Source organism: Schistocerca piceifrons, chromosome 5, assembly GCF_021461385.2.
Source record: "Schistocerca piceifrons isolate TAMUIC-IGC-003096 chromosome 5, iqSchPice1.1, whole genome shotgun sequence".
Taxonomy (NCBI): Eukaryota; Metazoa; Arthropoda; class Insecta; order Orthoptera; family Acrididae; genus Schistocerca; species Schistocerca piceifrons.
This window is the reverse complement of record NC_060142.1, coordinates 202,494,743-202,566,831: the sequence shown is the minus strand read 5'-3', so window position 1 is coordinate 202,566,831 and position 72,089 is coordinate 202,494,743. Positions and strand designations below refer to the sequence as shown.

Here is a 72,089-nt window from a genome sequence, read left to right as displayed (position 1 = left end):
TAAGTTACAAGCTTTGAGACTGATGAGCTCAGCGGTTTGGTCTCATAGACCTTAACACAACTTTTCAACTTTTTTTGAAAGAAATGTTACTGTTAAATCTGAGATTCCACCTGTACTGGGGAACGATCCCCGAGTTCCAATATCTGTAGTATTGTTTTGTTTGGTTTTGTGGTTTGCAGTGAACCCTACACGTGACTTAAATCATTCCTTTGTTTCTTTGCAATAAATGGTTTTTGTTCTGTGTAGTCCCTGTTTTTCCACCTTGGGTCTGACAACTCCGTTATAATCTATTTGGTGTTATTTTATTCGTCTTCCATCTGTAGTAGCCTATTTATGGATCCTAAAGCCCTTGTGCCGTGAATTAGCAATTTCGCGGCACACTTGTATTCCTTCCCCCCCCCCCCCCCCCAGCCCCCTCCCCGCCTAGCAGTTCCAGTAGTGCTTCTACTTCTTTCCTGGAGCTACAGAGGACGCGGATAGTGGCTACCTGCCGAGCACCGCACTTCACTGAGGCAAAAGGCGGTGTGTCGTCACAACAAACTGCAGCGCGGCGTACGGAACCGAACTTCAGTTCGAGCCAGCGCTAGCCACAGTATGCATCGGCTGATAAGTCTTCAGTGGGTCGCCAGGGCCACACATTTCGCCACTGCCGAACTTTTGCGGGTATCAGGGTGGCTGACCAGTACAAGCCAGTGTCAGTGCGGTTCCCTATAGACAGAGGATGGGTGATCACTGCCACCACCGGGGTCAGAAAGCCGCAGTGGAGCAGAATTCGAACTGGCCAGTGAAAGCAGAAACAGCCAGGAAGTAGAAGCTCCAGTGTGACCGCCTGCAGACTGAGCTTGAAGCGTGGTAGAGCACAATTTGCGGAGCAGGTCTGTATCTGGTTGAACTGCATTTTAGGGATAGGATTGTCTGTTACTCATGTGGCTTTTGTTTGTATAGGATCTACATTTGGTTAGTGTGTTACTAGAAACTCTGCCTGTCTGTTTCGGTTGCGTGTCTGGTATTTGCTTGCATCAAGCTGTAGAGTACACGGTATGGTGTATCATTAGACAACGCAATACCTCAGTCCGAGTGAAATACACAAGATCCACCCATCAACTGATGTCAGTGTTCGTAACGTTTCTTCATATAATCCTACACCAATTTAACAGTGAATTAAAAAATGAAATAAAATGCTGAATGATTAATCTTTTGCATGCTTCTTTTGCTACATTTTATTACATTTTTAAATGTTTTCATTCTGGTGTTGTTGGGTTTTGTAAAAGTACAAGATTTTGTAGCCTCCAGTAGTGCCATATCTCCTCAGGTACAAAGACAGCAGCTTGAATATGTACACTGAGAAGCCAAAGAAACTGGTACGCTTGCCTAATATCGTGTAGGGCCCCCGTGAGCACGAACAATTGCCACAACACGGCTAATGTCTTAAGTAGAGCTGGAGGGAACTGACACCATGAATCCTGCAGGCCTGTCCATAAGTCCGTAATAGTACAAGGGGAGCGGAGGCATCCTAGATATGCTCAATAACGTTCATGTCTGGGGAGTTTGGTGGCCAGTGGAAGTGTTTAAACTCAGAAGAGTGGTCCTGGAGCCCCTCTGTAGCAATTCTGGACGTGTGGGGTGTCGCATAGTCCTGCTGGAATTGTCCAAGTCCGTCGGAATGCACAATGGACATAAATGGATGTGGGTGATTAGACAGGATGCTTACGTACGTGTCTCCTGCCAGAGTCGTATCTAGACGTGTCAGGGGTCCCATATCACTCCAACTGCACTGGCACCGTTACAGAGCCTCCACCAGCTTGAACAATCCCCTGCTGACACTCAGGGTCCATCGATTTATGAGGTTGTCTCCATTCCCGTATGCGTCCATCCGCTTTATACAAATCGAAACGAGACTCGTCCAACCAGGCAACATGTCTCCAGTCATCAACAATTCAATGACGGTGTTGACGGCCCACTTCAGGCGTAAAGTTTTGTCTCGTGCTGTTATCAAAGGTACACGAGTGGGCCTTCGGCTCCAAAAGCCCATATCGATGATGTTTCGTTGAATGGTTCGCACGCTGACATTATTGATGGCCCAGCATTGATATCTGCTGAAATTTGCGGAAGAATGAGATTTTCATTCTGCAGCGGAGTGTGCGCTGATATGAAACTTCCTGGCAGATTAAAACTGTGCGCCCGACCGAGACTCGAACTCGGGACCTTTGCCTTTCGCGGGCAAGTGCTCTACCATCTGAGCTACCGAAGCACGACTCACGTCCGGTCCTCACAGCTTTACTTCTGCCAGTATCTCGTCTCCTACTTTCCAAACTTAACAGAAGCTCTCCTGTGAACCTTGCAGGCAAAGATCCCGAGTTCGAGTCTCGGTCGGGCACACAGTTTTAATCTGCCAGGAAGTTTCAATTTGCAGAAGGGTTGCACTTCTGACAAGTTAAATAATTCTCTTCAGTCGTCGTTGGTCCCGTTCTTGCACGGTCGTTTTCCGGCCGTAGCGATGTCGGAGATTTGATGTTTTACCATATTCCTGATGTTCACGGTACACTCGTGAAATGGTCGTTCGAGACAATCTCCACTTCATCGCTACCTCGGAAATGCTGTGTCCCATCGCTCGTGCACCATCTGTAGCACCACGTTCAGAATCACTTAAATCTTGATAATCTGCCACTGTAACGGCAGTAACCGATCTAGTAACTCCGCCAGAGACTTGTTGTCTTATATAGGCGTTACCGAACGCAGCGCCGAATTCTGCCTGTTTGCATATCTCTGTATTTCAATACGCATGCCTATACCAATTTCTTTGGCGCGTCAGCGTACTATGCAAGAACAAGTTTATCAATCTGGGGCAAGACTGACGTTAATATTTTTGAAATTTTGTTTTTATTATGTAGCTTTCCGTTGAGTAATTACCTAAGCGTGCAGTTGATCTTCGAAATACGTAGTTTTGTTTATTGTGCCTTCGAAAGTGTTCTTGTTCTTGATTCGTTCAGACGAACATTCGCAATTTTTGACAGTACCTAACTAACGGAATCGTTCAAAGTGGATGAATTTTTGTAAGGAATTCTTCCCTTCCAACTCTTCAGAGCTGACCCACAGAGCTAAACGTTTTCAGTGGCGCAAGTATGGGCACATTTAACACTTTTCGTAGCATAACCTTATAAACATATGTACTGCGACATTTGATTTCCACATATATGGAATACCTTTATCTTTTTTAAGAGTAATCTGGTTTTTGTGTGCAATGTATTCACAATGTGGAATATGTCACAAAGCTACCCCCCTGTCTCAGGACAAGACTGTGAAAGGAAGCATAAGACAGGGAAAGTCACGAAGATGGGATGACCTAGCGTTTCCTAATGAAGAGGTAGGAAAGAAGGAAGATTGAGTTTAACGTCCCGTCGACATCGTGGATAAGAGATAATGAACACAAGTACGGATTTGTCAAGGATGGAGAAGGAAATCGGCCGTGCTCTTTCAAAGGAACTGTAGCGGCGTTTGCCTGGAGCGATTTGGGGAAATTACGGAAAGCCTAAATCTGGATGGCCAAATGTAGGTTCGAATCGTTGCAATCCGGAATGAGAGTCAAGTGTGCTGAACACTACGCCATCTCGCTTGCTCTTTCTCTATGACTCACAGTCATAACTTTGTTAATGATCTGCACAATTTTATGAGTTTTGTTTCATCAAAACACAGAACAAGGTTTGTCACCAAGTTTGTCAAGTTTATTAAAATCAAAATAATTATAGGCCTATCTTTATAGGAACAAAATAAAAATGAAAAAAAGACTAAAGCAAAGGAATTATTTATCATCTATTCAGTTGAACTGCATGAGAAAAAACAGGTCACAACAGGTACATTCAATGCAGTATCCTGTAAACAATGTAATTAGTTCAATGTGTTTGGCACTTCCAGTTCCAGTGGTATGAGACAAACAAAGTCATCACACATTTAAAATAATGTTAAGAGCAACTGTATGTTATACTAAGAAAAAAAATTGTAATGCGAAATAAAATTCACAGGTATCCCTTGATTCATACAACTGCAATTGCCACGTATGTTTCTACAGGTATGTGTACTATCACAAAGTTACCCTTTAACTTACGGAAATGACAGTTTTCGCTTTCCAGTGGATGAAGAAAATTTTTATATCATTTAACTCTTATACAAAATGTCTGCACATAGAACTTACTCATGTAAACTTACCTTCAGTTCGTCAGCGGCAGCGGAAATAGTTTCCAAAAATCTGCAAACAATTTTTTCCACCTGCAAACAAATGGCTCTCTCATCAGCTCGTGTGTAAAGCGTGCACTCGTAGCTTCAATCACTAATGACAGCATAACGCAAGGGCATACTGCTGCAGAGCTATGTGTTGAATGTTGAGTCAAGTTACAGTATTTAAGAGTGAAAAACTACTGCGCGCTGAGAGTAATATCTCAGTCACAAAGTTGCACAGTTTCAGTATCACAAATGAAAATATCGAGATATTAGAAAAACTATAATTATTTAGCCACTTAGTAAAATTTTTATAGGGATCCATGCACTATCTGTGCCTATTTATATACTTCGCTATACTGCCCTAGTAAATTTAAGCGGAAATGATGAAAGATTGTATGAACAGGTAAATAAAATTTTAGAGGATCGTCTGGATGAACAGGTAAATAAAAAATTAGAGAATCGCCAGAGAAGTAAAAACATTGAACCTTATCTTACAGTTGGACACATTCCCACGCTTATACGAAGTAGGACTCAAGTGAGATGAAACTACATATTGGATGGAGCTGTGTCGCAATATGACAAAAATGTTCATGCTGTTTTATGTCTTTCGTAACTGCAGCTGGCGTAATATCAGCCAGAAACCATGTGCTTGCTGAGTTAGCCTGTAGAAATGAGTTGTCACATAAAAAAGAGGAAAAGCTTTCATATTTTATGCAAAAGCTCAGTGATTGTACTGGACAATGGATGGCTGAAGAGATATTGATGACGCCATAATAATTTTAGAGTCAAGATTTGTTTCGTTTTATGGAAAGACTAACTAATAGAAAGCTTTGTGGAAAATGAGTGCACGTTTGATGAATAATTACCAGGAACAGATGGAAAAATGTGTTTCTACGCCGTTTATGAGGTGTAAACAAGTTATACATGCGCTGTTTCACAACTGCGGATGAGATCGAGCCACTACTTGCAACCAGAAAAAGAACAGTAACGAAAGAACTAGATTCAAATCGGTAGCCTTGTGGCACAAGATGGAAGTCGGCATCATGTGCCAGAAATGTTACTGCAGTTGTTCTCTGACAAACAAAAGGCACTCTTGTATTGAAACACCGCATGATGACCTCAACGCTAGTCTGGATTGCCTGAATGAATATGGGTGATAGAAGGAGCGTATTACGACTAGGCAGGATTCAACACTTTTTATTGTGTGAATGGAACAGCTATATGTTCCTGCAACCCTCACAGGCACAACTTCCAATGAGAGTTTTGCTCCCTCATTTGCCTCTTCTGACTTAAATTCGATGACATTGCATATAATGACATGTATTTGATTATGAAGACCCTTCTCTGCACCCGTCATGTGTGAGGATTGCTGTGATATGTCGTGTAGTGAAGAGGTAGCAATGAGAATGCTCGCCGCGCGGGATTAACCGAGCGGTCTGAGTCGTTACAGTCATGGACTGTGCGGCTGGTCCCGGCGGAGGTTCGAGTCCTCCCTCGGGCATGGGCGTGTGTGTTTGTCCTTAGGATAATTTAGGTTAACTAGTGTGTAAGCTTGGGGACTGATGACCTCAGCAGTTAAGTCCCATAAGATTTCACACGCATTTGAGAATGCTCAAGGTGGGCAGACAAGTGAGGTGGTCACCCCTTCAGAATAACTAAGTGGGCTCGCCCAACGCTCAGGAGTTTCTGCTCAAGCTTCACCTTACGCTTTTATACAATCTCGTACGCAGTCTTGGAGTGTTGTCAGAGCAGTGCATCTCGTGTGAAAGTGTCTAAGTTGGAGGATTGATGTCATCTGCAGCTGGCTGCGTGGAGGTGCCCACGTACTGAACTGGTTTCTGTTGTTCAAAACCCACAAACGCCTTGGTCTGTGTTAGGATCACGTATAGGTAGGGCTTCAGAAGAGTCCCATATCAGTTTCTCCTACTGTAACCTTCTCGTACTTGGTAAATGTTATCCCTTTTATCACCATGTGGTAGTCTACAGTGTTGAGTGACGTAGTGGAGAACTGTTAAGTGTGATGGTTTGATGCGTAGTTGAATATAAGATGGGGCTCTAAGGTCATATCGTTCACAGAGTGAAGACTGTCCGCATCAACCCCTGTGAGATGCTGCTGGAACCTGGTTGCTACTACAGGATTGCACTACAGACTATTTCTTGTTGTGCTAATAACAGCTTCGCAAGGACTTACAGGCGTTTCATATCATTCTTCAATCATCAAGTTTGCTACCTCACGCATTTCAGATTTTCTGAATTGTAACTTTTTCTGTGCTTGTTTCATAGTGTGTCAATAAAAGCAGCGCATTGTGGTACCCAAGCATCAAAGAAGTGTTCACAAAATAGAGAAAATTGTTGCATTTGATAAAGTGTTTACGCACTGATGGTGTCGCATTGCAGATTGTTGATGAAGGTACGAGCATATGGTATAGGTTCATTGATACGTGAGCGGCTGGAAGACGTCGTAAGTAGTAGAACCCAGTATATTGTCTCCGACGGCGAGTGTTCCTCAGAGACAACCGTATCGTCAGAAGTGTCCCAAGGAAGTGTGATAGGACTGCTATTATTTTCTATATACGTAAAACGTACTGTCGACAGGGTGGCCAGCGATCTAACGTTGTTTGCTGATGATGCTATGGCATAAAGGAAGGTGTCGACTTGAGTGTTTGAGGATACAAGATGACTTAGACAAAATGTCCAGATGGTGTCATGAATGGCAGCTAGCTCTAAATCTAGAAAATGAGTATGAGTAAGAAAAGTAAACCTCTGATTTGCGGATACAGCATTAGTAGTGTCCTGCTTGACACAGTCACATCCTTTAAATATCTCGGCGTAACGTTCAAAGCGATCCGAAATGGATTGAGCATAAGAGGATTGTGATAGGGAAGGCAAATGGTCGACTTCGGTTTATTGGGAGAATTTTGAGGAAGTGTAGTTCATCTGTAAAGGAGAACGCGACCTATTCCAAAACGAATCTACTTCGGCCTACGTTTAAAAAAAAAATGGTTCAAGTGGCTCTGAGAACTATGGGACTTAACTTCTGAGGTCATCAGTCCCCTAGAACTTATAACTACTTAAACCTAACTAATCTAAGGTCATCACACACATTCGTGTCCGAGACTGGATTCCAACCTGCGACCGTAGTGGTCGCGCGGTTCCAGACTGTAGCTCCTAGAACCGCTCGACCACTCCGGCTGGCCGCCTACGTTTCGATTAAGGACCAAGAAGAAAAGATAAGAGAAATTATGCCTCATATGGACGCACATGTGCAGTCGTTTTATCGTCGCTCTATTTGCAAATGGAAAATAAATTATTAGCAGTGGTTCAGGGTACCCTCCGCCACGCACCGTACGGTGGCTTGCGGAGTATCGATGTAAATGTAGATGTAGACGAGGATTACCTTGGTACGGTCTCAGGCTACTTTAAGATGACTCTATTGGCGAATCTGAGGATGAGTTTGAGAGGTTCCCCACATTTATCTTGTCGTATATTGGGCATGATCTACACTTTATCCAACCAACCCAAAAAAGTATAGCCTCCAAAACATATTTTGTTCAGCGTAAGTTACGCCGATGATCACTAAAAGCCAGATATCATTAAAGTAACGCAATAATTAATTAACGTGAAGAAACGCGGAATTTTACAAGCAAACAAGGTGTTACACTGGCATAAAACTTGAATAAACCTTTTGTAAAATTTATTGTGTTCCTCCACTTCGTGGAATTGACGTCGTATTTTTGTTGGTGTCCAGTAAGATTTTCTCAACCATTTTGACTTTTTCCTATTTCAAATTTTTAATTTTTAGTTTCACTCAAACATTTTAAGAATGTGAATAAAGTATTATTGTGAATACTGTCTAGCATTAGTTCATAAACTATGCAAAATCCCGGATTCAGTCGTATGGTGATGTAATTTCAGATCATCGAATCAAAAACATGGAATCCTTATTCGCGTTAACAATATAAAAATATTTACTTTTGATATACTATCAAAATACGATTCGTATTTAGGAGCCCTCAGCGATACTGCATAAAGACATTACAGGAATGTAGCCACTGACATGGTTGCTGGGAGCTGCAGCCCGCCAAGAATTCTATATCTGTGCCATGGTCTTCATAGCTCTTGCAACCCACATCCCCAATTATTTTCTGGGTGCATTCCAATCTTTGTCTTTCTCTAGAGTTTTTACCGTCTATAGCTTCCTCTAGTACCCTAGGAGTTATTCCATGACGTCTTAACAGATGTTCCTCCGACGGAAGTTCGAGTCTTCCCTCAGGAATGAGTGTGTGTGTGTGTTGTCCTTAGCATAAGTTAGTTTACGTTACATTAATTAGTGTGTAAGCTAGGGATCGATGACCTCAGAGTTTGGTCCCTTACTAACTTACCAAACTTTCCAAATTTCTTAACAGATGTCCTACAATCCTGTCCCTATATCTCTTCAGAGTTTTCCATACATTCCTCTCCTCGCCGATTCTCCAGAGACTCTCACCATTCCTTACCTTATCAGTCCATCTAATTTTCAGCATTCTTCTCAAACAATTCCATTCTCTTCTCTTCGGGTTGTCCCACAGTCCATGTTTCACTACCATACAATGCTGTGCTTCAAACGTACGTTTTCAGAAATTGCTTCCTCTAATTAAGGTCTCTCTTTGATAGTAGTAGCCTTCTCTTGACCAGGAATGGTCTTCGTTGCTTTGACCGTCATGGATTATTTTGCTCCCTAGGTAGCAGAATTCCTGAGCTTCAGCTAGTTCGTGATCACAAATTCTGATGTTAAGTTTCTTGCTCTTTTCATTCCTGTTACTCCTCTTTACTTTTGGCTTTCTTCGATTTATTCTCAGTACATTTTCCGTACTCATTAGGCTGTTCATTCCGTTCAGGAGATCCTGTAATTCTTTTCCACTTTCACTGAAGATATCAACGTCATTTTAGATTCTTGTCATTTAAGTCCTTTCACCTCGAACTTTAATTCCAACCGTGATCTTTTCTTTTATTTCCGTAATTGCTTCTTTGATGTACCGATTGAACAGTAGAGGTGAAAGACTACATACCTGTCCTACACAATCCTTATACTATACTAGGCATGGCCTTCACCTCAACAGGAAAAGGAAGGGAAAACTGTCTGGGGTAATAGCAAATAACTTAAGGGGGAGCATCGTCACAAGTCGTAAAGTACCAGTGGTTACAAGTGACAGATCAGCAGTTTTTAGGGTAGGGAAGGCAGAAACAAAGATGTTCAGAGACAGGCTGAAAATGACATTTACATTGATAAAACAGGCAGTCAGAAAGAAAATTTTAACTGATTGAAACTAGTCATACTCAAAAATTGACGGGACAATTAGTTTCATCCAGTAGTAATTCAATCAGTGCACAAAATCAGATATCCTTACTGCATCAGAATATCTGAGTACTAAGGGGTAAGCGTAATGAGTTGCTTATTTGTTTTAAAGTATTAGAGCTGAGAAAACTAGTTGGTATAATCTGCCTCTCTGAACATCATGTGACCACTGATATAGATATGTGAAATGTTACAGGAATAAAGTTAGCTTCTTCCTTCTGTAGAAAAAATATGGAGATAGGAGGCATTGACACATTGTTAGAAACTTCTCTGATTTCAAAACACTGATATTAATAAATTTTGCTCAGAGCAGCACTTAGAAGCTTGTGCAACAGAAGTAGTATTTCATAATAAGCCGTTTGTAAAAGTAGGTATATACAGATCACCTTCAGAAATTTTTATCTCTTCATAAAAAATCTAGAAGCTCTGTTGTCCCATCTCATGGCATAAACGAGGAAAATGTCGTTGCTCGTGCTTTTAATGTGGGTTTATTGAAAATCTATGTCAGTGAACAATTATTGCAGTCAGTAACACTATCATTCAGTTTAGTTCCTACTGTGAACTTTGCAACTAGGATATGTAAATGCTCTGAGACTGCTATTGAAAATATCTCTATAGACAAATCTAGGGAAAAAGTCATGTCACAAGATCAAAAGTAAATGGGATATCTGATCATGACATGCAGCATCTTGTGTAAAATATTGAAACTTGTCAGGATAAAAAATGTATAAAATCTGAGTACAGGAGTGTAACAAATAAGTCAAAAATTGAGAAATTCAGGAAATTGCACAAAGACATGAACTGGATAGTTGTTTACAATACTTCTGACTCAAGTGGAAAATACTAAGCATTTATTAATAAAGTTTACACTTTTGAAAATCAACAATGCATTACACAAGGAATAAAGATATCATGTAGGACAAAAAGGAGACTGTATCTACTATCTAGGAACAGCTCTGATGTTGGAATTGTAATGCATTTCAAAGAATATTGCAAAATATTGAAGCAAGTAATCCAGATATCGAAGCTGGTTTATTATGAGAAAACGATAATTACATCAGGCAACAAAATAGAAACTGTATGGGATATAGTGAAGCCTGAGACAGGTGGGGCCAAGAAGGAAGAGGAACAGATAGCTCTAAAACTAAATGTGACTTTGGTAACAAGTCCATGTAGTGTAGCAAAGTCCATGTAGTGTAGCAAACTCTTAAACAAGTACTTCATTTCTGTTACTGATAGCTTGGGGTTATCAGGTTTGGTGAACAGTGCAATGGAGTACATGAGAACAGTCTTCAGTAGAATGGAAATGACACTCACATTTCCCAAAGAAGTTGCATCCATCACAAAATCCTTAAAATCTAAGTATTCCAGTGGGTATGACAACATATCAATGAAGTTAATCAAAGAGTGCTCATGTGAGTTGAGTTCTGTCTTAAGCTATTTATGTAATCAGTCTCTTATCAGCAAAACATTTCCGGACTGGCTAAAATATGCTGAAGTTAAGCCTCTTTACAAGAAGGAGAATAAAGAAATACCATCAAACTATTGACCAATTTCACTTTTGCCAGCTTTCTCAAAAATATTAGAGAAGGTTGTGATCAAGCATCTCCCTAAGCATCTGACTGCAAATATTATATTGCCCAAGTCACAGTTTGGATTTCTTAAGGGTTCTGAATAGAGAAAACTATTTATGCTTATGGTGAGGATGTACTTAATTCATTAGATAATAAATTAGAGGCTACTGGAATTTTCTGGGACCTGTCAAATGCCGTTGACTGTGTGAACGACAGCATTCTCTTAAGTAAATTAGAATATTATGGTGTCATCGGCAGTACTGTGAAATGGTTTCAGTCTTATCTATCTAACAGGAAACAAAGAGTGTTGTCGCAAAATAACTGTGCAGTAAGCAGCCAGTCTTGATCTGATTGGAAATTAATTACATGTGGTGTTGCTCAATGTTCCATTTTGGGTGCATTGCTTTTTCTTGCGTACATTAATGACCTCTTGTCTGTTACACTGCCAGATGCTACGTTTGTTTTGTTTGCAGATGATACAAACATTGAAATAAGTAGCAAGTCAAGTAAATATTTAGAAATAGCTGCTAATCAAATTTTCACCGATGTTAATAAATTGCTTAAAGCTAATTCACTGTCATTAATCTTTGAAAAGACCCACTACATGCACTTCAGAACCTGTAAGAGATTTCCTCCCAGCATGTGTTGTATAACATATGAAGACATGCAGATCAGAGGGATTGACAGTGCTTAATTTCTGCAGTTACAACTCGACAATAAATGCAGTTGGGAAGGGCATACTACAGAACTGCTTAAGCACCTAAACAAGTCTGTATTCACAGTGAGAATGATATCAGATCTAGGAGATATAAATATAAAAAACTTGTGTACTTTCCTTGCTTTCATTCTGTTATGTCTTATGGGATCATATTCCAGGGTAACTCATCAAACTGAGCAAAAGTATTTAGGGCGCAAAAGTGTGTGATAAGAATCATTTGTGGTGTAAATTCAAGAGCATCATATACAAACCTGTTCAAGGAACTTTGTATTGTAACCACTGCTTCTCAGTGTATTTATTCCTTAATGAAATTTGTTGGAAGTAATATACCTCTACTTCCAACCAGTAGCTCCATACATAGTATCAATATTAGGAATAAGAACAATCTACATAAAGATCTAAAATCACTTACCTTGTTCCAAAAAGGGATCCAATATTAAGCAACATACATTTTCAATAAACTGCCAGCGACTATTAAAAACTTGGTTTCAGAAAAGCATGGTTTAAACAGAGTTTGAAAGACTTTTGATAGGCAACTCCTTCTACTCTATATATGAATATTTTAACAAGACTGTTAAGCCAGCTAAAGTAAAAAAAATTCGGTTCTGACAGCACTTGGTCACAACAGTTAAGATTAGGTATTCCGTGTATGATAAATTTATTAATAGTGCATAACAATGTTTCATTCTGACTGTGTGTTAATTCTGTAAATATTAGCTGTTCTATTTTACCGCATTGTATTCATCTTTTTCGACAATCTCCTGACAAATGATCAGGGTAGTAAGTATTACTTACACTGGAAGTTTTATGTTTTTATGTTATACTTACTGACATGTTCCACATCCACGAGAATCATCTCATTTGTTGGGCCTATGGAACTAAAACTGAATATAATTTAATATAATCTAATCTTAATCCGGGCACTTTGTTCTCAGGCTACCACTCTTATTGTTCCCTCTTGTCTCTTGTACATTTTGTATATTATCCCTATTTGTCTAAAAATTTCGAACATCCTCCAACATTTTAAATTGTCATACACTTTTCCAGGTGGACGGATCCTATTAATGTGTCTCAAGTTTTCGTCAGTCTTGCTTCCATTATCAACAGCTATGTCACAATTGCTTCTCTAGTGCCTTTACATTTCCTAAAGCCAGACTGATCGTCAACTAACACATCTTCAATTTTCTTTTCCATTCTTCTGTATATTATGATCGTGTGATAATCTCCCCCTCGTAGAGGCTTTGAATGTATTCTTTCCACCTATCCACTCTCCATTCAATATTGGAATTCCCATTACACTGTTAATGCTACAACCCTTTACAGCCCTTTTATTTGACCGAAGGTTGTTTTGACTTTTCTGAATGCTGAGTCAGTTCTGCACTTCCTGTTTATATCATTCCTAAGTGACATGTGTTTTTATATTCCTCAATTTCCCTAAAAAATTTTGTACTTCCTTCTTTCGTCGATCTCTGTTGTGCATGGTTTCTTTGCTGTTATCTTCTTTATATCTTCTCTGTTTCTCTTGATAACTTCCGTGATTACCATTTCTAGAGGTGTCCATTCCTCTTCAACTGAACTGCATACTGAGTTACTCCTTACAGTATCTATACTATCAGAGAACCCCAAGTCATTCTCCTCATTCATTTGTACTTCCGTACCCCACTTGTCTGACAATTGATTTTTGCTGACTATTCTCTTAAACCTCAGCCCACTCATCATCACTACTGAATTGTGATCTGAGTCTACATCAGCTCCTGGGTACGTCTTACAACCAGACTATGAAGTAATCTAACTGAATTCTTCCTGTATCTTCTGGCCTTTTCCAAGTATACCTCATCCTCGCTATTATTATCTGAAATTTATTTCAGAGCTCAATTAGTTTTTCTTCTCACTCATTCGTACTACCAAGCCCGTATTCTCCTCTAACACTTTCTTCTACTCCTTCCCCTACAACAGCATTCAAATCACCCGTGACTATTCGACTTCATCTCCCTTTACATACAGGATGACCCGTGCAGTATCTTCATATACTTGCTCTATCTCTTCATTTTCTGCCTGTGATGCCGGCATGTATACCTGAACTATCGTTTTCAGTGTTGGTTTGCTGTCTATTCTGATTAGAACAACCCTATGATTGAACTGTTCACAGTAACTCACTGTCTGCCATATCTTCCTACTCGTAACAAATCCTACCCCCGTATACCATTTTCTGCTGTTGTTGATATTACCCTATATTCATTTGACCAGAAGCCCTTCTTTCCATTTCACTTTACTGGCCTCCCATTATATCTAGATTGAGCCTTAGCGTTTCCCTTTTCAAATTTTCCAGCTTCCGTACAACTTTCACACTTCTAACATTCTACGCCCCGTATCGTAGATTGTTATCCTTCTATTCGTTATTCAGGCTTTTTCTCATGGTCACCTCCCCCTTGGCAATTCCCTCATGGATATCTGCCTGGAGGACAAGCTTGCAATCTTTTGCCAATGGAGAGATCATCATAACACATTTTCAGTAGTAGGGCATATGCCTGTGGATGCACATTATGCGTCTTTAATGCAAAGGTTTCATTGCCTTCTGCATTCTTCCGCCTTTATGTGCAGTGTCACATCACAAGAGCTAAAGAGGACCTGAACCTCTGTCTGCTTCTCCGTCCCCTTTGACAAGGCCGTTGGCAGGATCTTCCACCGCCATTGCAGATTTTTATTCAGAATTTAAGCGGCGGCGGGATTCGAACAAGAGACCGAGGAAGTTTTGACTACTAGTCAAAGACGTTACACCTTGACCATGGGTACAGTAATGTACGGTCCTGATGTTCATGTGGCGCTACCGAGAGGAAAAACAATTGTCTTCAGCATATGGCTCTGGCCCATCGTATTGCATCTGCAGCAGCAATCTGTCGGCACCATAGTGGCACAACGAACTGTTACAAATCGGCTAGACTTGTAGCGAGCATTCCACTGAAGCCAAATCACCGCCATTTGCGACTTCAGTGGTGTCAAGCGAGAGCTCATTGGAAGGCAGGTTGGAGGTCTATAGTGTTTTCTGATGAAAGCTGTGTCTGTCTCTGTACCAGTTACAGCCGAGTGTTCGGTAGAAGGAGGCCAGTTCAGCTCTGCTGAGTCTGCAACCAACCTGTCTGTGTGCTACACACATTGGACCTACACCTGGAGCTATTGCCCGGGATGAGATTTCGTGCGACAACTCCAGCGTCAATCACAAACAGCATTAACGGTCCGTGTATTGAACGACCAGGTGCAACAGGCGTGGAATTCCATCCCACAAACTGACGTTCGACAACTGTACAACAAATTGCGTTCACGATTGCATGATTGCATTCGACTTTCTGTCGATTACACCGGTAACCAATGTACCACAATTTAACATTTGCAATGGTTTATGTCGCGCTTACATAAACCTGTGATTTTGCAATGTCAGTCGCTTAAATATTTTATCTAGACAAATGTATTCCCGAAATTCCATTAATCTAGATTAATTATTTTTGGTCCTGCGATTATTTTTCAGTCATAGGCACTGAAGTCAGCTAACAAATGACCGCAATTACCTTAACATTATACACACACACTAACTGTTATAAGGAATCAATTTAACAGTTGTCAACAGAGCGCGAAAGCAGAGTTCTGCATAAATGCAAAATAGATTAGCGCCAACATGAATGATTTGCCCTGGTAGTTTGATAAGAATTTTAATAAGTTAATGTTTATAACACGGCTGTTTGAGTAGCGCAGTATGGCAGCGGCGGTCTAAAGAAAGTTATGAGTTTGACTAGCTCTCGTCGTTCCGCTTTGAGATGCATAAAATATAAATCGTAGTTTATTATTCTGCAGTTTTGAACGTATAATAAAATAATACCTGTCTTCAAGTTATCTGAAAATGTATATTTCATATGTTTGAGACATGTAAATATTGTAAAATATGAGCTCATTGGAATGGTGGCCTCGTTCCAAGATTCTTACTTGACTGTGGCGGTAGGTCATGTGAGAGAAATTTTAAATAGTCGAGCAGAGTATGTTTCGGGGCGTTTTTGATGTTCTTGTCTGGATGGGTGATGCAGCTGGTAAGGTTTGCATGGCCAGTTAGTTACGTGAGCTAACTGATAGTTGGAGATTTTTTTTCTTTTTGCAGTTTATCAGATTAAGACTTAGAAAATATTTGAACAGTGAGTGCTAGTATAGCTATCAGTGGCTGACCTTTGCTATGGTGAATCGTTAATTCATATAGTCATTAATGAACTTCCTGAACGTTAGGAACTATATTCAGTTTATGTGATTTGGGTGCGTTGCATAATACCTTTGGCTGACATTACTCATTACCTCCAAAGGCTCTGACTGCTTTGTCATTTGAACGAACATGACACACCTTGAATCATTGAAAAGTTGTAGAAAGTAATCTGTTTCACTGATCCTTCACTTATATTATTTTGTAACATGCACCAACACAATGAACGATATCGACGCCATCCCTCAGTCAGAGTGACTATTTTCCTCCTTGGCCAGAAGTTTTGGTTAAGTTTGAAACAGTCAGGAAAAAATTTTCTATTTAAAACGCTCTTAAAAAGAAGACTTGGATGTACAGAAGAAACACAAGGTATCCTTTTTGCGCCAGCATATTTCTTATAAACTCTACTGTGTAATTTCTGATTGAGATATTTTTGGTTTCAAGAAATGTGAGTTCATCTCTGCTTTCAATTGAACAGCAGGAGGAAGCGTGGACTTCCGTTGCGTCTTAACAGGGTAGGGTTAGAGGATGAATGGGTGACTAGGGAACTGACAGAGCTGACCATTATATGGTGAAACACTGGCAATCACTCTATTGCCGGACGGTTGGTGTGGCACACTTGTTCGAGGCTGTACAAGAGGTACGTGTCGATGAGGAAGAACTGGCAGGATCCCACTGAACGATACAAAATCTTTTCCAGCAACCAGCTATATCACGTTAGTGGTAATGTCTTGCACCAATGTTTTGGTTAAATCTCATTGCTAGCAAAAACTTACACTGAGGTGACAAAAGTCATGGGATAGCGATATGCACATATTCCGATGGTGGAAGTATTGCGTACACAATGTATAAAATGGCTTTGTATTGGTGGAATTGTCATTTATATTCAGGTAATTCACGTGAGAAAGTTTCCGACGTGATCTCAGCCGCACGACGCGAACTAGTAGACTCTGAACGCGGAATGGTAGTTGGAGCTAGACGCACAGGGCATTTCACTTCGTAATTCGTTAGAGAATTCAATATTCCGAGATACATTGTGTGAAGAGGGTGCTGAGAATACCAGATCTCAGGTATTAACTCTCACCACGGACAACGCATTGACCGACGGTTTTTACTTAACGATCTAGAGCAATGGTGTTTGGATAGAGTTGTCAGTGCTAACAGACAAGCAACACTGAGTGGAATACCCGCAAAAATCAACGTGGGATGTACGATAACGTATCAGTTAGGACAGTGTGGTTAAATTTGACGTTAATGGGCCATGGCAGCAGACGACCGATGCGGGTGATCTTGGCCTGTAGTGCCTCTCAAGGGCTCGTGACCATATCGGCTGGACCACGAAACCACAGACCCAGGTCATGCAAGCCGTTGGTGGCTGCGTAATGCTGTGGGCTGTGTTTGCATGAAATGGACTTAGCAACTGACTGGAAATGGTTATTTTCGGCTAGGTGGAGACCATCTGCTGCCAGTCATGTACTTCGTGTTTCCAAACAACGTCGGAATTTTTATGGGTGACATTTCGCAATGCCAACGGGCCACAATTATTCGTGATTGATTTGAAGAACATTCTGGCAATTCTATCAAATGATTTGGCCAGCCAGTCTCCCGACATGATCCGAACAAACATTTAAGGGACATAATCGAGAGGTTAGTTCGTGCAGGAAGTCCTGGACTGGCAACGCTTTCTCAGTTACGGACAGCTATAAAGGCAGCATGCCTCAATATGCAGGGGACTTCCAACGATTTCTTGAATCCATGCCACGTCGGGTTGCCGCACTACGCCGGACAAAAGGAGGTCCGACACGATGTTAGGAGGTATCCCATGACGTTTGTCACCGCAGTGTATTTGCATACAAACAGATAAAAAGGAATACATCGACTTACAAATGAAACATTAGGTATCGTTTTTGGGCAAATATATTTCTTATATACTGGAGCTGTACAAGTTTTAGTGAATTACTATTGGTTTTAAGAACTGTAAAAATAATCTTGTCTGCTGTTTCTTTGAAGAGGTAGCTGCTACTACTCGAGTTCTTCGACGTCGTTCTCGTCGGACTCTGGAGGTGGTGGAGGAGGCCTGCCTCCCCCGCGGGGTCCTCCGCGGTGGTGTGGGGGCGGTGGCCCCCAGTGGCCCCCCATGGGGCCTGGGGGACCGTGGGGGCGGCTCGTCAGCATCTGCCGCCGCCGCATCCAGTCGCCGGGCTCTGACCCGTCCACCTCCACGAAGCTGGCGTAGCTCGCCATGTTACCCTGCGGCCAAGAGCAGAAACCTCCCAACGTCTGCAGAGTGACTGGGGTGGCTGCCGCCTTCCAGCATTCAAACACATATCTTCATCTACAGTAGCGACAATAAGTATTTTGACAAACACATTTTCGCTTGCGTCGTCCGCTTCCCTGCCCAGCCGGTCCGTCTTGGCTCATTGTACAGCTGCACACATCCATATAAACATATCCGACAGGAGTCAGTGCAGTGGCAGTAAGTACAACAGTGACAGTGTTGTTGTGGTCGGTCAAAAGGAATTTTTGACACTGGTTTCTTGTCGGAAAACGAATGCCTAGGCCAGTATTACGTCGAATACCTTTGGTTTACATTAGTTTTTGTTTTGTGTCTTCGCAGTTCGCAATGTGCCGAATGTCAAAGAGAATTCAGTAGACCTCAAAACTGCGGTAATCGATCCCCTACAGCGATGCAAGTCTCAGGCAGATTGTGAGTGTTTGGAATGAGGAGAAGCGGTTAACAGGTACCACAAATCATAAACGAATACCGGGTAGGTCCAGCACAGTCACACTCCGGACGAAGAATCTCATAAGGATGATGTCAAAGAGCGACTCAAAGAAGACTGCTGTTGATATAAACAGAGAACTGCGTGAATTCCGCAACGTGGAAATATCGAACAGTACGGTAAAACAAATCCTCCCATAATCTAATCTTCATGGCTGCCGCCCAAGCAAAAAGTCATTAATATTAGCAAATAACAGGAAAGCTTGACTTGAGTTTTCCAGAGCTCATAATGGCGACGGTACTCACGCCTCTAGAGAACACCGCACCAGAAGCGATAAGCCGCGGTCGGAACACTCGTAGCGCAGCCACTGTATGTGTTGGTAGTATGAACTATGCTGAGGTCCGCTAGGGGCCGTAGCCGCCAACCTACGGGCATAACACATGTGGATAGCGACTCGTCGATGCCTCGTTAAATACAGGAGCACTGAGCTACGGAGCACAATTCTCCTAGTGTGCCGTGTCGCGTACGGTCTCCATTTACCGCCGAGTCTGCAAGCTGCAATTTTCGTCCGTAGTCTCCAAGACTTAAGCTCTGTAGTTATCGTAGGCCAGCTCTGGACTCTGCGTTAGCATCATTTAAAAGCACAGTGATAGGAATTTAATATTTTAGAGGACCTGTAACAATTTGAAAGGTCTATATGTGCTGTACATTTCACAGGAAGAAGATTTGAGCTGAGTATTTCTTCATGTTTAACAAAAATCATTTTCTTACTGTTTGTTGGGAGTATTTCTGATTCAAGATAACGCACACCGTCCTCCAGCATTTCCAACACTGTACACATCTACAGTGGTCGCACGTGCGATGAACGTCTGATTCGTATTCTTCCGACGGGACCCGATATGTTCGAAGACCATCCGACGCAAGAAACGCTGTCCAGTACCAAGTAACCACTGTTAAGCATGGTGACGGGAACGCCGTGGTGTAGGGATACTTCTCCCATTCAGGTGTCGTCCTTCTGGTGCCTACTGAAGGCATTATGGATCGTTTCAATTGTTGTGAAATCTTGAATACACTGATGTTGTCCCATGCCAAAGATAAAATAGGACATGCCGGAAATTTCAGCACAACAATTATCCTAAGCACCTTTTGCTAATGTCAAAGACTTTTTGAAAAGGATAAGAGTAAACCATAGCCCAGATCTGTCGGGTTCGACATGTGTGGGAGGAAGTCGGTCGAACGCTAAGGCAACGAAAATTCTCCAGCCGAGACTAATTATTGTAATCTGAGCTTAAAGTATAGCAGAAAATCCCCCTGCATTGTTTGGCTGCTTTCATTGTCTCCATACCATTACGCTGAGCGGCTGTAATTATAGCGGAAGTTTATGCAGCCTGGTAGCAATGGCTGTGTACACTGATTTGAGTTCCACAAGTCTATTAAGCTGTAACATGAATTTTGTCAAACTACAGAAGTTTTGTGAGTCTGCCTGTGATATTTCCAGTTACGAAACACAATGTTCCATGTTTTGTTACATCAATGCAGTTAGCGTTGTAAATCAAGTGACATAACAGTTATAAAGATTTTTCTTTGAATAAGTTGTTTTCTCATGAAAAGTGTAATTGTAAAAATACTTACTGTCGCTACTTTATATCTACATTAGTACAGAGTATATGTAAAGTAAACATTTCGATCAGGTCCCCATTTAATTGGCTTCAGTTTTAATCATGGCTCTCTACCTTTACAAGAAAGAAAATACTACTGTGGCACATTACTGTACACTTGGATCCGCTGTAGGGGGCGCTCCTGGTGTCATTCTAACATTTGGATGCAATACCGTAAGTTATCTCTCCACTGAGGTATCACTTCTTTCATACACTGTGAGATCATCTCGTAAGCCTAGACAAGACCTTACAATTCAGTATAATTTTCTTTTCTTTCAGTCTACGATCACAGAACTTGGTCCTTAGAATACCGGTTTCGGTCAGAAATGTCCATCTTGATATCTGCACCAAAACACGTAAAACCCAAATACAAATAGTGGGCAGTCTATTTCTTAAAGCAATTAAATATGCCACAATGAAAAGTATTACTTTGAGAAATGTGGAAAAATGTGCTTAAATGTGAAGAGGTATACCTGTTTTAAAACATGTCCTAATACTATGGAGCCATAGTAGTATCATCAAAAAAATACACACAAAATCAGCTTAGCACAGTAGCATATATCTAAAATATGAGGTGAAGTAAGCCACTTTGCCAGAAGTCATATTATTCATAACAAAACACGTTTGTCATAAGTTCGTAAGCTGTCGTGTCTGTAGGCCTGCATGTATTCGTCAATTATAAAATTTTACAAATGCAGTGAAATGAAAGAGTACAATATGTAAAAACTGTACTGGGCTTGTAGGGTGTATAAGTAAATACAAGAAATTAAGAACACTAACAAATTCAAATTTTAAAATTATTAAAAACGGAATGGTTAAGTGACAATATGTGTTTATGAGACACCCTTGCAATTGCTGCATCTTTACAGTTTACGTAGCAGGTGCATTCAGTATATGCAGGATGGGGCATCGATACGTCTTGCTACTGATGTAAGACGACATGTAAAGCGTCAACATGGCCCCAGATGGATAGGTCGAACAGGTCCTGTACCTTGACCTCTGGATTTTTCTGTCCAGTGTCATCTCAAAAGTGAAGCACACTCATGGATAACTTTGAAGGATTGGAGCATTGAATTGTGTACTCTCAGAAGCTGCGATGTAATCGTAACATGTGCTCCAGGAAGTGTCGAATAAATTTCTTTTATTTCCGTATACGGTCAAAAAACTCTTTGGTCCTTACACTACCGCTCTCAGTCAGCGTTGACCACCCTGAGATCTGTAGCAAAGCATGGGAAAAAGAAATACAAGAAGTGGACAAACGAGTCCTAAAAGAATAAAATGTTCCATAACTGAAAAACTTACTTTAATATATGTGGAAAAATGAGGTTCAAATATGACATATACTTTTTGAAAACAAGTCCTAATATGAGAGCGTGCTGTGAAGAAATGCCTCCGAATTTTTAACGTGGTAGCTGTTAAAGCTTTTTAAACAAAACGAACTTTATTAACATTCGACATTTTTATGTACATGTGAGACGATCCTTAGTCTCAACAGTGTATGTTTTAGTAATAAACTTTCCCGAACAAAGAACTTTATGACGCCACTGCGCTCCACTTGACCCTTTTGAACAGAATATTCGCAAACTGAAGTAACGCACTCAATGGGGTCACACTTGCCGGGCGTAATTATGTAACATATACCAATGTAACACAAACAAAATTTGATTGATGTCAGTGCCATCTCTGTGCGAGGATGAGAACTCTCCTCATCACCGTCGCACACAGCCGTCGGAGTCTTTGGCAATCCAGGTGTTGGAGTGCTGGAGACCGTTACATGTTCCTGTTTTTCGAATGCATGGATAGCGAGAAGTAGTTGCTCATTGTGGAGCATATGTCACGCATCTTAGGTGGAAGTGGTTGTAGTCTGATATCAGGGGTACTTCTGGCAACAGACTTCCGCACGTAGTTCGTGGTACATCAGAGGTATGGAAATGGTGGTGCGCTTAATGGCACTTCTACGTGTAGCCTTAGTCCAGTAGTGTGCCAGCACACGAAAACAAATTGTGTAGACCATCATGGCTCTGGGGATGACTCGTCTGTCAACCCATATCGACGTCATAATTCGTGGTCACCTGTAGACATTAAGACACGTTTCATTGCCTTTAGTCCAAGTATGCCTCGGACGGAGTGGTATTACACCACACAGGAAATCAAACAGTGCTGTCAGTGGCATAATAATATTACACGAATCTGACCTTATGTCGCATTTCTCACAAACATTGTCTGTTTTCCCAACTATTGCTGGACTTGACGCAAACCAAATCGTTAATAATTCCACCAGCACTATGTGAGCAATGGAATCCGGACATAAAAATATTTAAAAATTGTTTTCAATTCAAGTGTGAAAAATGACATTTTTGTAGTCTATTTTTATGAGTTAACATACACAGAGCACTTAGTAAGTAATGCAACACATTTTGTTCTCGTTCAGTTTCGGTTGAAAAAAATGCAGAATTTCTTGTAGTGCATGGTGAAATTTTCCCGCTTCAGCCCCTATACTTTCATGAAGTTTCGATAGGTGATGACGCTATACGTAGCCTTCAAAATGGCATCGGTAACGGATGAGTGTTTCAAGCAGAGAGCTGTCATTGAGTTTCTTTTGGGGGAAAAACCAGAGCATCACAGATATTCACAGGCGCTTGCAGAATGTCTACGGAGACCTGGTAGTGAACAAAAGCACGGTGAGTCATTGGGCGAGGTGTCTGTCATCATTGTAACGAGGTCAAGCAGAGCTATCCGATCTCCCGCGTACCGGCAGGCCACACGTAGCTGTGATTCCCGCAATGTTCGAACGTGCGGCCACTGTCATTCGAGGTGATCGACGGGTAACAATCAAAAACCTCGCTGCTCAACTGAATATCTCTGTCGAAAGTGCTGACACACTCGTCCACCAGTTGAGTTACTCAAATGTGTATGAGGCCTGGGTTCCTCGCACCCTAACAGAAGACATAAGGAGCGACGAGGGACAATCTGTACGGGGCTGCTTGCGTGTTAAGAGGCTGATCGTGACAATTTTTTGTCTAACATCAGCAGAGGCGGTGAAACTTGGGTTCATCAGTTCGACCGCAATCTAAATGGCAGTCCTTGGAGTGGCAGATACAGTCATGGTGCCGGTCTTCTGGGACTCTATATGGGTTATTCTGTTTGATGTCGTCCATCGTGTCGCATCGATCAACTCTGAAGTGTATTGTGGTACCCTCAGGAAACTGAATAAACGGCTTCAGTGTGTTCGTCATCACAAAAATGCAAACGAATTCCACCTTTTCCATGGCAACGCAAGGCCTCACACAGATCTCACACCCGAGAGGAACTCACAAAACTTCATTGGACGGTTCTTCCTCATCCACTCTAGAGCCCCGATTTTGCGCCATCCGACTTCCATCTGTTTGGTCCAGGAAGAATGCGCTTCTCGGGAAGCAACACGAAAATGATTGGGAAGTTATTGATGTGTCAAGACGGTGGCTCTGACGTCGGCCAGTAGAGTGGGGATACCATGCGGGTATACTGACCTTCCCAGTAAGGGTGCATTGAACGTAGATTATATTGAAAAATATGGATTTGTAGCCAAAAGAGTGGAGAATCACATGGTGTGTTGGAATCCCGAATAAAACTAATCTGCTTTCAGAAAAAAATTTGTCGCATAGATATTGAACGCCCTTCGTATTCTGCACTATTTCATGTGTAGAACAGATGTAACGAGAGTAATTAAACACGAGCTATATAAAAAACAACAAAATTAAAATGCTAAATAAAAGCTTGTTACTTACGTTGGAAATTAAATCAGAGACGCACTTGAACTGGTTGTAGACTGTATCACAGTCAGGATTCTCTTCTGCAACAGAAATAAACATTAGTTTTAAGGAACATTTGAAATCATAACTGCTGACGGACATATGGTACCGCCTTTCCAAAAATTTTAGTTTATGTATCGTCAATTTTTTGTTGTTGTACATGCGTGCTGCGTCATATATTGTGTATTATGTCCAGCACACTAGTTAGGATGTTCACTTTGATGCATAGCTAATGATCCTGCCTTCGTATAAGAGTACGAAATCTGAAAAAATGGTTTAGTGTCGTTGTGTTCCCCTAATGCTGATTTATGACTTTGAGACATCAGTATTTAAAGAATTCATAACAGGATATTTCAAAGCAAGCCAGTGATCTTCCGAAAGAGTCACTTGTGCTGAGATTTACGCAAACAGAGTGAAAGAGGGCAGGGATCATACTGCCTTTTACATAGGTCTGTAGCATCCTGGATAGTAAGCTACATCAAATCTGCAGTAAGATGTCTAAGATTCCACGCGCAAAGTTGAAACGTGAACACAAGAGAAAGTTCTTATTATATCACTGAGACGAGGATTTTATATGAAACATACGTCAACCAAGTCAAGGACTTCAGACTTTTACTCACACCCAGAGATACAGGTACGCACACTACGTCTTCGTATTTTCGTATAGGATATGCTGACACAGAAACTAACGAAAAATATCGACAAGGTTACCCTTAGATGTATGGCGTATGCTGGAAATACACTGTTGGCCACCGTAAATGCAACACCCTGAAGGAAGCATCCGAATCAAGTGAAATTTACACCATGGGTTTGCAGCGATGAGATATGCAACTGATTAGAATTTCAGCGCAGACGCACATCACGCGCGCCTGTGGCGCCACCTCATAGCGCCATTTAAGGTGGCGATTTCGACTAGTGTACGTTCGGCACGTGTGTTTACCTTGTGGTTGTTTCACAAGACAATCAGTTATGCCTCGTAGACAACAGCGAACATCGTTTGATCAAGTATCCGAGTTCGACAGAGGAAGGATAGTGGCTTACCGAGATTGTGGATTATCATACAGAGAAATCGCTAGTCGTGTTGGACGAAACCAAACAACTGTAATGCGGATATGTGACCGTTGGATGCAGGAGGGTACGATGGACCGACGTGGTCGATCGCATTCACCTCGGTGCACCACTGCACGTGCTGATAGGCAAATTGTGCGCATGGCAGTGACGGATCGCTCAGTGACGTCCCGATCCATAGCACAGCACATTGCGTCTGTAACGCGTCATCCAGTGTCTGCGCGTACCATTCGACGGCGTTTACAGCAGAGTGGTCTGTCCGCAAGACGTCCATTGCTTCGTCTACCATTGATGCAGAACCACAGACGTCTCCGTCGCCAATGGTGTGATGACAGACGGATTTGCATGGCAGAATGGAATGACGTTGTCTTTACTGACGAGGCACGCATCTGTCTGCAGCACCACGATAGTCGGATTCGAGTGTGGAGACAACGTGGAGAGAGGATGCTGGACAGCTGCATTATGCACTGCCACACTGGTCTTGCACCGGGTATTGTGGTATGGGGCGGTATTGGATATTACTCTCGCACGTCTATAGTACGCATTGCCGGTACTTTAAATAACCGGCGCTACATATCCGAGGTGCTGGAGCCAGTTGTCCTTCCTTACCTTCAGGGCTCGGCCACAGCCATATTTCAACAGGATAATGCGCGACCACACGTGGCACGCATTGTCCAAAGGTTCTTCGTCAATAACCAGATTGAAGTGCTTCCCTGGCCGGCTCGCTCTCCGCTTCTTTCGCCGATAGAAAACATGTGGTCCATGGTTGCTCAACGAGTGACCCAGATTACATCCCCAGCTGCCACACCAGATGATCTTTGGCAACGTGTGGAAGCTGCTTGGGCTGCTGTACCCCAGGAACACATCCAACGTCTCTTTGACTCAATGCCGAGACGTGTGGCAGCGGTGATCTCCAACAATGGCGGCTACTCTGGCTACTGATTCTGGCAGGAACCACATGTCACAGACGTCTGTAAACGTAATCATTTGATACTTGGTCAACATGTTATCTACAAAATAAATTTTGTTGTGCTACCTCTTGTCTTTCTTGGTGTTGCATTTACGGTGACCAGCAGTGTAGTTCCATCTCCTCCCTCTCCCCCACAAACATTTCCAACTAATCACCCCACACAAACAGTGCTGCGACAAAAATGGTCACAGTTCTTGCAGTATGAATCTGAAGTTCTTGCCAGATAAGCAGTGTAATGTTTCACACCATTCAGGTAAAGAAAAGCGGAGTACGAAAATATGAAAACCCGAAGCTCTCTCTCTACGAATATGTGCTAAATTTTCGTGAATGGAGTGCACTCTCCAACCAATGACCAGATGAGAGGAAACGGTGATTTTGACAGGACAGACGTATAAGTAAAATGGTCCGCTGAAGATGTCTTTAACAGAATAGGTGAAACGTGTCTGAAACATAAGAATTAAATTGCAGCAATATAAAGGCGTATGAACTTATGAAACGACTCATTGGAACTAACAACGACATGATATACTTAATGATTGCTGTATAATGCATATATCAATTAAGAGAATAATATACTGGTGCCAACAATTCACAAACATGTGAGGTATCTGCTGATACTTTGAAGAAGCCCCACAGTGTTGTCAACTGGCGCGCGGAGTGCAGGCAAAGTAACATGGCCCACACCTTTGTAGACAGTATTGTATGGGGGTGGGGGGTGGGAGGGAGGCAACAGTAGTGCTGGGGACTCCATTGTAAACGACCGGCACAGAATAAGTGGGGTACAGTTTCGACAGTTGAATTTGATTCACAAAATTATGTCTTGAATGACTTGATAGCAGAGCTACCAGAACTGCAAGCGATCATATTAACAGGTTAAGTTAGTATACCAATAATTTGATGAATATAGATGTTTGAAATCAATAGTTTGCCACTACAGTACGTAAAAAGATTTAAAACATGTCTGCTTGGTTCAGCGACCGTTTCTAAAGTAGAATTGAAACAAATGAGCCCTCGGTCATAATTATTTAAGTCTTATTGATCAGGTTTCAACACTTCTAAGAGTGCCTTCATCAGAATTAAACAATTAAAATGGCCTATAACATAGTTACAAATTTATAGGAAAAGACGTTTTTTATGCAAAAAGTGTAAGCGCTGACTAACAATAAAAGACAGAAACACTACTTACATGTCACATATAGAATAATTAACAGACCAGAAGGGCTTTAGTCACAAAATATATAAAAAAGGAAAGCGCGAATGCGAGCCACTATGGGCTGCTAGTACCTGTACAGCCACAGGTTTTTTTTATATATTTTGCGACTAAAGCCCTTCTGATCTGTTAATTATTCTATAAGTGATATGTAAGTACTGTCTCTATCTTTCATTGTGTGTCAGTACTTACACTTTTTATAGATAAAAAATATCTTTTCCAATAAATTTGTAGCTATGTTATAGGCCATTCTAATTGTCTAATTGTGATGAAGGCACCCTTAGAAGTGCTGAAACCTGGTCAATAAGATTTAAATAATTGTGATCGAGGGCTCATTTGTTTCAATTCTACCTAAAAACAAATTTTGTTAATATTTGCATACATTTCTTCTGTTGCTACCTCACTTATGCTGTGTGTGCGTGCGTGTGTGTGTGTGTGTGTGTGTGTGTGTGTGTGTGTGTGTGTGTGTTCAGAATCCAGCACACAATACATGAAGACAATACGTTGATGAGACCAATTATCATTTTCAAGAGTGCTCCCACATATCATACTGCAAAGTTTGCACACAAATAACTCAACATTCCAAATTGGGGTACAACAGAAGTAACAGAAGTATAAAAATTTATTAGAATTAATGCAAAAGTAAAAGATGTATGTATCCTATCTACTGCAAAACTGATATCTTTCGGTGTGAAAGACACAAACGCTTGAGTCCTACCTGGTGACAACAACTAACATCAAAAGAGAAAAGATAGGAAACCCATAAATTTCAAAAATCTCCATAGTAGAACTGATAAAAATCGTAAAAATAATCACTGAGCAAATCGACTGACAATTTAAGAATTCATTATGTTTACAAATGGAGGAGCTCCCAATGAGCAGCTCAATCTCATACACGCTAGCAGATATCCTAATGAATCACTTTGAAACCGAAATTTTTGAAGAAATAATACAAACAGATATGTAGACAATATCATATGCCTCAAAGAGAAACCTCAAGAATATATAATCAATTAATACAGGCAGATAAATGACTTACACTACAACTTTCAGTTCACCAGAGAAGTAGAAACAGAAGAAACAGTACACTTCCTTGAACTCAAAATCGCAAAGTCTAACACTAGACACAGCTTAAAAATGTTTATTCACAGACAAGTAGTTTCGGACAAGTGATGACTTTAATGTCAGATTAACATTACAGCAATTCGGAGAAGGTTTCTTGAGTCAGTTACGTAGTTGCCTACAATCCGTAACATCTGCCACATACACACATGTCTGTTGCCTTAAGTATTCATAGTCAGCTCTCGAATAGATGTACCATTCCAGTGAAGAGCATCCTACCTGGTCAAAGTCGTACCACAAGCTCAATGTAGTGTTAATCTGTGACTTGAAAATGGTTTGTCTGTTAATAACTATTGATTACAGCAGTTTTTGTGGTTCTATAACGTCATTTCTTAAATGCATTGAAGCTTTGTACCACTTTTAATCCCACATTCCCTAGCCTGAGAGAACTGATTAAATGATGAATTATAGTGCAATGAAAACATAAAAGCCTTTGTGGCCAGGGGAAAAAAGGAACCAGACAATCTTTTACCATGAGTTTTTAAAACATTTAGGGTATAGTGGTGAAATGATCCAGTGTTCAGTTTTTGACAGGCTGTCCACTGGGCCCTCTTACCACTAAATCTGTGTGTGTGTATGTGGGGGGGATTGGTAGTTGCTACAATCATAAAAATGGTTCAAATGGCTCTGAGCACTATGGGACGTAACTTCTGAGGTCATCAGTCCCCTAGAACTTAGAACTACTTAAACCTAACTAACCTAGGGACATCACACACATCCATGCCCAAGGCAGGATTCGAACCTGCTACAATCATATAAATCCTCAACAAGACAAACCAATTGGAAACTCATTGACATCATTAATGGCCAAAACTTTTGAAAAATGATAACTGCAGAACTCAATTCCATCCTTGAATCTTGAAACTCAGGAAACCCTAGAAGAGGAGCAAGCAGGTTTCATAGATAACATGCCCACATCAAACTCAGTTCTGAAACTAATACAAAACGTCAAATCAGGATTCAATAAAAAGCAGAGCTCATTACAAGGATTTGTTGTTCCTCAAGTAGCACATTATGTCTTGTGGAACAGCAAGCTTACGGTCCCTGGTCAAATTAATGAGATCACATAAGATAATTCATGAAATGACGTAATATTATGTAATTTCAAAGGGAAAAAGATTTTTAGAAAGACTTTAAGTATTTTTTAAGACTATTTGCATGCTTTCAGAAGGATATTTCATGAAACAGTTGTTTGATTTTGTCGTTGTTGGATTGCTGATATCATTTGGTTTTCTAGAAAAAAATACATATACCCAACGCTTTCTGTTGTCACCTACAATTATCAAAAATTAAACAGTAAATTGGCTCTAAATAAATATTTTTATTCATGGCATGTACGAAAAGTAGTTTTAGTTTATTTGAACCCTTTCTGAGCACGATTGTTGTTTTTAAATTGTAAATTAATATTTGAGGAAACCTAATCCAATTATTGTATATGTTCAGACATGGGATTAGCTACAGACCTTTCATCAACAAAATAGGGACTTGCTAAATGGCTCTTGACTGAAACTAATGTCTCTCAACGAGAAATAATAAAAAAATGCAGAATTTCTAAAAATTGATTTGTTGATTATAATAATAAGTTGCATAGCATGCATAGCATGCGCCACTTGCAAAATATAGTATTGGAAGATAGCACGGCAACAAATAGCGCCATCAGAAAGAAACTTGAAGATGCAGAAGCTTCCATCTCTATCAGTACAGTTCACAGATTACTGTCTGACTTGACCTACAAGAGTTGCAGAACAGTTTGTAAACCTAGGTAAAACAGCAGGATGATGAATCAACGATTCGATGGACAAAGAAGTACAGGAACTTCATTGTGGATGTCTCGAGCTCAGTAAGTTTTTTTTTTTAATATTTTGTCTTTCTCTTATAAAAAAATATTCCATTTTCGTTTCACATCATAACAATTTGTCATACTGGTATGCTACAGTGACAAGACAAAGTCAACTAGGAGAAAGCCTTCAGAAAAGTACAGTGATAATTGTGTCCTAAAGAATACCGAGCATCCAATCTAAGTCACAATTTGGTCTGTAATTTGTAGTAAGGTACTGGGAGGGCTACATAGTTTAAGGAGCATTGAGACTGTAGCTGTACAACGTTCTACTAACGCGTCTGCTTCAGTTACTTCGAAACTGCTTCAACAAACAAGTAAAATCAGTATTCATGCAAGATGAGTTTCCTGAAGAGTAAAAATGCACCTCTACTGGACTGACCAGGAATTCTCCTGACTTGAACCTGACGGAGAAAATTTGGGATTTGCTAAAAAGGTAAGTGGCCAAAGACCACTGCACAACTAAAATAAATTTGATTAAAAGAGCCCTATTTCACTGGATTCACAGTCAACATTTGAAAGACACGTCCTTGCGATGCATAGATGGTGTGCTTTGCAGAGTGCACTCTGAGATTTGTGCAAAGGGTGGTTTGACTAAATGTTAATAAAAACCATAAAGGAGGATTATTCTTATTTTGGCATATGTCCTTGCATTAACCAAGTATATTTGGCATAATAAAAACCCATAAAAATTTATGCAAAGAATTATACATTATTTTCATAATTTTTTCATGTAGTCATATTAATTTGGCCAGGGAATATGAATAAATTGAAAATATATGGAAACATGCTAGGTAGAGTAAAAAGATTCCTGACTCAAAATTGGCCGAAGACACGATAGAATGAGGTACAAACGAGGTAAAAACCAAACAATACTGGAATACCATAGGGACAAGTCAGAAGCTGTAACTATTTAACATCTAATTAAATGGCCTGACTGGAGTGCTGATGAAGAGTGAAAATATAAATGTGAGCACTTTTGCATACGACATCGTAATATGGGCCACTGGCCAAAAAGCGCAAACTAGAAAAACGATTAATAAGGCATTTGATTCCTGCAATAATCATCTTTCGATAGTAAAATAATCATCAGCAAATCAAAAGCTGCTGAAGTGGAGTATTAGGTAATTCACCAACCATACAGACTTTATTAAGGAAAGAAAATTAAAAAAAAAATGAAAGTCCTTAAGGGACCATCTGTACCAAATTGAGGATGCACTCAGAACAGCATAAACAAAACATTCAATATATATAAATGAAATCTGTTATTAAATTTGGACGTGAAAATTTCATTCTACAGCACAAAAACTGATAGTCACATTAGAGAGAAACCAGGATCAAGTGTTTAGCCTCATAACGAAACGGTCAAAACTACACCCAACAAAAATAAAGAAGCAAGTCGTATGTACATTCATCAAAATGAAATCATCACACAAAGCAAACTGGACAGAAGTCTGCTTTCCTAGCTCCTTGAAAAACACAAATATCAACAACAGGAGCATGTGAAACGCTACTGAACAACCTAGACACAGATATAACTACAGAGAGTGCCAAATAACTTGTCAATCCTTTACATTAAAAGGGCATGGATACTCTATAGGCAATGGAGAACATTACTAAGAAGAAAACTGCAGATACGATATGAAAGGCAACGGTAAACAACAGTGCTAAATCAAAAATACGCATAATCAGAATGGCTTATAATGTATGCGAATGGATCAAAGATTTATGATACACTGGAGCCGAGGTGTACATCAAATTGTTTTCTGAGTACTCCGCTCTCGTGCAACGTATTAGGAGCTTTGACGGTGAAATTCGTGAACTCCATCTAGCAATTAACTTATAAACACAATCAACTTATTTACAGTAGCTGCTGTACTGGTTAATTCTAGAGCAGCCGTTGAGGCTATCTCAACAAACCACTCCACAGAAACAACACCCATAACTGAAATAAGGCACGCCTTAAAGTATGTCGCGGACAGAAATAAAGAAATAGTTTTTCAGTTGATACCTTCACATTTACAAATCGACGGAAATGAGACAACTGAAATAAGACACGCCTTAAAGTATATCATTGACAGAAATAAAGAAGTAGTATTTCAGTTGATACCTTCACATTTATCAATCGACTGAAACGAGACTGCTCACCGGCTGACCTCTTGGCCAGACAAGGAACACATCAACAAGCTAACAAACATCCCATTCCGCCTGACATACTTAAGAAATTAATTCACGAGACAGTTCTGAATCAAGCAAACTCAATAAATACACTACTGGCCATTAAAATTGCTACACCACGACGATGACGTACTACAGACGCGAAATTTAACCGACAGGAAGAAGATGCTGTGATATGCAAATGATTAGCTTTTCAGAGCTTTCACACAAGGTTGGCGCCGGTGGCGACACCTACAACGTGCTGACATGAGGAAAGTTTCCAACCGATTTCTCATACACAAACAGCAGTTGACCGGCGTTGCCTGGTGAAACGCTGTTGTGCTGCCTCGTGTCAGGAGGAGAAATGCGTACCATCACGTTTCCGACTTTGATAAAGGTCGGATTGTAGCCTATCGCGATTGCGGTTTTTCGTATCGCGACATTGCTGCTCGCGTTGGTCGAAATCCAATGACTGTTAGCAGAATATGGAATCGGTGGGTTCAGGAGGGTAGTACGGAACGCCGTGCTGGATCCCAACGGCCTCTTATCACTAGCAGTCGAGATGACAGGCATCTTATCCGCATGGCTGTAACGGGTCGTGCAGCCACGCCTCGATCCCTGACTTAACAGATGGAGACGTTTGCAAGACATCAACCATCTGCACGAACAGTTAGACCACGTTTGCAGCAGCATGGACTATCAGCTCAGAGACCATGGCTGCGGTTCCCCTTGACTCTGCATCACAGACAGGAGCGCCTGCGATGGTGTACTCAACGACGAACCCGGGTGCACGAATGGCAAAACGTCATTTTTTAGGATGAATCCAGGTTCTGTTTACAGCATCTTGATGGTCGACATCCGTGTTTGGCGACATCGCGGTGAACGCACATTGGAAGCGTGTATTCGTCATCGCCATACTGGCGTATTACCTGGCGTGATGGTATGTGGTGCCATTGGTTACACGTCTCGGTCACCTCATGTTCGTATTGACGGCACTTTGAACAGTGGACGTCACATTTCAGATGTGTCACGACCCGTGGCTCTACCCTTCATTCGATCCCTGTGAAACTCTACATTTCAGTAGGATAATGCACGACCGCATGTTGCAGGTCCTGCACGGGCCTTTCTGGATACAGAAAATGTTCTACTGCTGCCCTGGCCAGCACATTCTCCAGATCGCTTATCAATTGAAAACGTCTGGTCAATGGTGGCCTATCAACTGGCTCGTCACAATACGCCAGTCACTACTCTTGATAAACTGTGGTATCGTGTTGAAGCTGCATGGGCAGCTGTACCTGTACACTCAATGCTCAGGAGTATCAAGGCCGTTATTACGGCCAGAGGTGGTTTGTCTGGGTACTGATTTCTCAAGATCTATGCACTCAAATTACTTGAAAATGTAATCACATGTCAGTTGTAGTATAATATATTTGTCCAATAAATACCCGTTTATCATCTGCATTTCTTCTTGGTGTAGCAATTTTAATGGCCAGTAGTGTAAAAGAAAGCATTTGGGAAAGCATAGGAGACTGTTGGGAACTATTCGGGAATAAATGGAGGATGAAGTAGTGGGCAACTTTCAGCTAACAACCGGAGATGACTGCCTATCCCAGCATCTACACAGGACAGGAGTACTTCCAATGAATGAATGTCGATTCATAAAACCGGTATTAGGGATTCAGATCATCCACTAACATGCTCAGGTTTTGATGGAGAAGCAAGAAAGGAAACTAAGATGTGCATATTATACAGGGAACGCAGAAATTATATGTTTTAACTTTTCCAAACCTTTGCATCATTGTTACATTTTCTTCTCTAAGTCATTATGTACATGTAAATTTTACTGAAACGCCAGAAACTGCATGTTACAGTTTATCTGTAATTTACGTTGTATTATTACCCTTACTTTCAAAGTAACTGTGTACGAAGTTATTAAGACTTCCAGATTCAAATGAAGTCAAATGCCAAATGTATTACGAATTAATTTCCAAGAAAGACAAGTGTAACAACATCACAATCTCATTGCTCTCAAGATAAGAGAATTGACACATTGGAATTACGTTGACATCTGGGAATTACCGCATACGTATTACCGAAGCCTGAACGCAGCAGATAAGATAATCTTCGACTTTCCACAGCCATGTACAGTCAGTGAACAGAATCTGTCTAAGTCGCCCTCATTTTTTTTTTTTTTTTTTTTTTTTTGTGTTCACTTTCATAATGGTTCAAATGGGTCTGAGCACTATGGGACTTAACATCTGCGGTCATCAGTCCCCTAGAACTTGGAACTACTTAAACTAACTAACCTAAGGACATCGCGCGCATTCATGCCCGAGGCAGGATTCGAAGCTGCGACCGTAGCGGACGCGTGGTTCCAGACTGAAGTCCCTGGAACCTCTCGGCCACAACGGCCTGCTGTTCACTTTCCATATTCACATTTTCCTACGGTCATTTTGTGTGTTGTTCTTATTGACCGAACATTGTCTGCCAGTCCCTTAACTGATGGATAACTACAATAATGCACGTTTGCCTGTCATTCCCGTGTCTTCTAATTAATTTATTCTATTAGTCCAACTGGAAACTCAAAGACCTCTGGGAACAAGCTGTATGTTCAGTTGTGTCTGTAGCCGATTGTCACTTTATTTAGAGTTTCTCTATCATCTCCTTTTAACTACGTGTGATAAAATGTGGCGCCAAGACGAATTAAGCCTGCAGTAGGAGAAAAGTTCGACGCTTTCGGCAACATTCAGCAGAGTGAGCTGTGGTACGAGTATCCCTGAGTCACGTCGTCCAGTAGCGCAGGATCTATTTTCACACAGTGATATAGAAAATAGTTTAAAGGACTAAATACTACAAAGAACGCGAGAGGAAAGGACTCTATAGAGAATCTTTACTATAAGAAGGGAGATGTTAATGGGGCATTTGCTGCGGAACGGCACTGAAATGAGCAGTAGAGAAGGGAGAGGCAGATAAAGACTAGAATATGCAAAAAATTGATTACAGAGGATGTTGGATACAGTAGCTACCTAGGGGGTCAAAAGATTGGCGCAAGATAGGAAAAAATAGCTGCAGCATCTATGACAGACACGTGACTTTTAAAAAAGCGAACTTCGTGTGAGAGAGAGGTGCTGCGAAGGCTGAAACGTGTCACTAACCAGAGGTGACACAAGCTTCCACGTCGTTGGATAGCCGGTCCATGTCAAGGGTGATGTTCTGGCCGTAGACGGAGGCCATCCTGCCCGCAAAGTGCGCGTCCGCTTGAATATTCATCAGGATCTGCCTCGCGTCCAGTACACCATCTCGAACCTGTGACGAAACACACAAATTAGAACCACTTTGAGGTTAAAACAAGGCAGTCGGTTGATTATGAAAATACATACTTGACACATTCTAGAATATTTAAAAATAAAAACAGAGAAACCGCGAAATACATTGCAGAACTTATGTAAGGAAACTTTTCTATATGTGTTCAACCATTACCAAGAGAGAGATATACTGATCGATATATCTGACTGTGCAAGACAGTGCCCCATCGAAATGACGATTTCTCTGTCATCTGCGTTTCTGAAGATCCATCTCCCGCGACTTTCTGTGTGTCGCGCTCGTTGATCATGTGGTCCACCCAAGTAATTAAGGCTCTGGCCGTCCCCATCCCTTCACTTGCCACCATCTGCTGTTCGTTATTGTCACGTGACACATAGGGCCATATTGGGTCCACTCGTTTCGTGTGTATCGTGGGATGTGTTGCTTTACTTTCCACTGCTGTGCAGTTGCACTTTTAGAGACCACAATTTCGAATCAATGGAAGACACCACAACAGGGGAAGAAAATGTTTAAGAAACCAAAATATTGCTGTGCTTTAGAATACTGGTTTTGTTGTGTGTTACGAAAACGAAACAACAGAATTTAGAGCAATATTATGCCATTAAGTTTCGTGTTAAACTCAGGGAATCAGCGAGTGTGACATTTGAAAAGTTGAAAGAGGCTTACGTGAAACAATCCTTATCAAGAGCAGAAGTTTGTCGCTGGCAAAAATCATTTTTGGATCGCTGAGAACACACTGAAAATGAACCTCGTTCAGGGAGACCTTCCACTTCAATAACCGACGCAAACGTCGAACATGTGCGTGCTCTTGTGAGATTGTTCCTCCAGCACATGCTGTCAAATATTAAAGATGCCCTAGGAAGGCCCAGGAAAAGGATGAACCAAATGGCTCTGAGCACTATGGGACTTAACTTCTGAAGTCATCAGTCCCCTAGAACTTAGAACTGCTTAAACCTAACTAACCTAAAGACATCACACACATCCATGCCCGAGGCAGGATTCGAAGCTGCGACCGTAGCGGTCGCGCGGTTCCAGACTGTAGCTCCTAGAACCGCTCAGCCACACCGGCCGGCCCGCACTTCAGCCAAGTGGATGCTGTATCATGAGGAAGTCCAATGTCACACGACCACTTTCATCCCGGAATTCTCGACTTCAAGAGGCATTCCTGTTGTTCCATAGCCCCCCCCCCCCCCCCTCCCCATTCGCTTGATCTGACTTTTTTTTCCTGACATTGAAAAATGTCTCAAAAGGACGTCATTTTAGGACTCGAGAAAACATTCGAAGGAATGTAACCGTCACCTGAAAGGCGCTACCAGTTGATGCGTTTCAGCGCTGCTACCAAGAACAACGACTCCGACTTTGCAGGGACAAAATTATTGTTTGAAAAAAAAAAAAAAAAAAGAACTTTGGTAGATAAAAAAACTGTAATTACTTTCCTCACATAAATGGTTCAAATGGCTCCAAGCACTATGGTACTTAACATCTGAGGTCATCAGTCCCCTAGACTTAGAACTAAGTAAAGCTAACTAACCTAAGGACATCATACCGAGGCAGGATTCGAACCTGAGACCGTAGCAGCCGCATGTTTTCGGAATGAAGCGCCTAGAACCGCTCGGCCACAACAGCAGGCTTTCCTCACACATCTCGTGCTTTAGTGGCCTCTTAAACTATAAGGTCTACAGCTGCAGTCTAGGGCCTTGCAGCCATTCAACTGCCATCGCCTCTGCAGGTAAACTCCTTGCTCGTTGCCTCTACTTGTGTGGCCAGGCACTGTTGTCGTGTGCTCTCCCCTTCTGCACTGGGTCCACGCCACGGTACGCCTTGACCAATGCTGTTTGGCGTGGCTGTGGGGCGTCTTCCTGCTGGAGTTGGCGGTCTTGTCTTGACGTTGGCGCCATCGCTTTCTCGGCTGAACGACACTGCTGGCTGCCTGTGATCATGAGTCGCAAGCTGACCACAGCATCCTTCAGCGGCTGTGTACGGTTTACACTGAGCTGGAATAAGTAATTGGATACCTTCTAATAACGTGTTGGACATTCTTTTCTCCGGCGTAGTACGGCAACTCGACTTGCCATGGACTCAACAAGTCGTTGAAGTCCTCTGCAGAAACACTGAGCCATGCTGTCTCTATAGGTATCCATAATTGTGAGAGTGTGGCCGGTGCAGTATTTTGTGCACGAGCTGACCTCTAGATTATGTCCCATAAATACTGGATGGTATCCGCGTCGGGCGAGCTGTGTGGCCAAATCATTCACTCGAATTGTTCAGAATGGTCTTCAAACCTATCGCAAACTGCTGTGGCCCAGTGACATGACAGATGGTCATCCATAAAAATGCCGTCGTTGTTGCGGTACATGAAGTCCATGAATGGCTGGAAATGGTCTCCAAGTAGCCGAACACAGCCACTTCCAGTCAATGATCTGTTCAGATGGATCAGAAGATCCGGTCCATTCCTTGTAAATACAGCCCACACCACGGAACCACCACCAGCTTACACACTGCCTTGTTGACAACCTGGGTCCATAGCTTCGTGGGCTTTGTGCCACACTCGAACCCTACCATCAGCTCTTAGCAGCTGAAATCGAGACCCATTTGACCAGGCAAAGGTTTTCCAGTCTTGTAGAGGCCAACCTATATGGTCAAGGGCCGAGGAGAGGCGCTGCAGGCGATGTCTTGCTGCTAGCAACGGCACTTGCGTCGGTCGTCTGTTGCTGCAGCCCATTAACGCCAAACTTCACTGCCCTATACTAAGGGATAAGTTCGCCGTGTGCCCGACACTGATTTCTGCGGTTATTTCACGCAGTGTTGCTTCTCTGTTAGCACTGACAAATCTATGCAAATGCCACTGCTCTTGGTTGTTAAGGGAAGGCCGTCGGCCACTGCGTTGTCTGAAATTTGGGATTCTCGGCACACTATTGACACTATAGACTTCGTAATATTGAATTCGCTATTTCCGAAACGAAATGTCTCATGTGTCTAGCTCCAACAACCATTCCGCGTTCAAAGTCCGTTAATTCTCGTCGTGCAGCCGTAATCACGCCGGAAATCTTTTCACATGAATCACCCGAGTACAAATGACAGTTCTGCCAATCCACTGCCCTTCACACCATGTATGTCACCTCAGTGTATATACTGCAGGGGTTTGCTTCTCTCGGCATCGTCACGGCTATTGTACTTGATGTACGATAAACGAATGTTTTACCAATGACGTTTGTAAGACAAGGCGTTACATTGCCAGGAGACAACTCGCCGGCTCCACTGCTACCCAGCGCGTCGTGGTGGACTACTGGTATCCTGATCTCCAACTATCCCATTCCACCACCCACCATAGAGGCCTACCACCGTGGACTGTATAGATCTCTTCGTTTCCGTCATTCCCGTCAACACGCGACCCGTAGCGTATAGTTGCTTATACATGAAATGCATTCGCAGTTACGAGTATGAACGACCATCAGCTGCAGACCGGAATATCTACACTGAAAATTTATACCAGACCAGGACTCGAACCCGGAATTCCCGCTTATCGCGACCGGTCGCCTTACCATTTGGCTAACCGAGCACGACTCATAGCCAGAGTCAAACTTCCATATGCTGTAAACCATATCTCTATAACCTGTACTCGTACATCCATTATACAGGGTGGTCCGTTGATCATGACCGGGCCAAATATCTTACGAAATAGGCGACAAACGAAAAAACTAAAAAGAACGAAATTTGTCTAGCTTGAAGGGGGAAACCAGATGGCGCTATGGTTGGCCCGCTAGATGGCGCTGCCATAGTTCAAACGGATATCAACTGCGTTTTTTAAAATAGGAACCCCCATTTTTATTACATATTCGTGTAGCACGTAAAGAAATATGAATGTTTTAGTTGGACCACTTTTATCGCTTTGTGATAGTTGGCGCTGTAATAGTCACAAACATATGGCTCACAATTTTAGCCGAACAGTTGGTAACAGGTATGTTTTTTAAATTAAAATACAGAACCTAGTTACGTTTGAACATTTTATTTTGGTTGTGAACTTATCATTTCTGAGAACGCATACTGTTACAGCGTGATTACCTGTAAATACCACAATAATGCAATAAATGCTAAAAATTATATCCGTCAACCTCAATGCATTTGGCAACTCGTGTAACGACATTCCTCTCAACAGCGAGTAGTTGGCCTTCCGTAATGTTCGCACATGCATTGACAATGCGCTGACGCATGTTGTCAGGCGCTGTCGGTGGATCGCGATAGCAAATATCCTTCAACTTTCCCCACAGAAAGAAATCCGGGGACGTCAGATCCGGTGAACGTGAGGGCCATAGTATGCTATTCAATACCGCTTCAACCGCACGCGAGCTATGTGCCGGACATCCATCACGTTGGAAGTACATCGCCATTCTGTCATGCAGTGAAACATCTTGTAGTAACATCGGTAGAACATTACGTAGGAAATCAGCATACACTTCACCATTTAGATTGCAATCGATAAAATAGGGGCCAACTATCTTCCTCCCATAATGCCGCACCATACATTAACCCGCCAAGGTCGCTGATGTTCCACTTGTCGCAGCCATCGTGTATTTTCCGTTGGCCGATAGTGCATATTATGCCGGTTTACGTTACCGCTGTTGGTGAATGACGCTTCGTCGCTAAATAGAACGCGTGCAAAAAATCTGTCATCGTCCCTTAATTTCTCTACTGCCCAGTGGCAGAACTGTACACGACATTCAAAGTCATCGCCATGCAATTCCTGGTGCATAGAAATATGGTACGGGTGCAATCGATGTTGATGTAGCTTTCTCAACACCGACGTTTTTGAGATTCCCGATTCTCGCGCAATTTGTCTGCTACTGATGTGCGGATTAGCCGCGACGGCATCTGAAACACCTGCTTGGGCATCATCATTTGTTGCAGGTCGTGGTTGACGTTTCACATGTGGCTGAACACTTCCTGTTTCCTTAAATAACGTAACTATCCGGCGAACGGTCCGGATGATGTCGTTCAGGATACCGAGCAACATACATAGCACACCCCGTTGGGCATCTTGATCACAATAGCCATACATCAACACGATATCGACCTTTACCGCAATTGCTAAACGGTACGTTTTAACAAGGGTAATGTATCACGAAGCAAATACCGTCCTCACTGGCGGAATGTTACGTGATACCACGTACTTATACGTTTGTGACTACTACTCACTGGCGGAATGTTACGTGATACCACGTACTTATACGTTTGTGACTACCACAGCGCCATCTATCACAAATCGAAAAAATTGGTCTAACTGAAACATTCATATTTCTTTATGTACTACACGAATATGTAACAAAAAATGCGGGTTCCTTTTTTTAAAAAAAAAAACCTGCGTGATATCCGTTTGACCTATGGCAGCGCCATCTAGCGGGCCAACCATAGCGCCATCTGGTTTCCCCCTTCAAGCTAGACGAGTTCCGTTCTTTGTAGTTTTTTCGTTTGATGATTATTTCGTGAGATATTTGGCCCGTTCACTGTCAATGGACCACCCTGTATATATTCCCGTACAGAGGAGACATTTTATTTGAATGTCGCCTCTCCGGTGTCGGCGGATAAATACGATATTGCAGTGCCTGATTTATTCCGAATTACGATGCAATGTTTCATCGGACATGTATGCACGAATAAATATGGCTGCAAGCTGCCATTAATGATTTACATGTAGTGTCATAGTCTTCTTCAGATTTTTTGAAATGGCTGACATGTTTCATTTACCACTGATCAAAATATCTTTTCATTATATTATCACGCAGGTAAACACGTTAGTATCCCATCTTCAGTACGTTCTTATACAGTTTCTATCAAATCAACAGGAATGCCATCTGTCAGTCGCCGTAAATTCGAATTCCAATAAGACTATGTTAATTTAGACGTTCCACGCTTTTTCACCGAAAACCTAAATCAGTGTACGGAGGATGAGGTTTGTATCCTATTCCGTTCGTATATGTTGCTAACATTAACAGTAATGGACCCTCCCACTCGCTCGTTTATCACATGCCAAATGGAACCATATATCTAAAAGTGGTCTTGACGAAAAATGTGTGTTTGAAATAAGTTGTTAAGTACTTACCAATCGATTTGTCATTAAAGCGCAGCGGAGCATGCACTGCAAGAGAGAAAAGAATATATGAAACATTGTTTCATGCACGAAAACATTATACTTTTTCCCTGTGCGTAATATTAAGAAATGAAAAAATTACCTTTTGATCATCAGAGGTTTCATCGGGAACTTCAAAGTTTCTGACGATTTTCATCATAGTATCTGTAACAGAAGAAACTTTATTATACTCGTGCAAGTAATTCGATACCAAAACGAAGTTTCGTGCGAATAAACTTGCCATTTTTTTCTATTGTAATTTTAAAAAATCTCATCCACATAACAGTAGGAAAAGGAGATGCCATAAGACGGAAAGGATGTTCATTTTATCAACACAGTATCCGGTGTCGGTGGATAAATACGATATTGCAGTGCCTGATTTATTCCGAATTACGATGCAATGTTTCATCGGACATGTACGCACGAATAAATATGGCTGCAAGCTGCCATTAATGATTTACATGTAGTGTCATAGTCTTCTTCAGATTTTTTGAAATGGCTGATATGTTTCATTTACCACTGATCAAAATATCTTTTCATTATATTATCACGCAGGTATTCACAATTCAGGAAGTTTCAAAGATTTTCTGACACAGGCGAGCTAGTAATATTGTCAGCTCAGCGGTTAAAAGGAAAGTATGTTCGGATAGTGCAAACAAGTCTAGGAATGGTTGCCAAGGTATTTCTTCCATTTGCCTACCCTACCCGTAATTGACGAAATGACTCGCTAAAAGTGCTAAGAGAAATCAGTTGACTTTTGTCAGTTACTGTTTCTTATCATTTCTGCCTTGGAATCCACATCTCAGCGAAACTTATGCTAACTTACCGCGCGTCCTAAACAGCAGAGGACTAAATGGGACCTCAAGCAAACGGTGAGAGCAATTAAGGCAATTCTTATGAACGATATATGTGAAAGATCGTGAATTTCCTGCGGTACCCTTGCCTGTCTCATCAAAAGTAGCAGCAGCTACTTAGACAGTTAGCCTGTGCCAGCATAACGGTCCACATCTTGCTACAACTTCGTATAATATATTTTTCAGAGGATGAAATAATATATCATGGCTATGCGAAGTTCATTCATTCATGTTACATTTATAATTCATTGGTGTTGATATTCGTCATTTTTTGTCGTAGGTAATATAGTCGAATACAAGGTGCTGGTTTTATAGAAACAAGTAAAACAGCATTTTAAAAAAGGTTATTACTTAAAAGCATATACCTTTATTTGTCTGCAGTTCAACGCAATTTCCACCAATGCTGTAGTGCTCATCATAACGAACGGCCAACTGCTCATTCCAGTCTCATAAGATCCTAAGAACTAATTTGGGTGCCACTGCTGAACGGCTGTTTTGAAATCATCGTCACTGTCCGCTCAAATGTTTTTCGAGTGCTAAGCGCTGGATACTACATCACTGCTATACCGAGGGTAATCAAGTTGTCCTCAGCCAAACGTTGCGATTCATTAGGCCGTGTGTGGATGGATGGGCATTGTCATGAAGTTAAAATGATCCCTTTAATGAGCTCTCGAAAATGATTGTGTTACTCTGAAGCAAAAAAATCACGAGCAACATTGGAATAAGGAGGAAGAGATTAGTGTTCAACGTCCCGTCGACAACGACGTCATTACAGGCGGATCTGAAGGAAAGCGGCCGTGACCTTTCGAAGTAACCATCCCGGCAGTTTTCTTAAGCGATTTAGGGAAGTCACAGGAAATCTAAATCAGGATGGTCAGGCCTCCCGAATGCAAGTCCAGTGTGTTAACCACTGCACTGCCCCGTTCGGTACAAGCAACATATCCCACCTATCCCATTAACACAGTAAACATGAGCTTGTTTGCATCAAGTTAACTTTTTTTGATTATGAATGCCTCCATACCCTGGATTGTTGTTTCGTTTCGCGTGTAACTTACCGATCCATGATTCGTCATCATTGACGATTCTGCTTAAAAATTATTCATCTTTGTTACAGTATCGTTCAATGGTATTCAAAGCACTGGAAAGTCGATTGTTTGAAAACCTGATTTAAATTTTCCACGACTTCCTTATTAGTACCGGCAAATTCTCGGATAATTCCGACTATAAGGTCACGGCCGATTATCTGGCCATCCTTTTCATACTACACCTGCATATATCACTTACGTGTTTTTTTAACATCTATAACACGACAACATGCCCAATAATCTTGTAAGAGTGTAAAAATGATTCACGGATGACTGAAACAACTACTAGTTCCACTATTACTGCACATCAGCAGCGCTTTTGATTGGCAGCATAAACACACCTTCCAGTACTTTAAGAATTCTGAATGTATTTCATAACACCTCTTGAAATTTGAGAAAACCCATTAGATCAGATAGTCTCTTTTACTGAACTTTTTCAGCAACTTTCTGTAACAAGTCTTCAGTGATGACGATCCCGCCCACATAGCACTCCATCACGAACACCATACAATCGTCTATCATCCATTGTATCTCATATTCTATCCTTCATAGAGTTACTTCATGAGCTTCACTAATCTATCGATGAATTTTAACCGCTCCCACGTCTTTCGATAAAAAAAAAATAAGAAATCAGTGTCAGTATTCACACTCAATGGGATTATCAATTAATTAGGATATTTTAAACAAGCACAAACAAACGTAAGCACCGACGCGTACTTCCACTGCAATATCTGTGGTCAGACAATAAACGTACGTACTCCCCGTGTTTGCGTTGATCCCATACAGCAGTCTCAAGCGGTGACATTTAAAACCTGTATTTAACTTTAAAAACACGTCTGGTACACCCGATGGCTGGCGTAAGGCATAACACCACTTTTATTTCGTAAACGGTTATCAAATCGAGTATTTCGGTGAACAATTAGACGGACGTCTCATTTTGTTATGCGTTTGAGCACTCTTGCATCAATCGAGATTTCTGACAATAAAACGCAGGCTTTGGTTTGCCTTCCCCACAACATTTTCCAATTTAAATTGTTCGTAATTGTAATTCCTAGGTATTAGACCGTCCCATTCAGCAGATCACGTAATTCTTCTTCCCTATCACTCAGGACAGCAATGTCATGGGGGAACCGTATCATTAATATCCTTGAAATTTAATAACACTCCTGAACCTTTCTTTTATTTCCGTCATTGCTTCTTCGATGGACAGATTGAACAGTAGGAGCGAAAGACTACATTCTTGTCTTACACACTTTTTAGTCCGAACGCTTAGTCCGAAGTCAGTAGTATATCGCCACACACATATATTCTACACACCAACGTAAACAGTCGTCTTGTTGCCACTTCCCCCAATGATTTTAGAAATTATATCTATGTGTCATCTATACCTTCTGATTTATTTTACCTGAAGTCCCCCAAAGTTCTTTTAAAGGCTAATACTGGATTCTTCATTTCTTCTAAATCGACTCCTGTTTCTTCTTCTATCATATCAGACAAATCTTCTCCCGCATAGAGGCGTACGCTTTCCACCTATCTCCTCTCTCCTCTGCATTTAACAGTGAAATTGCTGTTGAATTCATAATGTTACCACCCTTGCTTTTAATTTTAATGATTCTGTATTATGAGTCAGTCCCTCCGATATTCATTTCTTTTTCGATGTCTTCACATTTTTCCTGCAGGCATCTCGTCTTAGCTTCCCTGCATTTCCTATTTATTTCATTCCTCAGTGACTCATATTTCTGTTTTCCAATCTTATTATTCCGTTTTGGATCTTTTACATAGTGTATATTACCTGTCTGTTGCTATATTTTACCCCTATTTTTCTCATAATTTCGAACATCTTGCACCTTTTACATTGTCGAATGCTTCTTCCAGGTCGACAAATCCTATGAACGTGTCTTGATTTTTCTTTAGTCTTGCTTCCATTATCAACCGCAACATCAGAATTGCCTGTCTGGTGTCTTTACCTTTCATAAAGCGAAACTGATCGTCGTCTAACACAAACTCAACTTTCTTTTCCATTCTTCTGTATATTAACATTGTCAGCAATTAGGATGCATGAGCTGTTAAGCTGATAGTGCGATAGGTCTCGCACTTGTCAGCTCTTGCAGTCTTCGGGATGATATTTTTCCGAAAGTCAGTAGTATATCGCCACACACATACATTCTACACACCAACGTAAACAGTCGTCTTGTTGCCACTTCCCCCAATGATTTTAGAAATTATATCTATGTGTCATCTATACCTTCTGATTTATTTTACCTGAAGTCCCCCAAAGTTCTTTTAAAGGCTAATACTGGATTCTTCATTTCTTCTAAATCGACTCCTGTTTCTTCTTCTATCATATCAGACAAATCTTCTCCCGCATAGAGGCGTACGCTTTCCACCTATCTCCTCTCTCCTCTGCATTTAACAGTGAAATTGCTGTTGAATTCATAATGTTACCACCCTTGCTTTTAATTTTAATGATTCTGTATTATGAGTCAGTCCCTCCGATATTCATTTCTTTTTCGATGTCTTCACATTTTTCCTACAGGCATCTCGTCTTAGCTTCCCTGCATTTCCTATTTATTTCATTCCTCAGTGACTCATATTTCTGTATTCCTCAATTTCCCTTAACATTTTTGTACTTTCTTCTTTCATCGATCAACTGAAATAGTTCTTCTGTTATTCATGGTTTCTTACCTATTACCTTGTTTATACCCATGTTTTTCTTTCGAAATTCTGGGAATACCATTTCTAGAGCTATCCATTCCTCTTCAACTGTACTGCCTCCTCTTCTGATTCTTGAACAGAGTATTGGCTTTTACGATCTGAAATTTATTGCAGAACTCAATTAGTCTTCCCCCTCTCTCATTCCTCGTACCATGCCCGTATTCTCCTGTAACCGTTTCTTCCATTTCTTTCTCGACAACTGCATTCCAGTCTCCCATAACTATTAGGTTTTCATCACCCTTTCAACATCCTCATATATATATATATATACTTTCTCTTCAGCTTCGGCTTGTGACGTCGGCATTTATACCTGAACTATCCTTGTCTGTGTTGTTTTACTGTCGACTCTAATATGAACAACACTATCATTGAACTGTTTACAGTACCACACTGTCTGCCCTACCTTCCTATTCTTAACAAATCCTACTTCCTTTATGTCATTTTCTGCTGCTGTTGATATTACCCTATATTCATCTGACCAGAGTTCCTTTTCTCTATTTCATTTCACTGACCTCTACTTTGTCTATATTGAGTCTTTGCATTTCCCTTTTCAGATTTTCTAGCTTCTCTACCACGTTCAAGCTTCTGACATTCCACGTCCCGGCTTGTAGAACGTTATCCTTTAGTTGATTATTGAAATTTTTTCTCAGCGTCACCTCCCCTTCGGCAGTCCCTTCTCAGACACTGGAATGGGGAACCATTCTGGAATCTTTTTCCGCTGGAGATGTCAACATGACACTTTTTCAATTACAGGTCATATGCCCTGTGGATACACATTAGGTGTCTTTAATGCTGTGGTTTCCATTACCTTCTGCATCCTCATGCCGTTGATCATTGCTGATTCTTCCACCTTTAGGGACAATAGAGTGCCTTGAACCTCCGTCCGCTCCTCCCTCCTCTGCCCTCTTTGAAAAGATCGTTGGCAGAATGACAGTGACTTCTTATACTGGAAATCTTTGACCGCCGGTGCTGATTATTAATCAAAATTTAACCGGTGATGGGTTTTGAATCCGGTACTAGGACGTTTTTGTACTAGCCAAAGACGCTCTCTCTAACCTTGTTTTTTTCCCATAGCAAATATCACTTATAAGCTAAAGATCTTTTGTTACGGCATACGCCAACGACCTTTTGTTATTGCTAAGTGAAAGTCCAACAAACCTACGTACACACATCCTGCAGGTAATTGCTGATTTACTTGCCTGAACAGAGTGGATGCAGAATTTAGATTTGAAACTTAACCCATTTGAAACGTAAGCAGTCGTAGTCACTCAAAAACTTATTAAATATCAGTACACAGAATCTCTTCCATTCTTAATTGTAAACGATATAGAAATAACTTTTCCTCTTGGACCGTCGCTTAGACTCGACTGAATACAAAATCCAGTCTGTAAGACTACGAAAATATAACAATATTCCCTTTCGAGCTGAAAAAGAAAGTCGTAGAGTCTCTAATACTCCCCATACTTGATTATGATGATCCTATTCTCAAAGAACTTCCGTACGACCACTTACGCCGGCTAGAACTGCCGATAAATGTTTGTGTAGAGCACATTTGTGACTTAGCTATTTCGACCATATCACTCCTGCCTACTAACAATACTCATGTCTACACTCATGTCTACACGCTGATAAGCATAGGTACTATCATACTCTAAGCTCCATAGTTTTCTCAGGCACTGAACTCCCTCTTATTTATTTTCAACTCTTACTATACTTTCAGAATAGCATAGCAGAAATACTTGTTCTCAAAAAGATAAAATCCTCTCTACAGCATTACATAACACTGCGAAATTCTCTAGATCATTTATTGTGTCATGAATTCATCTTTGGAGCAATCTTTCTCAGAATATCAGAAAAATTAAATTCCTTTCAAATTTCATAAAACAGCTAATGATTCATATTCTATCACAATAGCAAATTTCTCTCATATACTCACCCTCACAGCTCTATCTCCCTCCTGTGCATACAGTTCTCTATTTAAATTCTGTCCTTTCCTAACAGCAACTGTCACTGTCATTTCAATCCTCTCTTCTTCCTTCATCTCTTCCGCTTCTAATAATGCTAAGCGATGCTTCAAATGCTCTACACTAATCTATATGATTCTTAATGCCATTTATTGTTAATATTGGTAGTTGCGCCAATAATAATAATAATAATTTTGAGTGCTATATAATAATATGGTTTGTGTTGTTCCTGGCCAGACATAAGAGAGGACCTTAAAGCTCTAATCTGGTCAGGCTCAATAAGAATAAATAAAAGCGTAAAATTTGCTATGCACTACATATTTGTCTGCTTATGATAGCTTTTGTCTTTTAATGATAATGTATTTCAGTATTAAGGTCTGAAACACCCACAATGAAAAGGAACGATTCACTTTTAATGAACTTTAAATTAACATTAAATTCAAATAACAATTCTTGTTTAAATTACGAACTTTGTATTTTGTTTTACTAGTGTATTACATGCAATTTAAACCAGTTCAGTCTAATTCTGTATACCAAACAGAAGAACTGTCCAATTAGTTATATAAATTAATAACGAACGCACAATCTATAGTTTTCTACTTACCTCTATCTATATCACCCACCGACGAAGCACATCGGCCGAAAGGTCTAGGACCCTGCAGAAGAAACGTCAAAAATTGTTTCAAGTATTCATTATACTCTATACTACAAAAATTATTCTTAGTTTAATGTTTAACAGGTTTGCCTTTCCCAGAACATACATGTTGTCTTTGTTACTGTTCTTACGGCTAACAAATCAGTATTTACGTCCTTATTATTCTGAATAGTGTTTTTTCTTTTGTATTGGTAAAGTCAAGTGACATAAATAGCCCAATAACACAGACACTCTGAAAGGTGTACATCATGACTCTCTTTCGTCAAAAAAATGTAACATTAAAAATGCCATCAGCCGTGTGTATTTTGAATGTATTTTATTTATGGGAGCAGTTTTGTTGTTCCAGTACTCCGTCTTTTGATCCATAACTAACGTGTAGGAGGAATCCAACCTCATGTGCAGTCTAAATGGGGGTCAGCTTTAAGTAACTCTTACCCTTAAACTTTTGGTTTCAACAACGCTGTCGCTTCGTTCATCAACTAAATACTGCTAAAAAAACTATTTCCGTCATTACATCTTCAATGTACATGATGAACAGTAGGAAGAAAGAACTTCATCTCTACCATATGCTCTTTTTGACCTGAGACTGTTATTCCAGTCTTATTGTTTCCCTCTTGATTGTTATACACATTTCCTATTATCTGTCTGTCTCCCAAACATCTTGCACCATTTTACGTCATCTAAGACTTTTCCTAGGTTGACAAATCCTACAAAAGTGTCTTAACTTTTCTTATCTTGACCACGATATCAACTGCAAGTTAGGAATTCCCTCTCCGGTAATTTCTTAAATCAAACAAATCTCCATATTAGATACACGCACTTTTCCTTTTTAATTCTGTGTATATGCTTCTTCTTTGCTACTTGGATACGTGAACTATTAAGCTAACTGTGCGACTCGCGCATGTATCTCGTATTTGATTGTGTAGATGGCGTTCTTCCGATAGCCTGATTATATGTTCCAGAGTCATAGGTTCTACAGTCCAGTCTAAATTTTCGTTTGGTCATCATCTCCCCAATGATTTTAGAATTTCTAAGTCAATGTTATCTACGCCTCCTGCTTTATACTTGATCTCAGTCTTCAATAGATCTTTCACACACTGCCTCCAATACAGGAGCCCTTACGTTCAACTCGAATCCCTTTCTCCTTCTATCACTTAAAACAGTTTTTGCAACTCGCAGGGGCCCTCGACGTACCCTTTTACCAACCCGCTCTCTCATTTGCGTTTAACAGTGGAATTCTTTTTCAACTCTTAATACTGACTCCTTTGGTTTTAATTTTACCGAAGGATGTCTTGACGTTCCGATTACCAGTTCCTTCTGGATTTCTTCATGTATCGCCTGCAGTCATTTCGCAATAACTTCCTGCACTTCATATCAATTTCATCACTTTCCATTGCTCTGTCCCTTTCTTTTCATAAATTTTTCTGTATTTCATTCTTTCATCGATCAATTCAAATATTTATTCTGTCGCTCAGAGTTTCTTAGGTTACTTTCCTTCTACTCATCATGTCTGTCCAGGTTAGTAATTGCCTTCTGTGATATTCATCATCGAAATATCTACAACCTCAGAGAACCTAAAACGCTGATTATCTTTCCTCCGTTGTTCAGTATCCCATTTCCTTACACACATTCCTGACAGTTATCTAATCTTCAACATTACTAAACTGGGAACTGAGTCTGTATCTGCTCCTGGTCACATACTACAGTATCTCTTTTCAGAGTCTTTGTCTTATGATCACCTGATCCATCTGGCATCTTCCTCTAGGATTCAAGTGCTACTCTCAAACGAAGGCGTTGGCATAAGACAGGAATTCGTCACGTGACGTACCAGACAAGTCGGAAGACTGGAAAAATTATTCTCGTGTTTCTAGGCCTTTTCCAGATATACCTCTTTCTCCAGCGATTCTTGCACAGTGTATTTGCTATTAGTAGCGGACATTAATTGCAGTACTCAAGGAGTCCTCTTGCTCTCTCATTCCCATTGCCGAGTCCGTATTATTGCACAGAACTAACTTTTATTCACTCCACTTTTATAGCACTCCGGAGCTCCATGACTGTTATACTACTGGCCACTAAATTGCTACACCACGAAGATGACATGCTACAGACGCGAAATTTAACCGACAGGAAGAAGATGCTGTGATTGCAAATGATTAGCTTTTCAGAGCATTCACACAAGGTTGGTGCCGGTGGCGACACCTACAACGTGCTGACATGAGGGAAGTTTCCAACCGGTTTCTCATACACAAACAACAGTTGACCGGCGTTGCCTGGTGAAACGTTGTTTTGATGTCTCGTGTAAGGAGGAGAAATGCGTACCATCACGTTTCCGACTTTGATAAAGGTCAGATTGTAGCCTATCGCTATTGCGGGTTATCATATAGCGACACTGCTGCTCGCGTTGGTCGAGATCCAATGACTGTTAGCAGAATATGGAATCGGTGGGTTCAGGAGGGTAATACGGAACGCCGTGCTGGATCCCAAAGGCCTCGTATCACTAGCAGTCGAGATGACAGGCATCTTATCCGCATGGCTCTAACGGATCGTGCAGCCACGTCTCGATCCCTGAGTCAACAGATGGGGACGATTGCAACACGACAACCATCTGCACGAACAGTTCGACTTCGTTTGCAGCAGCATGGACTATCAGCTCGGAGACCATGGCTGCGGTTACCCTTGACGCTGCATCACAGACAGGAGCGCCTGCGATGGTGTACTCAACGACGAACCTGGTTGCACGAATGGCAAAACGTCATTTTTTCGGATGAATCCAGGTTCTGTTTACATCATTATGATGGTTGCATCCGTGTTTGGCGACATCGCGGTGAACACACATTGGAAGCGTGTATTCGTCATCGCCATACTGGCGTATCACCCGGCGTGATGGTATGGGGTGCCATTGGTTACACGCCTCGGTCACCTCTTGTTCGCATTGACGCCACTTTGAACAGTGGAGGCAACATTTCAGATGTGTTACGACGCGTGACTCTACCCTTCATTCGATCCCTGTGAAACCCTACATTTCAGCAGGATAATGCACGACCGCATGTTGCAGGTCCTGTACGGGACTTCGGGATACAGAAAATGCTCGACTGCTGCCCTGGCCAGCACATTCTCCAGATCTCTCACCAATTGAAAACGTCTAGTCAATGGTGGCCGATCAACTGGCTCGTCACAATACGCCAGTCACTACTCTTGATGAACTGTGGTATCGTGTTGAAGCTGCATGGGCAGCCGTACCTGTACACGCCATCCAAGCTCTGTTTGACTCAATGCCCAGGCGTACCAAGGCCGTTATTGCGGCTAAAGGTGGTTGTTCTGGGTACTGACTTCTCGGGATCTATGCACCCAAATTGAGTGACAATGTAATCACATGTCAGTTCTAGTATAATATCTTTGTCCAATGAATACCCGTCTGTCATCTGCATTTTTTCTTGGTGTAGCAATTTTAATGGCCAGTAGTGTATTTTAATCGCCCACTGCATTATGAGTTACTCGTTGAGTGCCATCGTACGCTCTCTCTCTTCATTTTCTGCTTGTGATGTCGATACATAAACATGAAAAATTGTTGTTGGCGTTGCTTTTCTGTCGATTCTGGCGAGAATAATGATCGATCAGTCTGCCTGTGGCAGCCATAGTGAGCGGACATGCGGTGTTGGTGTGCGCCGCGAGTGGGGCTGTTTATGTGTGCTAGAGTGCTCTCTGTTTCCTTTCACAGCGTGCTTCCGTCACGGTTCGGTAAAACTATCGCTTTTCAACTAAAACAAATGAAGTAAAACTGGATGATGAGGAATTCTCAGGCTTTCATATGTGTTAGTGTATTGAAAGGAGGAGGTAAGATGGACATCAACAAAAACAAAACAAGGATAATGGAATGTAGTCGAATTAAAATAGGTTCTGCAGAGGGAATTAGATTAGGAAACGAGACGCTTAAAGTAGTAGATCTACATCTACATCTACATGATTACTCTGCAATTCACATTTAAGTGCTTGGCAGAGGGTTCATCGAACCACAATCATACTATCTCCCTACCATTCCACTCCCGAACAGCGCGCGGGAAAAACGAACGCCTAAACCTTTCTGTTCGAGCTCTGATTTCTCTTATTTTATTTTGATGATCATTCCTACCTATGTAGGTTGGGCTCAATATAATACACTCCTGGAAATTGAAATAAGAACACCGTGAATTCATTGTCCCAGGAAGGGGAAACTTTATTGACACATTCCTGGGGTCAGATACATCACATGATCACACTGACAGAACCACAGGCACATAGACACAGGCAACAGAGCATGCACAATGTCGGCACTAGTACAGTGTATATCCACCTTTCGCAGCAATGCAGGCTGCTATTCTCCCATGGAGACGATCGTAGAGATGCTGGATGTAGTCCTGTGGAACGGCTTGCCATGCCATTTCCACCTGGCGCCTCAGTTGGACCAGCGTTCGTGCTGGACGTCCAGACCGCGTGAGACGACGCTTCATCCAGTCCCAAACATGCTCAATGGGGGACAGATCCGGAGATCTTGCTGGCCAGGGTAGTTGACTTACACCTTCTAGAGCACGTTGGGTGGCACGGGGTACATGCGGACGTGCATTGTCCTGTTGGAACAGCAAGTTCCCTTGCCGGTCTAGGAATGGTAGAACGATGGGTTCGATGACGGTTTGGATGTACCGTGCACTATTCAGTGTCCCCTCGACGATCACCAGTGGTGTACGGCCAGTGTAGGAGATCGCTCCCCACACCATGATGCCGGGTGTTGGCCCTGTGTGCCTCGGTCGTATGCAGTCCTGATTGTGGCGCTCACCTGCACGGCGAAAAACACGCATACGACCATCATTGGCACCAAGACAGAAGCGACTCTCATCGCTGAAGACGACACGTCTCCATTCGTCCCTCCATTCACGCCTGTCGCGACACCACTGGAGGCGGGCTGCACGATGTTGGGGCGTGAGCGGAAGACGGCCTAACGGTGTGCGGGACCGTAGCCCAGCTTCATGGAGACGGTTGCGAATGGTCCTCGCTGATACCCCAGGAGCAACAGTGTCCCTAATTTGCTGGGAAGTGGCGGTGCGGTCCCCTACGGCACTGCGTAGGATCCTACGGTCTTGGCGTGCATCCGTGCGTCGCTGCGGTCCGGTCCCAGGTCGATGGGCACGTGCACCTTCCGCCGACCACTGGCGACAACATCGATGTACTGTGGAGACCTCACGCCCCACGTGTTGAGCAATTCGGCGGTACGTCCACCCGGCCTCCCGCATGCCCACTATACGCCCTCGCTCAAAGTCCGTCAACTTCACATACGGTTCACGTCCACGCTGTCGCGGCATGCTACCAGTGTTAAAGACTGCGATGGAGCTCCGTACGCCACGGCAAACTGGCTGACACTGACGGCGGCGGTGCACAAATGCTGCGCAGCTAGCGCCATTCGACGGCCAACACCGCGGTTCCTGGTGTGTCCGCTGTGCCGTGCGTGTGATCATTGCTTGTACAGCCCTCTCGCAGTGTCCGGAGCAAGTATGGTGGGTCTGACACACCGGTGTCAATGTGTTCTTTTTTCCATTTCCAGGAGTGTATTTTCGCATTCGGAAGAGAAAGTTGGTGACTGAAATTTCGTAAATAGATCTGGCCGCGACGAAAAACGTCTTTGCTTTAATGACTTCCATCCCAACTCGCGTATCATATCTGCCACACTCTCTCCCCTATTACGCGATAATACAAAACGAGGTGCCCTTTCTTGCACCCTTTCGATGTCCTCGGTCAATCCCACCTGGTAAGGATCCCACACCGCGCAGCAATATTCTAACAGAGGACGAACGAGTGTAGTGTAAGCTGTCTCTTTAGTGTACTTGTTGCATCTTCTAAGTGTCCTGCCAATGAAACGCAGCCTTTGGCTCGCCTTCCCCACAATATTATCTATGTGGTCTTTCCAACTGAAGTTGTTTGTAATTTTTACACCCAGGTACTTAGTTGAATTGATAGCCTTGAGAATTGTACTATTTATCGAGTAATCGAATTCCAACGGATTTCTTTTGGAACTCATGTGGATCACCTCACACTTATCGTTATTTAGCGTCAACTGCCACCTGCTTCACCATACAGCAATCTTTTCTACATCGTTTTGCAACTGATACTGGTCTTCGGATGACCTTACTAGACGGTAAATTACAGCATCATCTGCGAACAACCTAAGAGAACTGCTCAGATTGTCACCCAGGTCATTTATATAGATCAGGAACAGCAGAGGTCCCAGGACGCTTACCTGGGGAACACCTGATATCACTTCAGTTTTACTCGATGATTTGCCGTCTATTACTACGAACTGCGACCTTCCTGACAGGAAATCACGAATCCAGTCGCACAACTGAGACGATACCCCATAGGCCCGCAGCTTGATTAGAAGTCGCTTGTGAGGAACGGTGTCAAAAGCTTTCCGGAAATCTAGAAATACGGAATCAACTTGAGATCCCCTGTCGATAGCGGCCATTACTTCGTGCGAATAAAGAGCTAGCTGCGTTGCACAAGAACGATGTTTTCTGAAACCATGCTGATTACGTATCAATAGATCGTTCCCCTCGAGGTGATTCATTATGTCTGAATACAGTACATGCTCAAAACCCTACTGCAAACCGACGTCAATAATATAGGTCTGTAGTTCGATGGATTACTCCTACTTCTTAAACACTGGTGCGACCTGCGCAATTTTCCAATCTGTAGGTACAGATCTATCGGTGACAGGAAATGTATATGATTGCTAAGTAGTGAGCTATTGTATCAGCGTAATCTGAAAGGAACCTAATCGGTATACAATCTGGACCTGAAGACTTGCCCGTATCAAGCGATTTGAGTTGCTTCGAAACCCCTAAGGCATCTACTTCTAAGAAACTCATGCTAGCAGCTGTTCGTGTTTCAAATTCTGGAATATTCCATTCGTCTTCCCTGGTGAAGGAATTTCCGAAAACTGCGTTCAATAACTCCGCTTTAGCGGCACAATCGTTGGTAACAGTACCATCGGCACTGCGCAGCGAAGGTATTGACTGCGTCTTGCCGCTTGTGTACTTTACATACGACCAGAATTTCTTCAGATTTTCTGCCAAATTTCGAGACAATGTTTCGTTGTGGAACCTATTAAAGGCATCTCGCATTGAAGTCCGTGCCAAATTTCGCGCGTCTGTAAATTTTAGCCAATCTTCGGGATTTCGCATTCTTCTGAACTTCGATGCTTTTTCCGTTGCCTCTGCAACACCGTTCGGACCTGTTTTGTGTACCATGGGGGATCAGTTCCATCTCTTACCAATTTATGAGGTATGAATCTCTCAATTGCTGTTGCTACTATATCTTTGCATTTGAGCCACATCTCGTCTATATTTGCATGGTCAGTTCGGAAGAAATGAAGATTCTCTCTTAGGAAAGCTTCTAGTGACACTTTATTCGCTTTGTTAAATAAAATTATTTTGCGTTTGTTTCTGGTGGATTTGGAAGAAACGGTATTGAGCCTAGCTACAACGACCTTGTGATCACTAATCCCTGTATCAGTCATGATGCTCTCTATTAGCTCTGGATTGTTTGTGGCTAAGAGGTCAAGTGTGTTTTCGCAACCATTTACAATTCGCGTGGGTTCGTGGACTAACTGCTCGAAATAATTTTCGGAGAAAGCATTTAGGACAATCTCGGAAAATGTTTTCTGCCTACCACCGGTTTTGAACAAGTATTTTTGCCATCATATCGAGGGAAGGTTGAAGTCCCCACCAACTATAACCGTATGAGTGGGGTATTTATTTGTTACGAGACTCAAATTTTCTCTGAACTGTTCAGTAACTATATCATCGGAGTCTGGGCGTCGGTAGAAGGAGCCAATTATTAACTTAGTTCGGCTGTTAAGTATAACCTCCACCCATACCAATTCACACGGAGTGTCTACTTCGACTTCACTACAAGATAAACCACTACTGACAGACACAAACACTCCACCACCAATTCTGCCTAATCTATCTTTCCTGAACACCGTCTGAGACTTCGTAAAAATTTCTGCAGAACTTATTTCAGGCTTTAGCCAGCTTTCTGTACCTATAACGATTTCAGATTCTGTGCTTTCTATTAGCGCTCGAAGCTCAGGGACTTTCCCAGCACAACTACAACAATTTACAGCTACAATTCCGACTGTTCCTTGATCCAAGGACATCCTGTATTTGCCATGCACCCTTTGAGATTGCAGCCCATCCCGTACTTTCCCGAGGCCTTCTAGCCTAAAAAACCGCCCAGTCCACGCCACACAGCCTCCGCTACCCGTGTAGCCGCCAGCTGAGTGTAGTGAACTCCTGACCTATTCAGCGGAACCCGAAACCCCACCACCCTATGGCGCAAGTCAAGGAATCTGCAGCCAACACGGTCGTAAAACCGTCTGAGCCTCTGATTCAAACCCTCCACCCGGCTCTGCAGCAAAGGTCCGCAGTCGGTTCTGTCAACGATGTTGCAGATGGTGAGCTCTGCCTTCATCTAGTAAGCAAGACCGGCAGCCTTCACCAAATCAGATAGCCGCTGGAATCCAGAGAGAATTTCCTCAGATCCAAAGCGACCCACTTCATTAGTGCCGACATGTGCCACCACCTGCAGCTGGCTGCACCCTGTGCTCTTCATGGCAACCGGAAGGACCCTTTCCACATCAGGAATGACTCCACCCGGAATGCACACGGAGTGCACACTGGATTTCTTCTCCTCCTTAGCCGCCATATCCCAAAGGGGCCCCATTACGCGCCTAACATTGGAGCTCCCAACTACCAATAAGCCCACCCTCTGCGATTGCCCGGACCTTGAAGGCTGAGAATCATCCTCTGAAACAGGGCAGGCAGCTGCATCTGGCTCAGCCAGAGACAGTACCTGAAACCTGTTTGTCAGACGCACCGGGGAGGCTTTCTGATCAGTCTCCGGGGACGTCTTTCGCTGCCTGCCACGCCTTGGAACGACCTCCCAATCAACCACAGGCGAGGGTTCAGCCCCACTGCGGGCAGCAACCGGGGCAACCACAGCGGCAGACCGATCTGGGAACAGACGGGACGAGGTTGACATCCCCGTGATACCCAAGTCCGGCTCCCCACAGTGGTGCCCATTGGCAACAGCCTCAAGCTGCGCGACCGAAGTCAGCGCCGCCTGCAACTGTGAGCGAAGGGATGCCAACTCAGCCCTCATCCGAACACAGCAATCACAGTTTTGATATTTAGGCAGAAAAATAAATGATGGCTGAAGCAGAGCGCATATAAAATGTAGACGGGCGATGGTAAAAATAGCGTTTCTGAAGAAGAGAAATTTGTTAAGATCGAGACTGATGACCTCAGAAGTTAAGTCCCATAGTGCTCAGAATCATTTGAACCATTTTGTTAAGATCTAATATTGATTTATGTGTTAGGAACGCCTTTCATCTAGTATTTGTATGGAGTGTAGCCATGTATCGAAGTGAAACATGGTCATTAGCAGTTTAGACAAGAAGAGAATAGAAGCCTTTGAAATGTTGAGCTACGGAAGAATGCTGATGGTTAGGTGCGTATATCATGTAACTACCGAGGAGGTACGGAATAGAACTGGGGTGGCACAATCTGACTAGAAGCAGAGATAGGTTGGAAGGACACATTCTGGGACACCAAGGGATCACTAGTTTGGTACTGGAGAGAAGTGTGGCAGGTAAAAATCTTAGAGGGAGACCAAAAGATAAATATAATAAGCAGATTCAGAAGAATGTAGGTTGCAGTAGTTATTCGCAGATAAAGATGCTTGCACAGGATAGAGTAGAATGGAGAGCTGCATCTAACCAGTCTGAAGACTGAAGACCACAACTACAGCAATAACAACATTAAAAGAGCGTATTTGTGAGACGCATAAAATTTAAGCACGATGGTAGTTTGGTAAGCACAGCTGCCATTACTTGTGCTGGTTTCGGTTTAAGAGCTGTAAGAATTTAAATCAGCACTTTAAAGTTCCACCTGGTAAAGTACGAAGTATTAACGATGGGTTGAAGAGGATACATTGTCAGATGGAGGTCTGCATGGTAAACTAAATGAAATTAGGTTAGCTAGAGTGGAGTTCCAGAAGCATATAGAGTTTTGTCTCTTTACCTGTAAGCACAAAGGATTTAACAAAAGAACATTACCCCTGTACTCAGCAGAACATTTTAATAATTCTTGTGATCGCAGAAGACCTTTTAAGAGACTTAGTGATAACTGCTACCACCGGATAAGTACACATGCAACTAGTTTGTCAAGGTGAAATTAAATCAGTGCATCTTACATCCCTTTAAGCGAATACATCTGAATGGGGTGAAGAAATGAAACTAATGCTCTGAAAACAAATGTAGTGCTAATACGTCAGAGTCAGCTATATCAAAAACAGACAGGAATAATATGGAGCAACAGCGTCCAGAAAATTCAAACGTACGGAAGCAAAAATAGGACGTATAGAAAACAACGAACTGAAGTAATTATTTCCAGGAATGACAGGTTCACTTGATTAAGAAGTAAGTGAGGCTCGAGTAATTGTGGAAAAGGTGGGAAAAGTTATGTAAAACACGAGTAAGAAACAAACGATCAACAGGTGAACAAATTACTGCGGAATTGGAGCAAACGGAGACCTGAATGTTACTCAGTATGAGGACTATGAAATTAAGGAGCGCAGTGTGGCTAATGATGTAGGAAACAATGCTGTGATGCAACCTAAAAGGCCGACATGATGTATCCCTAACAGAGAAAGGTCCAGGAGCAATTAACATCACAAAAGAAGGAAAGACGATGAGAAAGGCTACATACACTCCGTGTGTGGGCATGAAGAAAAGTTCTGTACCCACAAGAATGTAGGGACATTGGACTGGCAAGCGGTATACTGAAATACGGACCCTGGGCTGATGAACCTCTAGGCACACCGGGAGAATTTCAACTTTAGCTTCTTTTATTTGGCTCATATATGCTATAATTAAACGAGGCAGGCCTATAACACTGCAACAATTATGTAAGCAAACTCACGAGCAAATAGAAAATATCAGTAATTGCAGATTTTCTGTATCGCTTTTCTGTTGACGCAGCTGTTGTACAGTACGTTTCTTCAGAGGAAATCCATGTGACGTTCTACGAGTCTTATATGAATATCCGCAGGACTTGTTGATCAGGGAGGAATTCTGTTTTCGGAAATAAAACTCTCAGATTCGCGTCGTGAAATTTCTGGACTTCTTTTTGACAAACTAACACTGAAAATACCAATTGTTGGTCAGGTAACAAAACTGAGGGATCAAAATATTAAAGTAGTATGTGTATTTGCTGCATAAGAACACACAGATAATTACCTAAGGCAATGATTTCTACTGTATGTTACATATTACTGACCAACATCCAAATTTAACAGACTGAAGCCTTGGATTACATGACACTTGGAAACCAACACATGTATAGGTACCGACCTACACCTGTCTAATGAACGCAGCAGTAACAGGCTGGATAGTATTTCTGCAAAGGTCATCGAAAACGAATCTAATTAAGCCTGACATCGTTCCTCTCACCTTCTCTAATTATTACTGTTACATAACCTATATCGAGATACTACCACAGCAAAGATCAAGATTTTGAAGCACATCATTATGCGAAGGATTGGAATAATTTAACAGCGTATGGTGGCTTGTATAAGACAAGTACAGAAATATTCTAACGCTTTTGAATGCTGGGTAAAACTGGCAAACCGGCGGACTAAGAAGTTTCTAATACCCTTTTGAAGCTGCAAAAGAAGGGTACAAGAAGACATCTTCAATTTCGAATATTCATGTATCTGTAAATCTCGTAGCACACGTACAGACCTCGTGTGTGATATACAAAGTATTGATAAGGTTTATGTTAAAATTTAAGCTACCACATAGCAACAGCTGAAAGGTCTTAAAGAAAGAACCTAAGTGATAAACGAAGCCGAGGCATAGTAAAAGGTATGCAAACAGAGAAAGTAAGTGTAGTAAGAGAGCAGAAAGGTGTTCTAAAGAAATTCATACCAACATTCGAAACCTTTGTGGAGAGGATGTTACCGGTGATAAGAAAACTCACGATGTGACAAAAAAGCTCGGCACGAACAAAGACGAGTAGCAGAAGGGAAACCACCGGGTTTAGAATGAACACCAGCCGAGTCTTATGAGATTGTTGGGAGAGGATAAATCAGCAAATCACCAATATAATGAATTGTATACGATATTCTGCAACATTTTGATGAAGGAATAGCCGTACTAATCCCAATTTGATAACATTACGCAACAAAAGCGAGTGCAGACGCATTACCAGTTGTCTTCTTGAAAGCATTCGATAGAAGAAGCCGGAAGTTCCTTTACAGAATAATGACCGCGAAAGGGCTTAATCCCGAATTCATAAAACCACTAAGTCATATACAGCTTGTGAAGCTCGAGAATTGTGGTAAATGGACAAAGAACTAATAAAATAAACATAAATCGCTCAGTAAAACAAATATACCCCTTATCCATGACGGTGGTGCTGGATCTCCTTTGTCAATAACAGATCATGAAATTTCATTATTAAACGCCGTTGGTGTATTTTCTGCGTCTGTAGCAAATGTGGATGTTGTCGGAATAGCGCTAAAGAACCGAGAAGATATGACTAAAGTTTTGGGAATGTTGCACAAGTAAAGAGCAGCAGGAGATGCTAAAGTGAATAGCCACAAGGCCGAGATTATTATATTAGGAATGCGTATCAGAGTAACCAACAAACATGCGTTTCGAGAGACAGAGACACGAAAAATACTAGATGTAATCTACAGCTCTCAAAAAATAAGTAACTGGAGAAAGGTGTTACGAGTTTTTAGAGAGAAAATGAAAGACAAATACTGAAAGAGACTTTTCATTACTCCAAAATAGAGGCTGTTAACAATCTGTTTTGGCTAAAATACGGTATAAATCGTACCAGTGCCGAAACAAATCGTAATTTGGATAAAATCTGAAATACACTGGTGTATCTGGCAGCATAATATGCTCAAGGTTAAAATGTCAACTTTAACTTCATCGTAGCATAAGGAAGATTATAGTTGTGGGATGTTAAAAGGCAATGTGATGCCGTATTCTTGTAGGATATAAATTGTGGAAGGAAGTAAAAGAACTACGGAATGGTTTAACAGCTGTGATTTTGAAACATATACAACAACGAAGCGTTAACCTACCTAGCCAGTATATCTCAGTCATTTCTTGAACTGTACTGGGCCATATTACAAGGAATGCAGCTGTATAATCGATGCAATAAGATACAAAACCTTCAAAAAAAGCTGCAGTATATAAAGGTGCTCCATAAATCCGAAGTTAACAGTATTCTAAGGCAATAAACTGCCAGAGAACGAACGTCAGTATAGCAAATATATCCAAAGGACATTTAACTTTGTTTTGCGAACTTGATATCTGGGAGTAAATTAAACAGCAGCAGTAAATACAAAGCTTAGCTCGATTAAGCTACATGAAACAAACAACTGAAAATTTCGAAAAATTTCATATTACTGCCTTGAGGAGTTGGTCAAACTCTACACTTACACGATCAGTTTCAGTCGGCTGCCCATCATCAGGTTCGTAAAGGTATTCACAGCACCATGTCAGGCGAAATATAAAATCATTATGGCCAGATGATAAAATCATGAGTTATACACTGTTGTCATACCGCGATATAAATTACATTGCCAGTTTATAAATCCTGTGCTAGGTAGTGTTCTCACTCATGTTGTAAGTGCAATCGGCGTTAACACTGTGAACAGATTCATACCGCATGGAGAAGACCTCACAGACAAGACCATGTAGACAAGAAAGTGGTATGAGTATCAGAACAATGTATAATTCACGATTTTGTCACCTGACGATAAGGATTTTCACCTAGCATTGTACTACGAACACTGAAACTGCTTGTGTAAATAAAGAACTTTATCAGAAACTCAAGACGGTAATATGACATTGTTCAAACATATGAGCTGTGGAAACAACCTCCTGGAAACTTGTAACAGTCGTCTCTGCGGGGGGAAAACAGTCTCGGAAATTTCTGTCAATCAGATACGAGAAAAAGTACAAACTAAACTTAGTGTGTAGAACAAACTCAAGACGTATACTGACGACGAAATTCTTATAGAGAGGAGACAATGTCGACCAACAAAGCAAAATGCAAAATGCGAAAATATTGCAGCTGTGCTATGCCAGTCTATATGAGTTCTTTAGCCGTATAATCACTATGAACGAGTATTGTATAGCTATTATCAAGAGACAAAGGAAGCTTGCGGATACACCGCCACCATAAAGTGCATTACCCAACTGCCATCGGGGTAGGTGACATTCAATGTATTCTGGGACTGCCATGGTGCGATTCCAACAAGTTGTATTCGCAAGGGGCAAATCGCCTAAAGAAGCCACAGGACTGTTGAAGGAATCACGTTTCAGTCGGCTGTAGAATGATTGTTCTGAAGATAATTTACCATCTGTAACAATCACATTAATATCAAATAAAGTGTTTCAGCCGAAATCAGATACATTTACATCGTAACACATGACTTGGTTCATTCTCATTAATACAGAAACCACAATGTTCACCCATGCAGTCAATCCAGTGAGGTTTCTACAGTGATGGGAGTGAACCACGACAAGTATTTTATGATACGAGGATGGCCGATTCCAGTCGAAACTGGTCGTTTCGTTTGAAATTAGTGTGACTGTGGCGGAAAATAAATTATTTTCGAAACTTCTCGAGGCGTTGTGGGAAGTTGTCCAAGAGGGTGTTTTTGTTCCACAACAACGCCTCAGGTCATTCTGCACGGGACAGAGTGCCACACAAGTTGCTCCTTTGGGCTATCAAATTTTGCCTCACCTTCCTCAATTCTCCTGACATGGCGCGCAGTAGTTTTGTCACTGCGTGGCAAGGATTTCCGGGATGATGAGGAGGTTGGTGTTTCCTGAACAACCGATGCAACAAGGGTCTCACCCAGGTTATCCATCGTTTGAAAGAACGTAACTATCCCTACTATATGGTCACACACAATGAGGTGATAAAAATCATGGGATAGCAACATGTCCGTATACAGATGGCAGTAGCATTACGTACACAAGATCTAAAGAGCACTGTCGGAGCTGTCATTTGTGCTCAGGTGATTCATGTGAAAAGTTTTCCGACGTGTTTGTGGCCGCACGACGTGAATTAACAGACTTTGAACGCGCAATGGTAGCTGGAGCTAGACGCTTGGGACATTCCACCTAGTAAGTCATTAGGGAATTCAATATTCCGAGATCCATAGTGTGAGGAGTGTGCCGGGAATACTAAATTTCACTGCCGAGAATAATAGATTACAAAGAAGTGACCGTGCGCCTTCACTTAACGACCGAGAGCAGTGGCGTTTGCATAGAGTTGTCAGTGTTAACAGACGTGCAAGAATGTGTGAAATAACCGCAGAAATCAATTTGGTACGTACGACGAACGTATCCGTTAGCACAGTGTGGCGAAATTTGGCGTTAATGGGCTATAACAGCATACAACCGATGCGAGTGCCTTTACTAACAGCACGACATCGCCTGCAGCGCCTCTTCTGGGCTCGTGGCCATATCGGTTGGACCCTAGTCGACCGGAAAACTGAGTCCTAGTCATATGAGTCGCGATTTCCGTTGGCAAGAGCTGATGGTAAGGTTCGAGTGTGGCGCAGACCGCACGAAGCAATGGATCTAAGTGTGTTTACATGGAACGGATTGGGTCCCCTGGTCAAAATAATTTTCCGCTACTTGGAGACCATTTGTAGCCATTGATGGATTTCATGTTCTCAAACAACGATGGAATTTTTATGGATAACAATAAGCCACGTCACCTGGTCGCAGTTGTTCGTGACTGGATTGAAGAACGTTGTGGACACTTCGAGCAATGATTTGTCCACTCAGATCGCCCGACATGAACCCCGTCGAACATTTATGGGTCACGATCGAGAGATCAATTCAAGCATAACATCTTTCACCGGCAAAACTTTCGCAGTTATGGCTCGGGACTTGTTGAGTCCATGCCAAGTCGATTTGTTGCACGAAGCAGGGCAAAAGGAGGTCCGACATTACATTAGGAGGCGAAGGTAACACCATCTTCTGGTGGAGTATGGGACTACGGCTGTTCAACGTTCAATCAAAACAATACCAATCGCCGTTATATAGGTTTATTTCTAGGCAACCAGTTCCGATGTTACATTACGCCATCTTCAGACCAAAAATGTTCCAATCCAGTAACCTTCGTGTTACAAATATAGCAGCGCCTTTAACTGGTCTCGTAATAGCTATTAGGAGACCAGTTAAAGACACTGATATATTTGCAACACGAAGGTTACTGGATTGGAGCAGTCTTGGCCTGAAGATGACGTAGTGTAACGTCGAAACTGGTAGCCTAGAAATAAACCTATATAACGGCGATTGGTGTTGTTTTTATTGAACATTAGGAGGTATCCCATGACTTTTGGGACCGTAGTATATGAGATGTGAAAATGTCAAGCAGCCTGTTACAGTCAGTTCGCTAGCCCGTTGAATGGCAAGCAGACTTGCCACAGGAGCAGCAGCACTTACCCTGCGAGCGGTGACGCTACCAGCCACCAACAGCAGAGCCAGCAGCAGCGCTGCCGGAGAGAGCACGGTGGTCGCCATGGTGTGTGGCGGACGGCGGCCGGCGCGCCCGCTTTATACCGCGGTGGGCGGATGCCGCCGCTTCCGGCAGCCTCGGTGCGCCTCTCCACTTGCCGGGACTCTGCTCCGCTCTTCAGCCGAATCGCGGGTGACGCCACGCTCTGCAAAAAAGCCCGTGTCTGAGATAAGGCGCTGCGCGGCGTGGCGCGGCCGAGCTGTGTAAATAAGCTGATACTGTCGCTCCCTAGTTTGCGGGCAACGAAGGCTTCGCCGAAATGCCGCTCCCCACCAGTCGTTGCAAAGATGGAAGGCAGGTTAGGGTTGAACAGTGTTTCGTCATTCCACAAAACTTTAAGCAACCAGTATCTCCAACATCCTCAATGAAATTAATACAATTATACGAGAGTTCAAAAAGACAAACGCTCTTGTGGGGTTGATGGTATTTCAAACAGAATTCCGAAAAGTTCTCCCAAAATCATAAGTAATGTCCTTAGTGATATATACTCGTACAATGCATCATTGGCACACCGAATTTATCCAGACAGGTTTAAATATGTAGTTATTAAGCCACACCACCGCGCGGGATTAGCCGCGAGTTCTAGGGCGCTGCACTCATCGACTATTAAGCCACACCGTAAGAAAGGTGGCAAGAAAAACAATCATTCAGTTTCCTTACTGATACATTTTTCCAAAATATTCGAGAAAATAATATACTCAAGAACAGTTGCACAGCCGGCCGGAGTGGCCGTGCGGTTCTAGGCGCTACAGTCTGGAGCCGAGCGAACGCTACGGTCGCAGGTTCGAATCCTGCCTCGGGCATGGATGTGTGTGATGTCCTTAGGTTAGTTAGGTTTAATTAGTTCTAAGTTCTAGGCGACTGATGACCTCGGAAGTTAAGTCGCATAGTGCTCAAAGCCATTTGAACCATTTTTGAACTGTTGCACACTTAAAAGGAAACAATTTGCTTAGTATATTACAGTCTCAATTCCAGAGAGATTGCCCGACTGAGAATGCTATTTAAACAGTCACTTATCAAAGAGTACAAGCCTTAAATAATAATATATCTCCAACAGGTATTTTTTGCGATCTCTCCAAGGGCTCCGATTGTTTAGACCATTATACTCTCTCAGAAAAACTCAAAGTTTAGGGAATTGATTGTTTTACACACAGCTGGTTTGAATCATACTTGAGAAACAGAATGCAAGACATCGTGAGTTCAGACAACGTCGCAAAGGTAGAAAAAACTAGTGCCTGGGGTAAAATTAGAAAAGGAGTCTCTCAGGATTCAATTTTGAGTTCAAGTGGTTCAAATGGCCCTAAGCGCTATGGGACATAACATCTGAGGTCATCAGTCCCCTAGAGTTAGAACTACTTAAAACTAAGTAACCTAAGGACATCACATACATCCACGCCCGAGGCAGGGTTCGAATCTGCGACCCTAGCAGCAACGCGTTTCCAGACTGAAGCGCCTAGAACCGCTTGGCCACAACTGCCGGCGCAATTTAGGTCCAGTCCTGTTCTTTATACCGGTTTTAAAAAGGAGGTGTCGACTACTTTGAGAGGTGGTAGTGCTCATCGAAACAAGAAAAATAAGTCCAATAAACACGGGTCCGGATACACATACTTTCCGAGATAAACAGGTGTTTATAGGAGGGCCTGCGCGATGCTTGGTTGTGGATATTGGCACTGTCGGCAGGGCATCGTGATGTCTTACTCACAGTACTCTACCAACCACTAGGTGGTCTGCAGTCAGTTGTGTGGTTCGAGTCGTGTTGTAAGCTACGTTAGTTTTCGTCGTATTTGTGTGCCTTATTGTACTGCACTGTCAATCCAGGATACGTATGGGTGTTTTATCTTCTTCCAAAACCGGATTCACTTATGTGTTTACTATCATTGCACTGTTTATACGTACAGATGTTGTACATTTACATTTTCTCTCTCCCACCACTTGTTAGCAATGGAAGCCTACCATTCGACATGTGAAAGAGCGGATATGATATTTTGCTATGGTTTAGCAAATGGATGTAGTCTATAAGAGCGTATCCTCTACGATGAAAAATGTCCACAGCGCAGGGTGCCCTCTGAGAAGCTGTTCGGCAGTCTTTTCCAGCGTCTGAGGGACGCATGTATCCTTGCACCTTGCAAGAGCGACAGTGAAAGGCCCCGCACAGTCCGCACACCTGACATGGAGGAGAGAGTGCTACATTCCGTGGAATAAACCTCCGGGACCAGTGTGTGACCATTAGCAGCAGCAGAAGGCTTGGCTCACTCTCCGACCTGGGGTACTTCATGAACAACTGCTGTACCCATATCACCTACAGCGCGTTCAGGCCCTAAGACCACAGGATCATCATGGTAGACGGTGTTTCTGTCAGTGGCTGTTGCAGAAGTATGCCCCAGATCCACTGTTCACATCCTAGATTTTATTTACCGATGAGGCAGGTTCACATGAAATGTGTTGTGGATTTCCATAACCAGCATGTATGGACAGGTGTAAATTCCCAAGCAATTCAAGAAAGAAGACATCATCACCGATTCTCAATCAACGTATGGGCAGGTGTACTTCGCGATAGATTAGTAGGGCCAAACGTACTACCACAGAAATGCATTGCCGGCCGGTGTTGCCGTGAGGTTCTAGGCGCTTCAGTCTGGAGCCGCGTGACCGCTACGGTCGCAGGTTCGAATCCTGCCCCGGGCATGGATCTGTGTGATGTCCTTAGGTTAGTTAGGTTTAAGTAGTTCTAGGGGACTGATGACCACAGATGTTAAGTCCCATAGTGCTCAGAGCCATTTGAACCATTTCTGAACCAGAAATGCATTACTCATTAACGTATTGTGGCATTGCAACAACGAATACAATGTGGTTCATGCATGATGGCGCACCAGCTCACTTTCGTCACAATGTGCGCGAACATCTGACGCAGGTATTTCAGGACCGCTGGATTAGTCGGGGAAGTCCCACACCTTGGCCTGCTCGTTCCCCCGACCTCAATCCCCTAGACTTTTGCTTATTGGGACACTTGAAGGAATTGGTCTACGCCACTCCACTCAACGATGTGCGGACTCTACAGGGTCTCGTCTTCAATCCGTGCCAGCAGGTACAACAACTGGGTTTACGTCAAAGGGTGCGTCATGCCTTACGCCAGAAGGCAGAGAGTTGAATTGTCGCGAATGGGAGCCACGTTGAACACCTCCTTCAGACACATGTTTGTCGCAGAAAGTATGCATTTCCAGATCCATGGGACTTATTTTTCTTGTTTCGATGAGTTCTACAACCTCTCGAAGTATTCGACACTTTTTTTAAAAAAACTGTGAATGACTTTCCGTTTAACATTCGACAAGCAAACTCGGTAATTTTTGCAGATCCCTTTAGAGAGAAAACAACAGAAAATGGACTCACCCTGAAGTTTGAAAAAACACACTATATTCAGTTCTATACAACAAATTGTCATGCAAACTATTGATGTAGCACGTGAAGAGAAGTCTGTAAGTAGGGCAGAATGCTCTAAATTATTGCGTATACATACTGATTAAAACGTGAACTGGAAGATGCATATTACTGAGCTTCTCAGGCAGTTAAGTTCAGCTGTTTTTGCTCTTTGTATGATTGCTTATCTTGGAAACCAACGTATCAACCTACAGACAAATTTTGCACATTATATATATGTCGTACGGAATAATTGTTTGGGGTAGCTCATCACTTAGAAAGAAGGCATTGACTGCACAAAAGCGAGAAGTAAAAACAATATGTGGTGTGCACTCACGGATCTCATGTAGGTATCCTCAAGGAGTTGGGTATGTTAACTGCGCCAGCACAATAAATATTTTCGCTAATGAAATGCGTCAAATATAGTCCATCACAATTTGGGAAGAATAGTGTTGTAGATATCCACAACACTACACCGAAAATGACCTTTATCACCCATTGTTAAAGCTTTCAGTGGTTCAGAGAGGAGTTCAGCACGTACCAGTAAAATTTTTGATCATATGCGCAATAACCTAAAATTTCTGACAGGTAGCGAAGCGAGGTTTTAAATGTAATTTAAGATCATTTCTCCCGTGCAATTACTTTTATTCCACTGACGAATTTCTGTTCACATACTGGTATCCAGTAGAAAAGAAAAAAATTTAAGTGTAGTTTCATGAGTAGAAATAAAATGATAATGTGCTCATTAATGTTAACACTAATCAATAATACATATCGTTTGCAGTAACTCGTTCCATATCATTTCGATAAAAGAATTGTTCAAATCATCTATGGAACACGTAACTAACTAACTACCTAACCAACTAACTAGTTGTAATACGCCTCTTCACCGTTTGATATTCAGTTATCTGTTTTCGAACCAAACGTTGATCATTATTTTAAAGTAAGTCGCATCGAAACCTGCATCCACATCTAAAACTGTGTTATTTAGCTAATTATCTCGTTGCTCGTCTCGTTGGCTTTTGTAGGCACGATGCTGTTCGCGGACCCTATTCGCTTGCGGAGAAACATTAACTCATAAAAGGATTGTGATATTCAAGTGGTTTCCAAAGATTACTGAGTAAAATAAAGTTCTCGAACTTTAAAATAATTATATTCAGCAATATTTCACACTTATAACTACTGAATCAAAATTCATCTCCCTTTAGTAGTTCTACAAAAGCACATGAGCCCCATTTGAGCAAGTCTTTCGCCAAGACTGAAGGACTCAGGAACCGAGTAGCAAGACGCCCCTCCCTTCTCCCCCCCCCCCCCCCCCCCCCTACAAACTGCGATTCTGAGAGTGGCCTATTTAGACATATTCGTTACACTGTTTTCGCACTATAACCATACCAACATCATTTTTAAGAAAGAAAATGTGGGGGCAAGGCTGTCCGCTGTTGGCGATAATTATTTAATGTATTCAAGACCACGCTCTCACCAAGATAGTGCACGACGGACAAGAACAGAGATATAAACCAAACTGTTTCTGACGATAACAACCTCTGGTACATATTTAAAAAACATTAATAAAATGAGTTTACAGAATTTAAGTAAAATGCTTAAACATTGATTCAGATATGTAGAATATTAATATTTAAGTGTGAAATAAATGGTTTTTGTGAACATGTATTTATATGAAGTCTGGTAAAGTAGGATTGTGCTATTTCACTGGTAATTATGACATGGTACGTCACAGCTGGATTCGGATTTGGGAGAACGCTAGTTCAAATCCTCGTACAGTCATACAGAATTACAAACAATCCTGTTGGCAGAACATCCGCAACTGAGCATTATAGCAGAGGTTGAAAACACCGCTTCAGTTGTAAATTACTTTATTTTCACACGACCGGTTTCGGACTGTAATAAGCCCATCCTCAGGAGTCGTACTGGAAATAGCAAAAGACGGGAGATAATTTTCACAAGCCGCACCACACATAAAAACAAAAACAAAAAATTTCCCAAAAAGTTTTAAAAAACCTTTAAAAAACATTTCGAAACCGCGCTCATAGGCAGCACACCGCGCCTGGTACAAGCCGCTCTTGGGGACCACAGCACAGCGTTAAGTGTCGTAATATCATTTGTATATATTCCCTACCCAGGCAGTTGTCCGTAGTACTGTCTGATGCCAATTGCGCATTGACATGGGTTTCATAGCACCTAGCCCGACCGGTGGCTTCGAAATGTTTTTTAAAACTTTTTTAAAACTTTTTGGAAAAATTTGTTTTTTGTTTTTTTGTGTGTGTGTGTTGCGGCGTGCGAAAAGTATCTCCCTTCTTTGGCTATTTCCAGTAAGACAGCTGAGGATGGACTTATAACAGTCCGAAACCAGCCGTGTGAAAATAAAATAATTTACAACTGAAGCGGTATTTTCAACCTCTGCCATACAGATTTAGATTTTCAGTAATTTTATTAGATCACTTAAGGTGAATAGTGAGATGATTTCTTTAAAAAAGGCATGGAAGATTTCCTTTCTCAATCTGAGCTTGAGCTCCGTCTCTAATGCCCTCCCAGTCGACGGGACGATAAACTTTGTTCTTCCTAACTCTTCACATTTTTCAAGACTAACCACCCTAGCGTCAGCCTTAGCCGATTTACAAAAGTCACGCTAGCGTAATGTACCGGTCGCACAGAACACGGCTCGCCTTTTGCCC

General features: G+C 42.0%; 1 protein-coding gene across 1 annotated transcript; it reads right to left on the bottom strand.

Moving 5' to 3' along the window:
* Positions 1-17,983: 17,983 nt before the first annotated feature.
* Positions 17,984-66,017, bottom strand: LOC124798545. Its single transcript, XM_047261996.1, has 7 exons — positions 65,913-66,017; positions 49,286-49,337; positions 42,167-42,228; positions 42,037-42,072; positions 35,771-35,921; positions 24,228-24,292; positions 17,984-18,329 (listed from the first exon to the last, which is right to left on the bottom strand). The coding sequence occupies exons 1-7, from the start codon at positions 65,988-65,990 to the stop codon at positions 18,102-18,104; spliced, it is 672 nt and encodes a 223-aa protein (XP_047117952.1). The 5' UTR covers positions 65,991-66,017; the 3' UTR covers positions 17,984-18,101.
* Positions 66,018-72,089: the final 6,072 nt, after the last annotated feature.

Excerpts from the sequence above, each read along its gene's own strand:
- LOC124798545 (XM_047261996.1), bottom strand. The coding sequence starts at position 65,990 with ATGGCGACCACCGTGCTCTCTCCGGCAGCGCTGCTGCTGGCTCTGCTG. Across the intron at positions 49,338-65,912 it reads GTAGCGTCACCGCTCGCAGG|GGTCCTAGACCTTTCGGCCG; the intron begins GTAAGTGCTGCT and ends TTTCTTCTGCAG. Across the intron at positions 42,229-49,285 it reads GGTGGGTGATATAGATAGAG|ATACTATGATGAAAATCGTC; the intron begins GTAAGTAGAAAA and ends CTTCTGTTACAG.